We start from the raw sequence: 72,089 nt of genomic DNA on the forward strand, positions 1-72,089 counted from the left end.
TTTGGAGCTAAGTTCAGATTTTGCTTAACATTAGGGACAGCTCTTGCTCACCCAATTGCCAAGGAAGTTAACTGCTGAGTCTTTGCAGCTCCTATTTGCAGCACTCCAGTCACTGCCCTCCTTGAAATGCCAGAGGCGAGGCACAGGTACCTCCCACACTTGTGCAAGACCTTCTGCCAGTAGGTTCCTTCTTGTAAAATGAAACATGCCCCCATGGGCCTCATGGCCACAGCTCACTCTGCTCATTAGCACCATTACTGCCACATGCTCCTTCTGCCCATCCTGACCTAACAGCAAACTCATATAAAATCACAAGGAGATACTGGTTACAAATTACATAGACACTTCACAGTTTCACCTGGGGTGACAGTCTCAGTGAGTGCTGAATAATCAAACTTAATACATATTTTCCTTCTCCGAAATGCATTTAGGTCGTTCTAAGCAGCTTTGTTATGGTTTCTCATGGCTGAGTAATGGAGTAACTCGAATCATTTCCTGTGATACTGCTTTGGAGCCAATACCAAAAGACCAGCAGAAACACCTACTACCTGTCAGTGCAGACTTGATGAAAAGCTCAAGAGCCTGTTATCAGACTCACACAAGTCCACATTCCAATTACAAAAGGGAAGATTAATATCATCAACTTCAGTTAGCTGAAAGTTAGCTGACTACTTCAAAATGAGTAACCTTAAGTCCTACATGTATGAAGAGAATGAATAAGAACCTCCAGAAGATAATTCATTTCATCCTAAATCTGGTGTTTTAGACAAGATGAATCTCTCCCTGCAGACACTTGATTCATTTCACTGACTGCAAAAGTAAGTGTTTAAATTTAGGCAACTTTCAAGATTATAAGTCAAACAGGATAGAGGCTGCATAAAACATCTATTATCTGAACTCTGTTTTCAGACATCTACATAGGCATCTTCATTGGGAATGTATGTCCAGAATCACCCAGAAAAATAAATTTCATAATGACAGGCAGGTAATTTGTGCAAATCTTTCAGAATCTAACAGAGTCATTATATAGCCCACTAGGATCTTAAGACATGATACAGTACTATACTGTACGTATGAGCCTTCATAAAAAAAAAGAAAAAAACAACCAAACAAACATGATTTTTTAGAATTCTGCTACTGGACTTTTCAAATGTCCTGTCTCAGTCACTGCAAAATAAACAAAATGGAATTTCCAAGGACAGCATGTAGCAAAACAAAAAAACCCACAGAGGTGTCACAGAGAGAGGTGGGTCATCAGACTGAAATTGTTAACTCCTCCTATTAAATTAACTGGTATTAACCTTTCTGTTCAAAGGTTGACCACACCTCACAGTCTTTTTGGCACTGCAGGAATTGGAAATTTGACTTCTGATCACAGTATTTTGGGCTTTCTTAGGAAACATTTCTGTGTATAAAATGAAGACAGTGGCTGGGATTCCACTTGAGGTTAAGAAAGTTGGAGAGTAAGCACAGACATCCAATGCATATGCAGTGCTTTCAGCTATTCAAAGCATCTGCAAAGGGCTGGTAAATATGATACAATCCTTGAAGAAGACCCATATTTCTACAGGGGCAGTAAAAGAGCATAAGAAATATCCCACTAAACCTAACTGACAATACAGATCTACATACACACAACTGAATCCTTCACGGAGGTAAACTGCCCACAAATATGCTGCTTCCTCAGGATCTCATTACTACTAATTCTACAACATAACTAGTTACAACATTCTGGAGTGGTGGCTAGAGGTCAGCAGGATAGCTTTTTAATATCTCAAGTAGCACTAAATATCTGCACAACCACCCCTTATAGTTGGTCATCTGATGCTTCCTCTGGGCTCCACCAACTATATTGACTAGATACTCATTTTAGTTGACTAAGCATAAGAACCGAACACCATTAAAGATGTTCCATATGACTTTCAGAAATGCTGGGGACTCCCTCAGGCCTTTCGCTATACTTTTCAGATCCATGCAGACTTCTTGGACACTTCATAGCATTTCAAATGGCTTTTCTCCTTATTTAGGATTGAATATAGAGATACCTCAAACATCTAGTATACCTAGGTACCTACACAGGTGACAAATGTTAATCTCAGACTGAATCCCATGCAAGACTCTTTATATAATATTTAAAGTTAAATAACGCAAAGGTTGTTAGAAAAGACACACACAAAAAAAAAAAAAAAACACCAAACAACCAAACCCCATAAAGTTCTCAGGGACTTTCAGTTGAGAGCATTAATCAAGAATGCTATGCTAGTAGGAAGACTAAAATTCCTACCTGTGTCATGGGAGTCAATGTTATGCACAGAGCTTCGGTTGCACATCAGTGTGATTGTTGGCTCTTCCTTAGACAGCAGTCTAAAAATTAAAACCTCTAAAATCCATCTCTAAAAGCTGACTAGTACTGTTTTGTTACCTTGTACCACCACAGCTATTTAGAAACTCTTTTCCCAAACTGGACTAAGGATAGGTAAGATGAAATAATGAGTTCTATTTCCCCCCCTCTCTCCCTTTTTCTTTTTGGCTTTTAATTCTTCTGTTACCCTTCAGCAGCACTTTCTCTATGCTCTTTCATTAGATTGACATTAAAAGATGGTGACTTCCGTAATGAAAGAGTTGATTAATATCCAAAATACTGAGACAATGTGACATGTGGAGAAAACAGAAGAGGAAAATCTCCACAAATTAGTTTTTGAGAGATTTGAAGTTTACATCAGTCCTGAATAAAGAGCAATGCCATAATAAATACTTTGTGCAGAATACCAAAATCTAAGGCATATTTTTCCTATGTAAATATCTGATTCTTTAGATTCAGTGGTTATCATTTCAGCACTTGGGAAGATTTTTTCACTCAAACCTAATTTCTGCAGGTGCAAAGGAAGATTTTTTTTTTCCCAAATGTAATATTTGCAGATGCAAATTTAGCAGAAGTCTTGAATTTATTTTTATTTCCTTTTTGTTGTGTTGTTTCTAATAGAAGGATGAATTTTCTTCACAGTGTGCATTGGCATTTCATAAAGATCCATCTGAAAGATACTGAACTTTTTTTATCCTAGCACATCTGTGTTATTTGCAGTGTGTGCAGCAAGAAGGCATCCTCAAACAAAATGACACAGAATTGAATGAATTAATGTTGGGCTAAAATAGAAATTAGTTGTTCTGCTTGAGTATGCCTATAATTTCAGAGGCTTGCTGTTGCTCTAAGTTGAAACAAACAAAAAAGTAATACAAAATTCACTCTTTGATGGTTTTCTCCAAAAATACTTTTATTTCTTTGTTTAATTAGTTTTCTAGAAAGATGTTAAAAGTAACTTTTTCAAATAATTTTATTGTTCAACTCACAGAAGAAAAGCTAAAGTGTAGGATTGTTTATTTAACTTACAAATGTAAACAAATTTTGGTAAGAGCAGTCAGGAAATGGATTAGCAAATAGTATGCAAGAACACAGTCAGAAGGATTTGGGTCACTGCAACTTGGCAGGTTACCATGCAGGACAGATCTCCTATGGTGATTCAGACCCTGGATATTTTAGACAACAGTCTCACCTTCCTTAGAAAACTCCAGCTGAAAACCAGTTCAGTTGTTTGTCTCATAACTCACATCTTGAGGCAGTTCCGGAACCTCACTATTCTGATTTTTTGCATCAATTTTTTCTCTAATTTAATTACAGCTTATTTTCATAAATAATATTTTTACCTTCTCATTAAAGTCTCAATCATATTTCAGACTTTTAAAAGCAAAAACAGATCCTTCTTGTAAAACAGACCCTCCATTCCCTTGTCCTCGTAAAATGTACCTACAGATCTTACAGGGTTTTTTTCTTTTTAATTTGGACAGTTAGAATTGCACAGGATTCTGATAACCATTGTCTTTCACTCACTATTGTCTGTGGCATTAACACTCTCATCTTTACCAGAAATATCTTACCCAAAGCACCCTTGCATCATATTAATCCTTTTCACAAATATTATACATTTTTAAGCCACACTGATTCTGCAATAGACTAATTCAACTAAAGTTCTACGGTGACACAAACAATAATGCCCATTAATTAAGTAGTCTCAAAAAAAGATGAAATCATCTAGACAGACTGACTCTGAAATTGCTTTCCAGATTAAAGAGAGCATGAGGGAACAACCAACTTACTACTGGTACTTTGAAATGAGGAACCTGCAAAGTGATATGAGAGAAGGCAAACCAGCAATCCAAAGTTTCTATTCCCATTCACAGCTGAAAGCAGCCCAAGGAGGATGGCAGAGAGAGAAACTGCAATCAAAAGCTTCCTCCCTTGTAGTGATGGAAACCACATGATTCAAAGGGGCAATTTCAGGGGTCAAGAGGTGACAGAGAAGCAGGCAGGCTTGAAACCTGGTTCCTTCCCTCCTGTGTGAAATACAGAATGTTATATTTGTATGAAGTACTCTTCCATTTTTTGGCAATGGACTTCCAGCATCTTTAGTACCTGAACACACAGTGTGCCCTGAGCTGGCACCTCTGCTGATGTTTCAGTGCCTGTGAAGAATATGCAAAATCTCAGTTCCCTGCTTTAGGATGGGATCAATGACAGCTCAACTACAACATAAGCCTAATACACAGGAAGCATCAAAAGATATTTGAAAATATACCACTATGAAAAAAAGCATTCTGGAGGCAAAACTATCTGGTTTGCTTTTTATTTGCATATTTATCAATATTGCATTTTGAAATTATATTAAAAATAAACCTGTACTTCCCTTCTCTTTTTAAGGGCTCTTATTTTCTTCCCTTATCTTAATTGCTACTTAAGTCTTTACTTGGCATTGGATTTTCAGAGCTTTAGTTGATAGACCCCTTAGAAGTATGTCAATTGTGTTTGATTGTATAAATGCTTGTTTATTTCTGCAACAGCACATATTTTCTATTGTTTGCAATATTTCACAAGGACTTCTGGCTCACCATGAATAAAACTTTTATATACTACTTCAATGCTCTGTTCCATGATAGCTCGGTATATCAGAGTAAGATATACTTAATGTTTGCAGTGTCCCAGTATGACATGCTGTGCTATTACTGACAAATTTGTCTTCTATGTAGCATTAATCAAAATATTCAGTTAAATGACAAAATATGGGTATTTACAGTGGCTTTTGTTCTTTTCAATTTGTTCTACAAATAGAGACATAAACACTGGATTTTCAGCTGGGCATATGGCTGTAAACCTGCAGAAATTCATGTCTCTTCCCCTGAATTATATTCAAAGATCAGGTCAAACAAACGGTTACTATAAATTCTGTATATTATGTTTAACTCAGTAAAGATTAAAGGGGGTTTTGTCAAACACACTGCAGGAATTTGCTCATTTAAACACTTCAGTACATTTAGTCTTCTAATCTAAATAAACAACTTGACAAACAAGAATATAAACTGACCTTAATAATTTAAAACAGAAATTTCATTGGAATCATAAATATATTACAAAAAGAAAAGAGCTACTTAAAACAGTAAAAAAACCTGATGCTGAATATAATTTTATGAATACAAGTCTGAACCACATGCATAAAGTGTACAAATAAGGCAGTTGCTGATGCATTTAGTATTCACTTGTGAGACTTTCCATATACATGTGCAGTTTCATACCCTGTATGTCTACAACTACTTGGCTGGAGGAAGGCTTTATTCTTGACATGAATATTCACTGCAAAGAAAGAACCAAATGAACACCAAATTTCTCCTATCTACAGTTAGGTAGGTAATCACAGTAACTAATTGCAAGTACGTTGTTTCCTTAGTGAACCAATTATGCAGAAAAGTCTGCCTGAGGTTGAACTAAGCACCCTCCCATTAGCACAGCCACCATGCAACATGTCAGGAAATACGAAAAGAGTACAGCGAATACCAAACCATTATGTGTTATTTATAATTGTTCATTAAAAAGGGACAGTGAAAATGAAAAGAGCCAAAGCTACCCATGGCACACACAGCCACAGCCTTCTAATGTAAGTCCAATAACCAGTTACTGAAAAAAAAAGCTTATGCTCTATTCTGCCCACTACCTCTGATAATAAATGGGGTTATTAGGCACCTGTTCCTTCATCGGAGTAATCCCTCTGAATCACCACATCAAAATTGTTACTTAAATTTTGTGTATCAGCACAATAAAAAGCAAATGAGATGCAAGGCAAACTTTTTGAGTGCTAAAATCAAAGTAAGCACATTAATGTGCAAAAGCTGATAGCTAAACCTACTAAATTCACAAACTTACCTGTTTGGTAGCAAAATATGGCAAGCGAGTTATGAAGGTGAAATAGTTAACACAGGTTCTTTCCTGGTAACCAGATGTAACTAGGGAGGGGTTTGTCTCCCAGGTATTCCTCACCCATTCTTTCCCCTCCCACAGGATAAGAAACAGAGAACAAGCAGTTTACCTCTCTGGGGCTTTCCAGTGAAGGTGAAGGGCAGACGTCTCTCTGCTACTGCTCAGTGCCTTATCAGAGACACACAGAAGATCAGGAAAAGGGCGTGAATGAGACCTCCACGTGGGAGAAAGGGGCTAATTTTTCTTCTAAGAGTGGTGGTGGGATTGCGTTGTACTGGTTTACTCGGTGGTGGGTGAGGGTGTTCTTTTGTACCCATTGTTTTTTTTTGTTTTGTCTCCTTGTCGACCCTGTTTTCCCCTTCCCTTCCTTCCCTTTCCCTCTCCCTATCCTGAGTGCAAATTGTATTCATATAATTGTAGAGATTTAGAAAATATACATATATATATACACACATATATATGTATGTGTATATTTATATATGGTTGGTTGGTTGGTTTTTTTCCCTCCCCATTCCTTTTCACTGCTTTGAGGAGCAGGGGGAGAAGGGGGGTCAGCTCGAGCTGGGGTGGGGAGGGAGGGTGGGGGGGCCAGGACAAAACCAAGACAGAAGGTAATATCATGACATATGCAGAACAAAAGCATAATTTTTTAAAAATTTAATCTATACTCCATTTCACTCAATTTGCAAACTATTCAGACATACTGTTACACAATTACTCATTTCCACCCGTGTCATTTCTACTTTTTCATCATAACAGTGGTTACACTGCTATTTCCTGTCTTTATCTTAATGAATTCCCTATATCAAAAACATATAGTTTGCATACAGTCCAATTGCCCTGTAAATATGAGCTAGATTCCATTTGTGGAGCAACAAGGTGTAGTACTGCTCTTTCGGAATGAAAGGAAAACACGCTACACATACCACAATTCCTATAATTCACTTTTTATGCCAAGCAAAAGGTTTTCTGATAAACCACACCTCTTAAGAACTTTGTTCTTCTTTATTTCACATTACTGATTCTTTCTGTGAATTTTCCAAATATTCCTAAAAATACTTGATGTGGTCAAAAAACCCCCACCTACTATATTGCTATGATATAATTACATGAATATTAGAATACAAAATTTCATAATATACTTTATGTCATACAGACAACATTGATTCATTTTGACAGGATTAATAACCTCATTATTTGCTTTTATTGTCCCCAGTAAAGACAGGGTAATTGATATTCCCAGAGTGAATCAATGCAATACTGTGCTTGGCCTTCATAGGAAATTGTTTGCCTTGCTTTGTGTCAACAAAATATAGCCATCGATCCATATTGTAATAGTTACATAAAGTTTTATTTAAACTTCTGCTATCATTAAAGCTACAAAAAAATTCATGCTTATTTTTTTATACCTGCAACAAGGAAATGAAAACATTTCTGTGACTGTGGTGGACCTGGAATCAGCGAACTCAGTAGTACTGTAGTAAAATAAATAGTGTCAACTTTGTTTTTCATCATCATACCTATTGTATAAAATAGATGCCAATAATTAATACTAGAGTTCAGTTAACTGCAAGAGGCTAGTGCATGTAAAGTAAAATGAATCAGTCACTATATTTTTAAAAGAACATTTAACAATTTATAAGCTGCCTAAATATCATTGATTTCTGCAGAAAAAATAAATCTGAATTGTTACTTGAATGGCAGTTAGGTACAGAAAATATTAATGCACATGTTGTGCGTGTATCTCAGGACTGGTTTGGAGTGGCTCCCAGAATAATCCAGACACACGCAGCAGTCTTGAATCACGCCAAAAGCCTTTATTTTCGGTGGGGGACTGAATTTAAGGGTTCAGATAGGGATGGGGTTTGGAGGGGATTGGCTGAGGGCAGGATTAGGCTAACCACAATGGGACATCCTGGGGGAGGAGGCAGGTGAGGCTCAGGGAAAAATCCTCAGGGACAAAAACACACAGAGAAAGGGAAGGAACATGGGGGGTGTGAGTTTTGGGTGTTGACCATGACACATGTGTACATCCATCTCAAAAGAAAAGGGTCCTTACAAAATGTCTTTGTTTGTGGACTCGAAACAGAGCCTGCAATCTGGAAATATCAATATACTTATAATTCTTGTATATATATATGAAGATCTGGCAACTATGGCTTGAACTCAAGTCATGCAAGCAAAGATCAAACCATTATACTTCACTTTCGGATCTTAACTACAATGCCCAATTTGGCCAGTCCAAAGAGAGATTCAGACTTTAGCTGAAAGGGAATCTCTATACCCTGTAGACTATACACATTATTAAAGCACTTTGGATACATGCATGGTTAGGTAGGCGGAATTCAGTTCCAAGTTCCCAGTTCTTTTGCCTATTGTTCCCTATGGTAGCCTGTTTCTATAGAATCTTCATAAAAATTGCCCCTACAGTTGCATCACAGTTTTTTCCCCTATGCTTCCAATACACTACTCATTCCACAGAAATATGTCTTAATCAAGGACCTGGCTAAGAAATCTTCCTTGCTGTCCTTGGCTGTGGAGGAAACCGGGCCCCTCCCTCCTGTGAGTAATTGGTGAACTTGTTTTAGATGCATGTTTTTAGGAAGAGCTGCACAACAAACATTAGCTTGTTTCACTGCCTGTGAAGGTCCAAGGCCAGACCTTAACAGTAGCCTTGGATGCCTAAACAAAATGAATACCGCACCCAGTTTCTCATCTCAGAGAAAATTACCAGCAAAACTGAAGCCACATGCTTATCCCACTATCATCATCATTACTAGGCTTCGCAAACAAAGATTTGGGAAGTGCTCTATCCATGCTTGCTGCAAGCAGCTGGTGGCTAAAAAGGCCAAAGCAGGCCCTTCCCAAATCTTTGTTTGCAAAGTCTGGCCATACATACATATGTATTGGACCAGGCTCTTTTATGGAGTTTTCCAAAAGCTCTGTATGCCTTTGCTAACCTGTCATTTATCTCTTTGTCAATCTTACCAACTGAGGAAATCCACTATAAACATGCTATTAAAACTTCCTATGCCAGTTCTTTGCAAAGTATTTGTTTGCACTATTTTAACTGACACCAACTATGCCAGAGACTTTTTCTGTGACTTTTGGAAGGCAGAGTCACAGAGTGATGCTCAGTGTCAGTGAAAACAGTGTATGTATATGTATGGACAGACTTCAGGAATGAAGATTTGGGCAGGGCTCTCCCCACGTGGGTGTGCCCTTCCAGCCTGCGGAGTGGATTTTTTGGGTGAGGCACAGCATGTGCAGAACTGGCCCCACCGTTTAAGTCCTGAGGTCCATCTGCCACGGCCGAGCGAGCTTGGACAGTGACAGTGAAGTCCTCGGGACTGTCACAGCACCCGGTACTAACCGGGGCTGACCCTGCTGAACATCCGAGATGACGGGATGGGATGGCAGGGAGGCATTGAACTGCCAGGGGACGGTCCCACTGAGACTCGAACTCAGGACCTTGGGATTCAGAGTCCAGAGTGCTCGCCTTTACACAACGGGACAGTGGCTATGCAGGATTCGGCAGGAAATACGGAAGGACAAGGACAATGGCAAGCCTCAGTAGCCTGGACCACTTTCCCGGTGCTGGACAGCTCGCGGTGTCCCGCTGATGTCCCGCCTGGAAGGCGCAGGCATTGGTGGACGAGGCTCCCTCTGCTCTCATCCACTGCCACAGGCAAATCTTCACAGAACAGCCGGCAAAGCCTTAATGTCTGTGCAGCTCCCTCTGGCCTCACAGCCATACAGGCTTAACCTGCCCCACGCTGTCTAACAGCGCTGCCACTGAACGGCGACACTACAGACCCCATAACCTATGTGCCGTTTAAATTTCATTTCGGTTTTCGGCAACGGCGGCTCCTATTTCCACGAACACACTGAAAGCTCGGCTCGTATCTCAGGCCCAGCTTGAGCAGCCCTCGCCCGGTTGAACGAGCCGCTCTCGAGGTGTCCCCGGCGGGAGAGCGGCTCGTCCAGCCGGGTGAGGGCTGCTAAGTGGTCCTGGAGTCAGGTCAGCGTCGGAAAACCACTTTCCCCCGCCTTTTCTCGCAGTTTGCTGCTGTTCCCTTCCCCAGGCCGGCTCCGGCCCTGCAGGCGGCGCTGCGGGTGGAGGTCTCTGCCCGTCCTGTGCCCGGCGGGCCGGGGCTGACGTGTCGGGCTCGGCGCGATGGCGGCAGCCTGGGAGGAGATCCGGCGGCTGGCAGCCGATTTCCAGCGGGCACAGTTCGCAGAGGTGGCCCACAGGTGAGCAGGGCGGCGCCAGGACCGCCGCCGAGCCCCTGCCCGCCGCTGGGCTGGGCTGCCCGAGCTCCTTTCCCCGCTGGCCGCGCTCCCTTCCCCGCCGCGGGCCCGGCGGGCCCAGTCGGGCACGGCCTTTCCGTAGTTCCCTTTGTGCCAGCGCTTGCCCTCCGTAGTTCCCCTTGTGCCAGCGCTTGCGAGCCCCCAGGGCGCGCCTGGCACCCCACAGCGTGCATGAGGCCCACGAAAGCGCCTGGGAGTGTAATCGCAGCTCAGTTCGAGCTGGTCACGGCTCCAGTGTGTTTGTTTCTTGCTCCAGTGTGTTTGTGTCTTCCTTATGTGTGGTTGCCCAAAAGTTGTTTTTAAAATAAAATAAAATAAAATAAAATAAAATAAAATAAAATAAAATAAAATAAAATAAAATAAAATAAAAATGGACAGAAGGAGCAACGAGGCTGATGAAAGGACTTGAGCACAAGTCCTGTGAGGAAAGGTTGAGGAACCTGGAGTTGTTTAGCCTGGAGAAGAGGAGGCTCAGGGGAGACCTTATAACTCTACAACTACCTGAAAGGATGTTGTAGCCAGGTGGGAATTGGTCTCTTCTCTCAGGCAACCAACAGTAGGACAAGGGGGCACAGGCTTAAGCTCTGCCAGGGAAGGTTTAGGTTGGATATCAGGAAGAAGTTCTTTACAGAGAGAGTAATCAGGCATTGGAATAGGCTGCCCAGAGAGGTGGTGGATTCACCTTCCCTGGAGGTTTTTAAACTGAGATTGGACATGGCACTGAGTGCCATGATCTACTAAATGGACAGGACTTGGACCAAGGGTTGGACTTGATGATCTCGGAGGTCTTTTCCAACCAAATTGATTCTATGAAAGCGCCTGGGGGTGTAATCTCAGCTCAGTTCAAGCTGGTCACGGCTCCAGTGTGTTCGTTTCTTCCTTATGTCTGGTTGCCCAGAAGTTCTGCAAGCACAGCCATTCATAAATTGACCAGCAGGTGCATTCCCACCGCTGGAGGAGCTGACAGCTGTTCAGGAGAGGGAAAGTTGTTTGCTGTTTTAGAGGGTGAACTGCCTAAGTGAAGCCACGTGGATGATTTGGTGGGTCATAAGCACCATCCAGAAATCAGGAGGTTTTGTCTGAAAAAGTATATTCGCACAGAACAGCAAGTAATCTTCACTGGACTTCCTGTGTTTAGTATTTTAGGAACATCAATCTAAAGGTAGTTTTAGCAAGTACTCACTTAGAATAACTGCTTATTCTTTATGCCGTTGATAGATTGTCAGAACGGAACTGTATAGAAATTGTCACTAAACTGATTGCGGAAAAGCAGTTGGAAGTAGTGCACACACTTGATGGGAAGGAGTATGTCACTCCAGCACAGATTACTAAGGAGATCCGGGATGAGCTTCACGTTTGTGGTGGTAAGTGTGGCATTTGCTTTCTTCCTTTGGACTTGGAAGTTAATTCCAAAGACTACAGAAAGAATTTGAAAGTTTGCAGTAGTCTTAATCTTTCAAAAAAAGTTTACTTACATTTGCTTCATCTACACATTAATTCACCTACTCTGAATTTATTTTCACTTGAGATCTGTGTCAAGCTTCTAGGTAAGCATATGGTACTTGGTTTATTTTCACTCATACAGAATTTCCAACGTCAAGTTGTCTAAGAATCCTTTTGAAGGAAATTTGCCATCTTAATATGGTTGAGTATCTGGCCCAGATGTTAGGCCTTGACTTGGAATTTCAAAATCATTCTCCTCTCAGGCCATTAGTAATAATAATATTTGTAAATTGCCATTGACAAGTCTTTTATTTTAGCAGTGTGAAGAGCCATCTGCTTTGTAAGATCTGACTTATATATAAGAAACCAAATTCTCCTCAGACTGCTTTCTGTCAGTGGTTTTAATGATTAGGCAGTGTATTGTAATTGTAGTTATATGTAAGTGTGATTTTCACACCGTGTGTTTGGAAAACTAACTTCTTACTATGTTTAAGAAATTAGCCATGTTTTACTGTTACCACAGGTATAATTCAGTTTGTGTTATGCCATTGTGTATCATATCAGTGTGACAGCTTGGATTGGATTAAAAATTGCGGGGTTTTTTGGCATCATATAAAGCTAGGAAGTGTAGACAATCTCTGTTTTGGTACTCACTGACTAGTTTAATTGATCTACAAAAAAACCTATTGAAATATTGTGTGCAAACTGGACTGTGCTATATTCTAAATCCTGTTCAAATATATTTTTTGTACTAAAAGTGTATTTCTACTTTTCTTGAAGGTCGAGTTAACATTGTCGACTTACAACAGGTAACTTTAGTAATAAAAACTATACACTTCTTTTTTTTAATTCACCTTGTACATTGTAAATATGAATTTCATTGGTTATGCTCCAGCTAAGTTATTTTTTTAAAACAGAACAAACTGTGCAGAGCAGGTAGCTCATGTCAGAGTATTGCAGATTACTTCATCCATCCATTTATTGCTTTATCAAAACTCCTCTCTGCTTAATGATAATCTAGGAATTCTGAAATCACCACTGAAATACACAAATTTTCTTTATGAACTCTTCTTTGTAAACTGTGGAGGGCAAACAGAAAGGAAGTACATTTCCCACTTAAATTGAAAGCTGCAGGAGCATGCATAATTAACTTTGCATGCCTTTTTGGATCTTCCCTCTTCATTAATCTCTTGTCTCCACTAATCTTTGTCCTCCAGTAGACTTCATCTGTGACTAATTTTCCCTTCTGGCTTAAGCAAAATTACTTGGAATCAGAAAACCTCTCTGAAAAACAATTTGCTATTTTCTAACATTGCTTTTTTTTCTATTATATAGCTTTCTTTTAACCTTGTCACAGTTGCAAAGAGAGATTTTTTCCCCTAAAGTACTGCTACTTTATTTCAAAACACTAAGTGTGTATGTATGCAATAGTAGAAAAAAATAAAGGCACCCTTCCTCAAGACATAGGAGTGTGTAAGAAGTATCTCAGTGTTTGAGGATTATTTTCAATTTAAATTTCTGATAAGAGGTTTTGTTGTTTTGGGGTGTTTTTTTAGGTAATAAATGTGGACCTTCTACACATTGAAAACAGAGCTAATGACATCGTTAAATCTGAAAAAACTATTCAGCTTGTCCTGGGACAGCTTATAAATGAGTGAGTACCTTCAGGAGCAGTATGTATAATTCACACCTTTTTTATTTTTTAACACACGGACTAAAAGTTGTGTCCAGCCTTTGTGGCTTCTGAAATGAAATACATTTTTCTTGGCTGATACTAGGGATGCTTGGTGGTGATTAGTGATACTTTTCCAAATGGCAAGTGTGGTCTGTCTCAGCAAAGCATGCAGTGAATCCATGGAGCAGAGGCCTTACTGAATGTCTGTGTTGAGTGTACTGCACTTGAGGGTTCATTTCTTCCCCAATGTCTTTGTGTACAGGAGCCACGTGTCATTTGCCCTATGGCTTTGCTGTCTGCCTCAGCTATTGACAAACCTTCTCATTTTTTCCCACCTCTTGCTGTACCTCACAAGCCTAAAATGTTTAAGCTTGATATTGCATGGCTTTCAGCACACTAACAACACTGAAGTAATACTCTTACAGAGTTATTCTTGTTATTGATTGAGCTGCAGGATCTGTTCTTGTCCAAGAGTATGAAGTTCCTGGCTCTCTTTAATTATTTAAGGCCTGTCTTGCTCACTACAGCCCTTTCTTAAGTTTCATTGAAATGTTTTCCTGTTTCTGTTTTTTGGCATTATGTTTTCCTGTTTCTGTTTTTTGACGTTTTCATACAAGCAAATAAATGACCAATCTTAATACTGGCTACCTGGTTAGCAGACGTTTTAAGAAACCACACCTTTTCATTGTTCTCCTTTATTAATTTAAAATAACTTGGAGTTTATTTTTGCAAACATGCAGCAGAAAGAGGTATATTAAAAGAGGTCAGTTATTAATTCAGCATGTGATCTTGAGGTTGATCTTGAATTTCACACTTTAATGTGTTGTCTCTTTTTTTCTTGTTTTTACATAAGGAGTTACCTGGATCAATTAGCAGAAGAAGTAAATGATAAACTGCAGGAAACCGGACAGGTGACAATATCAGAACTCTGCAAGGCATATGACCTTCCAGGAGACTTCCTGATACAGGTGATGCAAGCCACCAACCTAGCAAATGCAGAATTGATTGTGTTCACCTTCTTTTGTTGTCTTTGCAGTGTCTGTCACTTTAATTGTGATTTAATAATCGCAAGATATTTAACTGCTTGCCATTCTAAGCAGAAAAGTACTAGATACATAAAGGTTACACTGTAACAGCTATTCACTGGTTGGGGTTGATGTTTGCTGTATCACTACTGGCAAAATTTCTTCTGAATCTGTATGACTGTTAGAAACAGATTAGGATTAGTAATGTTAGGAACCTCTTAGATTAGTGTAAAATCTGAAAATTTGTTGGAAAAAAATGTAGGGCTAATTTCATCAGTCTCATTAGCTACCTAGCAAGCAGAGATAGGATGGTAGGGTCCTTTCATTTTACTCAGAAAAGATAAATACTAATTTTTAGAAGCTGAGGCCAGATGTCCAAAGTAGAAACAAAAAAACTATTTACCTTCAGTTAGTGACTATGGAGTGTTTAAAAGGATAGAGGGAGAATTCTGTTGAGTTTCAGTCAAGGTAGGCTGTTTTTTGGAAGGTGTTTTTTTCAAAGGGTAATCCTGTGGCATGTGCCAGGTGAGCAGTCACAGCAGTCTTACCGGATCTCAGTGTATGAACAGACTTCCTCTAGTATTTATTGCATGATCAGTTTCTACAAAAAGATTTCTAACACACAAAAATTGTTACATGGTTTCTCTTTCTTTCTTGGATAGTATTTCCTGGCTTTAATTCACTTTGCAAGGATGCTCATTTATAAACCATTGGTACTTCTTTTCTGTTGGTTGTTGTTAATTTTTATATTAATTTTTTGAAGAGGTCAACAGTGAATTTGTCGGTCGCTGGCTCATACAAAATTAACACAACGGTGACGTCTTCCCTTTCATTGTGCGTCTCCAAACCATACTTCTTCTGCAGTTTTATGTCATCATTTGATAACACATTTATCCAATAGAAGAGGGCATTCTTAGAAAAGCTAAATCCTTCCATTTACAGGCATTATCCAGACGTTTGGGCAGAATTATTCGTGGACAACTTGACCAGGAAAACCGTGGAGTAATTTTTACAGAAGCCTTTGTGTCCCGCCATCGAGCACGCATCCGTGGCCTCTTCACTGCCATTACTCGGTAAATGGCAACACCTGCAACCACATATCAAACTATTTTTAACGTAGATCTTTATGGACTAAATTGACTTGTGATTGAAAAAGAAAAGAAAATAGAAACCTATGGGTGAATTCCCTCAAGTTCAGTTCCTGGGTGAGATACTCAGTTATGTTACACTCACTTTTTAGAAATGGAGACCTCCTTTTGAAATGAGAACAAGGGAAGCATAATAATATACAATATATAACATACTTTAGTTTTTTGGCTGAAGAAAATTTTAATCCATTGTTCTTTTGTTTGTTTGTAGAATATCTGTCTTCATTGTCACTCCAGTTCTCCCTAGTCAGTTACATATTGATATGATAACTACATGTGATTATAGATAACTATATAAATAAACTTCTGTGGCAATTTGTAGGAAGAGAAAAACTTGGGAGAGCAAAAGTTTCCATACAATAATTATTGTAGCTTTGTATTATAAGATACAACTTCACAGTAATTCAAAATTAAATCCTTGTAAGCTATTTTAAACATCAGTATAACACCCTGAGGCTAAGATAACATGTTTGTCTGTCTGGTGTAACTTCACTAATTTCTGGATTCTCCACATCAATTTCATGTCATTAACTTATATTGTTTTGTTTTTCTCTTTTTTTCCAAGGCCTACACCTGTAAGTAACTTGATCACTCGGTATGGATTTCAAGAACATTTACTTTACTGTGAGTTTCATTCAGAATACTTTGTGTGTTTGTTAGGTAATTCATTCTTTATTACTAGGAGTATGCTTTCAAAGAAGCATTTTAGTATATAGCCTTAATTCTGGAGTAAAGAACAATATATTTCTCTTTAGTGTAGAAAGCATTAAACATTTTGTGCTATCTATAGCTGAAGGGATGTTCTCTGTATCTAAAGCAATGAAAGCACATGTTGATGAAATGCCTCTGGGGGCAGAATGATGCAAGAAGAACAGTACTTATTTAGTCATCTGGTTTGTTATTTGCCCTTACCTACTGGCAGTATTATCAGTGAAGCCCACAAAAGGGGACAGATTTTATGTACCCAAATGGCATTAACTACTCAGGATTTTATTTACTGACTTTTCTCTGTGATAGCAGAGGCAGGGCTTTTGTTATGCTCTTAGTTAAATGACTTTATATGCTGAGAGATAAAGCATGTTGTTAAACTGTTTGCTTTTATTTTCAGCAGTTCCTTTTCTAAATAGAAATGCATAAAGATTCACTATCCAACTGCTGAAATCTTTAGGCACTATTTAATTATTTGTCTGGTTTAGTGTTACAGCTTTTCTTTCCACTCCTATCTCTCCAAGTTGCTGCTTCAAGCATTATTAATCTTGCATGCTGGCTGACCAAGTGCTGCTGGTCTTTAAAATCCTTACATGGTTTTCTATCTCTTCACACGAAAGTTAATACTTCTCTTTGGTTTAATTGTGTCTTTTTGCCTTCAGGGCATTGCTAACTTTAGCTCCACTGTAGTATCTCTCTCCTTAGCTTCTTGTTCTTTGCAACAAGCTTATTCATTAAAAAATAAAACCTTAGCTTTTAAATAAAACCATTAAACACTCTACTTTCACATAATCAATTTAAAAGTTCATCGTTTTTTAATGTACCATCCAGGTATTCAGAGATCAAAAGGAAAATCTGTTAAATTGCATTATAATAATATTACGATACCCAGCAAATTTCAGTATTTGTTACAGTGTATTTCAAACAAGTCCTTCAAGTATATCATCATGCTTTGCTCTTCTACAGTGTTAATGTGAATTAAAGTTCTGGTGTTTTGTCACCAGCCATCAACATAATATGTATTTCTAGTACTTTCCTGGGGGTTTTTTAGTGAATTTGTTTGTCTTTTTCTTTAGTTTTTCTTTGTCTCTCACTGTCTTTCATTACATGTGCAGTTTTGTAAGTTTCAAAGGTCTTTTTATCTTTTTACTGACTGCCAGAGCACATTAAATTTTATTGTGCCCATTTGCTGAGATACCATTTCAATTTCACAAATGCTGGAAGCTTGAAAAATACCTTTTAATGACATTACTTCTCACTTTTTATCTTTGTCACTGTTAGTAATGTGTTTTAAAGTGGTCTTTGTCAGTTTTCTGTCCCTTACAGAATAAAAATGTAAGTTCAGTTTAATGTTTACATAATTTGCAAACAACTAATTTTAAAAGATAAACATTATTCTTTGGGTCTGTCACATAGCTGTGCTGCTATTCATCTTAAGCTGGCATGAAGTTATGACAGAAAATAGTTTTAGAAATGAGAAACTACTTACATTAAAACACTAATTACAAAGCATAATGAAATCACAGATGTGCTTCGTTTCTGAATTTTATGTTACTGATGTAGGGCAGACATGTAGGGACACTTACTATCTTTGCCTGACTTTGACAGAGACTTAATAGAACACTACAAACTACTTGGTCACCTTTAAAAGTAAGTATGGGGTTATAGTAGCTCTTCAGAAGTCCTGTTGTTTTAAAACAAAATACTGTCCATACGTAATTGTAGCAGGGTCTGTGAAATCTTTGAGAGCACCTTCGCTGCCCTGGAGTTTTAAAACTGACACTTGGTATAATATGGAAGTTAACTGACAACTTCATTTCACTTGGGGTTTTTTTGACATCTTCTTTCTCTGAAGACTGGTTCATTGCTAGTACTCCACATAATTGGTTAAAAATCTATTAAAGTCAATTTTTTATTCATAAAAAACATAAAAAGAAGTTGAATTGCAAAACAGAGAACCAGACTATCATCTGACAGTTGTGTAAGTGGAATAGGCACGTTGACTATTTTCTAGGGTAGCTAAAGTGTTAGGAAGTATAAAAATCAAATTTTATTTCCAAAATTGGTCTTAAAAGGTCCATTTTATATTATGTAATTGAACCATGGCAGAACACAATTTCTAGCTCTCGCCTTAGATTATATAAAGCTATATTTTGTTTAAATCGGTTTTTATTTCTTTGCATTTTTTCAGCTTTACTAGTGGCAGTTGTGTTCAATAACTGCTAGCTTATAGTGGCTCACCTACACTATGAGCATATCTGCCAAAAAAACACCATGATTTAATATGCTGTACTTCTGGAACCAAATTTTCAGGTAAATTTTTCTGCATAAGTGAGCTAAACCTCTGTATGCTGTACTAAGCATGTTGTAATGTTGACTGCTGCCCATATTTAATGAGGATACTGTTTAATGTTTTGTTCCAGAGTAAACCAGTCTTTCAATGAAATGGAAATTAACACAAACTAAGGATAAAAAAGCCATCCAGCAAAGCTTTGGAAATCAGCAGAGCTTTGCAGTTGATGTCACCGATTTTTTTTTAAGTATACCTATTATATTACAAATGGGGAAAGGCAGAACACAGGAGGCAAATGAGATATTCCTCTACACCTTTAATGGATTGAAAAAAACCTTATTTTAGTATCAAGAAGTGTTTAGTACTCTGGTACTGCCAGTTACCAATATGTTCTTTGTCGGCAATATTTGTTCATTCTCAAGAGGTTATTATTGCAGTTTAGGTAGCAATTTTTCATGTCACTTTAGTGTGTTTAGATCTCTTTTTTCCATCTTGGTTTAACATGCAAGCAGTGAATTCAAAGAGAACATTGTTATAAAATGCTCATATATTTTACTGTCTGGCCAGCGAAAGATTCTCCTGTGTCTGCATTTTCTGAATTAAAAGCTCAAACTGCCCAGGTATATGTTCCATAAAAAACATTTAGATCCTGCCATGATGGCTCACTCTTTTGAAATGTGTGATTTCCAGAGCTTTTATAAATACATACTTGTGTTAAAAATAATTGATAGAACTTGGAAATATTTCACTAGAACACACATAAACAATGCATTGGCAGGAAGAAAGAAGAAACAAACCAGGGAAAATAAATGCTGTCTTCTGAATAACGGATATAGAGATGTAGAAAATGTCTCTTCATTTATTTTCTTCTTGTAGCTTTGCTAGAAGAACTTGTTAACACTGGTCGTCTAAAAGGCACTGTGGTTGGTGGGAGACAGGATAAGGCTGTGTTTGTTCCTGACATCTATGCCAGAACACAGAGCAACTGGGTGGATTCTTTTTTCAAGCAGAATGGTTACTTAGGTAATTAATCTATATTCTCACAGATAAAATATCTTTCTAAAACTACTTTAGGTAATTGCTCTTGCCTTAACATAGCTCGTGCCTAAACTGAAACCTCACAAAAATAAATGGAAATCAATACCAGTTGATAGTCCTTTGTTAAAAGACCATCTTGCTTGTAGTGATGTTTTTTTCTTTATCATGAAGAAGTGTATTTCAGCAGATCGAACTATACTGCTGAAGAGTAACTATTTCTCATTGACAGAGTTGCAAATGCTGCTTTTATTACTGGTTTGAAAACATTCCTTAAACTGCTTATTGTAGATTGTGGATGATCATGTTAAGGTGATCATGGTGGGAATTTCAGGCCAGGTTTCCAGATTACAACCAAACTTTGGTGGATAATAGTCCAAATTTTCAGTGCACAGGAAGAATGTTTTTCCAAAATAGTATTTGTAGAACTGGAGTGAGTAACAGTAGTGTCCTGATTTGAATCCAGACAACTCTATCTAACTTAAAACTGAGTGATGCTGCATGATGATGTTGTAAAACATCATGAGCTATGGGAAAACGTGGACCTGAATAAATAATGTACCCTTATGCTCCCAAATGGTCAGTCCCTAAGTAACGGTTAGCCTTGCAGATTGAAAAGGCTCACCATAATTTACAGTGGTAGTATTAAGTGTTTTTGTAATACGGTTTGACTGATACGCTCCTTGTCAAAGTCTTTGAATGTTTTCTGAACATCCTAAGTATACTCTGCCAGATTGTAGAAATGCTTTGCTTGTGAAGCATTGCATGATTCTGTGAGTATATTGGAGTAACTCGAAAACAAACCATTTAGACATTGCGTATATTGTAAATATTGTTCATGTAATATTAGAATATTTTGAAAAAGTGTAATTGCAAATATAAACTTAAAGACACTGTGTATATTGTAAATATTTTTCATATAATATTAGAATACTTTGGAAAGGTGTAATTGCAAATACAAACCTAATGGTATAAGAATCTGAAAAAAAATTTTTTTTCTAAACTCAGACCAAAGTCATGTCTGTGATTTAATCTTCTTATTTCTCTTAATGTTTAGGTGTAGCCTGTACTGAACTAAGTTTTAGGTCAGCCTTAGCTTGACTGCATTTACTTGTATAAAAACTGTATGTAATTCTTCATTTCCTGCTTTCAAAATAAAATCATCCCATAAGATTCTGTATGTATATGATGGAACTTAATTGTAACAGGCATCTAACTATTTTGTAGAATTTGATGCGTTGTACAGACTTGGCATCCCTGACCCAGCAGGCTACATTAAAAAAAGATACAAGTCCACACAAATGTTATTTCTGAGAGCAGCTTGTGTTGGTCAAGAAATTGTGGATCAAGTCGAAGCCTCTGTAGAGGACGCCATCAGCTCTGGAAACTGGATAGATGTAGCAGTAAGCAATCCTTTCACTTGTTCTTGTTGGATTTATTTCTTCTACTTTATTTTTGTGTCAAATGATACTTTATTGAAACTAGGCATATGTAGAATGAAATTCCATATTGTCAAAGAAGAAAATTAAGTAAAATGACAAATAAAAAGGCATTATTTTCCTTTGATTTAATCTGAATAAAAACAGGGAAAGGACATCCTGGTATTAAGTTAATAGATACGTAAAACTAACTTTTATTTTAAAATTGGTGCTAAAGTATTCTGCTAGAGAGCAATATATATGTTAGGTCTTTTTAAAAAAAAATGTAAGCTGAATTATGACACTTTCGGTAAGCCAAGGGATCTTGGCCATTTTGTCTTGGCTAAATCCTAATTTTAGGCCTTACAGCACTACCTTCTCATTTTTAAGGCCTCCTGTTTTGTGTTTGGTGTTGCTCTGTAGCTGCTGAGCTTCACTTTGAAGAATTTGCCATGTGTTTACCCAGGGGTAACAGATATCGCTCTAGGGCAATGCTTGTTTGGGATGTTAGAAGATTTAAAATAGTGTATACTCTTAAATTACTAGTTTAACTTCAAAAGTGCGGTGTTTTCTAAATAGTTAACAGATGTCAAATGACATGTCTCTGAATTCTGTTCATCCACATATAAGGTTAATGTGTTTTGATTTTCTTTACCCTAGACTCTTCTGCCCAGCTCATTGTCAGTAGATGATGTTGGGATTTTGCTTCAGCAAGTGATGAGATCTTTAAACAAAAACTCTTCAGGTTTAGTCTTCAGTGACACCATTGCAGTTAGTGAGAAATTTCTAAGCAGCTGTGCTGACCTCTTTTCTGATATGATGCAACAGAAAGCTGAAAAGGTACCATTTTTTATTGGTCAAGATGCAGAGTACATTGAGTGTTAGAGTATAACTTGCATGACTTCTATTTGCTGTTACCATTTCTTTACATCTCATACAAAATAAAAGGTTTGTATATGTAATCAGTGTAATTTAATGTATATTCAGGTGCACTTAGGGAACACAGTCACTGTAACAGTATGATCAGATGCCAAATTTTGAAGAGAAGAATAACAGTCTATTCATATGTTGCACTTGGAAGACATATCTTTGCTTAATATACTTGAAAATGGTCTATTGGCTTAAATGTTTTCTTATATATCTTTTGGTGCTGCTGTGTGTATCTTTGCTGTTAAGTGCATGTGCTTCATTTCAGGAAATGAAAAACAACCCTGTTAATTTAATCACTGAAGAAGATTTAAAACAGGCTTCTGGTTTAGAGAATTTATATGCTAATAGAAAAGACAAAAAGGATGAAAGAAGAAAGAAAGCAACAGGTAAAATATCATTGTTACTTGAATTATTAGCCAAAAAAAGGCTTGTTTTGCCTTGGAAGTACTTTAGAGTTTGTATATTTTGTACTCTTCAGTCCATTGCTGAAGATAAATTTAAGAAATAATCCAAACACTTATGTAGATATATCTGAGCTATATATCTATCCATGAGAAATAATTTCAGATTTAGACGTGCAGAGGAAGTACCATAAAGGTCTGTTGAGTTAGTCCAACACAAGGTAGCTGGTTTTAAAAGTGAGGAGTCTACGTTTATTTATTATTGTATACAGTATGGTCACATAAAGCAGAGTAAAACCAGTATTAGCTCAGGGACCTATACCATTTTTTATTACTCAGTGTAGAGACACTTCTAGTCTCCGCTTTCCAGAGATGCAGGAAAGCTAAAATATTTTTGGAGGGTTTTTTGGATAATGTTTCCATGCCAGAGAATTTTCTGCTGTGTGCACATGTAACAGTTGCTTGAAGGTTAGGACAGTTTCCTTTGAGGTATATTCTGGGTTAAATTAATCACAAACCTTACTCCATTTTTGTGGTGGCTGTTTGGATGTTTTTTAATCCAAGGAAGAATAAAAATGTGTGGGTTCAACCCTTTGAAATATTTTTGATTTTTAAAACATTATTCAATCTGAGAACTGTATTGTCAGTTCCCAAAAATTTTATGTAGTTCTTGTGTTGCTACAACACAACTGAGCAATCTATGTTGAATCACATACAGAGTGTTAGGTGCTGCTGAAAGTAGGAGATGCATCTAGCTTAATTGAGTATACTCATCTGCAAAATAAAACATTATATTCTTCTTAACAAGAGACAGCAAATTTTGCTAGGCCATAGCTGAGGCAGAGAAGCTTGAACCTTGATTAAACTATCATAATAGAATGACTCTGAGGACTAAGACTCTACTAAGCCTGTACTGCATGACTAGACAAGTTCATATTCACAGGTAACATGCTGCACTATCAGCAAGCACTGCCCTGAAATATTTTCTTTTTTATGGACTGTTAGGTGTATTACCTAAAGAAACCTAATGTAACAGTTTATGTAATGTAATGACTGTAATGCAGTCGCAATGCAGTCGCATTTCACTGGGTTTTTATCTCTTTTCCTGCAAAGTGGTGCTTAAAAATCTTATCTGTAGCATGTAACAGACACCGTCAGCTTTATAAGTAGTAGCATCTTGTCTTTGTGTTTCCTTTTCTTAAATAATAGTATTGTTACATAATGCAGTTACTTGAAATCTTCAACCATATATTTAAATGGAAAAAATACCTACTTTCTCAAGGCATAGTGCATGTATGGAACAGTTATTCGGGAGTTTAAATTTCTTTCAAGTGAAAAAACAACAAGCTATGAAAAAGGGAACAAACAGCAGAACAGCTTACTTTGCACAGAGGGACCACATAGCAAATTGAGATTCTGTCTGCAGTTGAATACATTGATTACAGGACCTCTGAACAAAGTAACTCATTATGTGTGTCAGAACTGGAACATCTCATTGCTTTATAGTCATCTAGGAAAAGTCAAGAAAGATTGAGTGTGCGAGTGAATTGAATGTGGGCTTCCAAGAGTATTTTGAATAAATGCTTATCATGTAGGATTCTTTCTCTGAAAATTAACAAAGTTGACATTATCTGAAATATTTTTGTCAAGCTGTAATTCAGCATCATTGGACAGTAAAGCTAAATGCTTACTAAGATGTTATTTTTAGCCAACAGATAATGTTCCATTCCATTATGGACAATTGTATCTCATCTGTTTTCTGCTGGAGGAAAGATATTGCTCTATGTTTTTTTTAATCATATGCACTTTTGGTATGATTAGTATTTGTGTTTATTAATGACATTAGCTTAAACAAAGCTTTGACTCAGTTGCTTTGTTTTCTTAAGAATTAAACTAATAGTTTTGAGATTACATAATATGCGTTTCAGGTATGTTTAGAATTAGGTTGTGCCTTTTAATTCAGCATTAACAAGTAACACAGGTAGATTATGATGCTGTGGTAAACTTAAGTGCCTGTGTACTAAGCAAGTAATTCCCCACCAGAGGGCAGTGGAAGCGTTCGAGCAGGAGGCGGTGGCAATGCCAGAGAGATCAAGATTAAGAAAACCAAGAAGAAAGGAAGAAAGGATGCTGACAGTGATGAAGAGTCACAAGGGACTGTCACAGGTTTGTAGTTTTATTTTTGGTACCATCTATTCATATCAATTCAACACATTTTTATCACTTGCTTTTCCAGATGTCTGTTCTTCCCCCCACAGTGTAGATAAGGTCAGGTAAAATGTCAAAGATGAGAATACCATTTAGTTAGAATTATATCAGTGGACATGATGTTGCTATTTAAATTAAATGGCCATACCATGTTCACTGAAAGGTAGTCTTTAAAAAAGAAGTTTATTTATTTATTTTATGTAGGAAATGCCTTAGATTTTGGGATGAATGTTATATTTGATTTTGTAACACCTGCTGACTAATGTATGATAAATGAATGGCCTAAATTAACAAATTATAGCAGTCGAACAGTTTCCTCCATAGGGATAAAATGCAAAGTCTCTAAGTGTCATAGTGTTCAGCTGAGACTTTTACATCTGTGCTAGCTGCCTTTGTAACTGCTGATTTTGTACTGGGGGAAAGTAGGTGCTTTGAAGGCCTAGTCTGTCTCGCTTGTTTTAGATGTGTATTACAGGATGAGTTTGAATTGGTGCCCATTTCTGTACCTTCACAGTTAGGAGGAGCATGGATGGCTTCCCAAGAAGTAAAAGCCAACATTGTCAGACTTAGTGCAAACAGTGTTTGCAAATGAAATGATCATGTTCTCTCTTTTACTTGATGGAGCACCAGAAATGTGTGCTTCTATTTCATACATAGTATCTAGACTTTCAGTACTGACTGAAAAATACTTTTAAACATGATACTTGAAGTTGTGAAGTACAGCATATTAATTTTGTTTGATATTGCTGTCACAGATTACTGTACTTCATATATAAATGAATTTATTTTTCAGGACTTCTCAGTTACTGAATAAAACAAAGTTAAGTCACTATTTTTTGGTGTAGCCTTTCATCCTTTCCCGTTATTGCTGCTTGTAGTGCTGTATTGTAATTGAGCCACAATCTCAAGATAAATTCAGATGAAACCATTCAAATGTAAATAAGACCCTTTCAAAAGCTGATTTAAGCTCTTTTTTCCCTTTTTTATATAACCTTGTATGCTCATTGCTAATGTGGCACAACCAGGAACATCACTGATCTCCATACATGCAGTTACTTCATGTGCAGAATAAACCTGTTTTAAGCTGCATCTGGAACATGGAATGACTGTCCTTTTCTGGTTCTCTGCCATCATCCTGTTCTCTTACTTACATGTAAAAACTAAATTCCTCAGTGTGCTGGCAAACTTCATGTTTTGTGCAAAATCAAAATACAGATGCAATGATTTGTATACATTTACAGGCAACATATAAGTGGATTTCGTTACTGAAATCTGGTCTGGTTTAATTCTGCTTTGTCATGCATTTTATACTGTAACCTCAAGTTTAGGATACTGTGTTACATGATTGTGTACCTTACTAAATGGAGTTTAAAAAACCAAAAGCCTATGAAATCCTTCAAATGAGAAACTGTATTCAGTTTTGGTTTTTTAACTCCGTTTGGTCTTGGTGACATTATGGTTTCTAAACTAATGGATGGGCCAAGCAGTCTGAATTGTCTCACCAAAAACAGATGTCCTCATACACTAGTTCAGAAGCTTTTGAGTGATCAAAAGAGAAATTTTATGAGTTTTTCATGTCTGTAAAATTTAACTGTCATGTATAGTCATCCCTTTTTTTCCATTTCTTCTGTGGATGTTTGAGCTTTTCAGTGTCTCATGCCACACAGTAATTGCAGCAATACTAAACTGAATGTTTTGTCAGTGAATGTTGTTCATGGCCATTACAGGTAGGAATAAGCAACCAGAGTTCCCTTTCATGTCACAAGAGGAAATTGAGGATGTTTTAAAGACCCGCCTGCAGGATTGCCCTGAAGAGCTTATTACAGAAATTGCTGAACATCTAAGAAGGTAATTTTTGTAATTCAGCTGGAGTTAGAAATTTGTCATTCAGTTGAGATGAATCTTCTCTTCAGTCTGTTTTCTTGCTTAGAAAAATGTTTTTTGGTGATAGAAGTGAGCCAAAATGTTCTTTTTCTGTACAGCTTCATGTTACATACTTCTTAGGTGTTAGAAAGCCATGCTGACACAGTAATGAGGAGTGCCTCTGCTTAGCAGTATGTAGTTCTGCATGGTTTCTCATGCAGACAAAGCTTATTTTCAGCTTTACGAGTGTATTTCCACCCTCTTACACTGATCCATGTTGGGATTTCACTAGTCCCGTCTTCAGTACGGCCTTTGGTATAGGTTCCTGTTTCCTGCCTTCTGTGGCTCCACTGGTGCCCATGTGAACTGGGTAGTAAACTACATCAGCAAACTGATCTGTGCAAAGATAATCCATGCAAAGTTCTTTTAAAAGATATTACATACAAGAGAGGATGTGAGTATGTATGTTTAGAGCAAAAGGGACATGATAAGACTGTAATAGCAGTTTCAATAAACTTGGAGTGCATCTTTGGAAGGACCTGAAATCTCTCCACAGACTTCTGAAAGTTTGTGAATAGTGTTGTGGAAATACTTCTATCTTTCACCTTGTTGCCATTTAGAGTTGTTACGAGTTAAAACCTTGGCAAGCATTTACATACCATGCATACTGTAGCAGTAGTACATCTGCAATTACAAAGTACATTTTAATTTCCCAGTGGTTTTTTTTTTATTTCCATTATTTGTTTTTTATTTATCTGAGCATTCTGTGACTTTCATATCCCATTTCTTTACTATGTAAGGAGATATCTTTCTCTATTTCTGATTTATTTGGGAAAACCTACAGTTTTACACTTTGCTTAATGTTTTCTCCTTTCTTCTTTCCTGTTCTAAGACCTTTAACAAAAACTTACCAGGAAGTTGTGCGTTCCGTTTTTACGTCTTCAACATCTTCCTCTGGAGCTAACAGAAGACAGACTATGAAGGACTTGCAGGAGGAGTTCTCAAACTTGTACAACAACATTCGGTTATTTGAAAAGGGAACAAAGCATTTCACAGGTAGAAAATACATACTGTAAAAATTAATATGCTCCTTCAAGGGTGTTAAATGCATTCCACAATCTACATTCAAGGTCAAAGAGGAGCAACAGTTTAAAAAGGAAATTTTAAAAAGAAAACACCTGAGATTTGTTTGCTCTGTCTAACACTGCCCTTATGCTGAAGTACATCACTTTGCCCACCTATTGAAATACATTTTCTATATTTCATATCCATATTCTGTTATTTCTTATGTCAAGATAATTGTATGTTCTTCTTCTTCCTTCTGAAGTGTTTGCATTCCTTCCAAATTTTTATTGTCTAGGGAAAAAGAAAAAATTAGTGAGCTCACTTGCTTCTGTCACCTGTGCCACTAGTGAAAGACCTGAATACTATCTAAGAAGCTACTGTTTAAACCTCCTAGTCTGATACTCAAAGTAGCTACTCCTTGAGGATAGTCTGTCAAAAAGTTGCAGATTGATCTGACTGAAAAGTTAGCATTTGGAAAACACTGTAGACATTTCAAGATCCTCTGCTGTGTTTAACTTTCTTCTAGAATTTTCTTGGTGCAAAACTTGTAAGAAAAGGAAACACTAGGAAAAACTCTAATATTCCTATGTTTTGGAATACATGGAGTTATTTCCCATTAGCCTTTGTTCTTGGAGATGTCTTCTGTAGCCTTTTATTTTTTTAATTTTACTATTTCAGCGTTAAGTATGAGCTTACCTTCAGCTATTTCATTTGACTGCTTGTCCTGCAGAATTTTCCTTTACATACTTCTTACTTGGTGGATAACAGTGGTTGTTTATTACTGGTTCAGGAGGATTGTACAGGGACTAGTTTACTGCTTACACAGATACACCTTTGAAATACTAACACTGCATTAAAATGTTCTTACAGACCTCAGTTTTTCACTTAAGATTGTTCCATTAGAAACAGCAAATGAGGGATGTTAGCTTCATGTGTCCAGATAATGTTCTCATACTACTCATGGTTGATACCACATTTTAGGAAATGCTGTGATAATGTCATAGGAATCAGATAATTATAAGTTACTTTAATTACTTATTTCTTTTCACAGATGAGACTCACACTAACCTTGCCAAACACTTGTTGAAGACTGTGTGTACAGACATTACAAACCTTATTTTCAACTTCTTGGCATCCGATTCAATGATGACAACAGAAAGTTACTCCACAATCACGAGTGAGGTACACAGATCACAGTTCCCTTTTGACAATCTCAAGTAGATCAGTGATGTTCGTTCAGTATCTGATTGCTTCTGTTTGAATATGCCTACATAAAAAGAGATAATAAATATTACAAATTATTTCCATTCTGGTCCTGTACAGGGCAGGACCAAGATTTTGGGTAAACTGCCAGAAGACACCAAAGGTCCTTTAACTAAACTGCATACTTCTCTGAATGGCAAGGTAAAATTATCTAGAAATCCAAGTTCAGATTTTCTGTTCTGCTGATACATTTCTAATAAGTAGCTGATGTTCATAGTGTACTACAAAACCACTGCTGCTGTGAAGGATGAAGGCAAAGTAGTCTTTTGAATTTGTGTAAGGCAAGTGAGAGTGTGTTTTCATACCTGTGAACCTGCAGAGGTGAAAAGGTGATCTTACATTTTGATACTGGTGGTCACCTATCTCGTTGCTTCCAGATGGAATCCAGTGTGTGTCTTTTACGGCCAAGTGAGGAAAGTAAAAGCTGAGAGAGAATCTCCAGTGTAAAGTGGTTGATGTGTCTTGTATTTTGTTGCCAAAGTTCCTAATTGTTCTCCCATGTATTTCTTAACAAGTAAAATCATGGCTATTTTTAAACAAACAAACATTCAGATTATGGTCATGTAGGTACAAAGGAGAGATATTTATTAATTTGTTTATACTAAAGGCCATACTGATGGGTTTCTGAAGAGCAAATAATTCTAGAATGTGTATTAATTTTTTATTCCATTTTTAAGACTAATGAAATACAGTTTGGGTTAGTATTTAAGTGTATGAACTGTTGTAAGATGAACACAGTTACTTTGTACTAAATACTTGTTACTTTGTCTTTTTTCATTTATTTCACGTGCATTCACAGTCATCGCTTCTTGTGATTGTGAACAGGAGTTAACCTTTTTAATAATCTGCTAACGTGGATTAAATATTTGTATAATTTTTTAATAGAGTATAGAAGATTTTCTTTCGTGCCTTGATTCTGCAGTGGATATTTGTGGTGTTATGGTGAAAAAAGGAGACAAAAAGAAGGAAAGGTACCTTAATTTTATTTATTCTATGAAATGCATCTGTATTGCTGCACAGATGCTAAGTGGTTAGTTTGGTAGCAGTCTCACGGAATGTATAAGTAAGAGGCAGTCCTTCTTTCCAAACTGTTTAATAGAAAAATACAAAGTCAAGCAGTCCTAAATCCATGGGGTGGGCGGGGGGGGGGGGGGGGGGGAGACTTTAGCTAATTTTCTTGACTCACTGCTTGCTACAATGTAGTGTATAAATTCTCTAGGAGTCTTTCAAAATCTGAGCTATAGCCATGCTGACTTTTTTTTTTATTATTGCTATTTTGGAATTTCATATAAATAAATGGTTAGTCAGAGGAGAAAAATAAAACTAATTGATGCTACATTTGGTTTAGAGTCTATGATCAACTACTATATGATAGATTCATAGAATCTTACTTTTATGTATTCTTGTTCCTTAGGCAAGTCCTGTTTCAGCACAGACAAGCTCTGATTGAACAATTAAAAGCCACAGAAGATCCAGCTCTTGTTCTGCACCTGACATCAGTACTGTTATTTCAGTTTTCAACTCACTGTATGCTTCATGCACCAGGAAGATCAGTACCACAGATCATTAACTTCCTAAGTGGCAAGATCCCAGAGGTATTCTTTTCTAGATTTTTAAGGGGAAATTACCTTTTGTCTGTGACAGAACATAAAAGTTGTGCCTTACACTACTTCTGCTGCATAAACCTGGCAGCATTGTGTTTCATGTCTGATCATTACTTGATGTACAGAATATACAGTGCCTCTGATCTGTACTGTATTTCAAACTTATCCCTTCATGGATCTGTCATCAATATTTTTTAATGAAATTAAAAACCAGTCTGTTATTAGTACTTTGCCTTTATCCATAGAGACAGCTCTGTATAGGGGGATGTTCCATTTACAGTGATAACTGAACATTTTTACATTCTCTTTCAGCTAGAGAGCATGGTTGCTTTTTACACTTCTTTAATTCAGTTTTAAAGAAAGATACACCTCTTCAAAAGCAAAAATATTGAAATTCTGTATTTCATACTGCCAAAACTGCTGATGATAACTAACTGCTTTACTTCCCTCCTTCGGTGATTAATTGTTCTGTTTTTTGCAGCATGGATGCACTTTTCATTTTTCTGCCTCTTGAATGTCTCAGAATTTAGGAGGTCAAACAGCTTGATCAAAATATGTATCACTAACCCTCTTTAGGCAAGAATTGGGGAATGCTTTCTTTTGAATTTAATCTTTATAGGCCTTTCTATCTTCTCTGTAACGTTGTCATCCCTTTGTTTTGTTCTCTTCTTTTGCCCTCAGGATCAACATTCTCTGTTAGTCAAATACCAGGGATTAGTGGTGAAACAGCTGATCAGCCAGACTAAGAAAACTGAACATGGAGACAGTGACACAACAGATAACATGGAAGAGGAGGAAGGAGCAGATACCATTCGAAAAGAGCTCCAGGAAATCACTACCTCTATCAAAGATCTTGTTCTCAGGCCTAGGAAATTTTCTGTAACAGAGGAATGAAATTACTATTAAGTTCACCCATTTCCACGATACAGTCAGATTTTATTTTCCTTATTCTGCAGAGAAGGACAACAGAAAGTGCTTGACAGACTTTAAAATTTGGCTTCTAACAGTTGCAAATCACAGCCAGGGAACACAGTTGCTGGATGATGGTGGCAAACAGAGTTCTGTTTTACACTACTACAGTGTACATTTAACACACATGAAATGTTTATGTGGTAGAGCACAGTTGTGAGCTCTTTGGGTATGAAATTGGTGGGCTTTAATTGGCATCTTCATGTGAGGCCTCAAGAAATGGTTATTCTTCAGATAACTGTATTTTATTCCATACACACACAGGCTGATAGATTTACTTCTCTAATTTGGATTTATAGTGAGAGAAAGAATGCATATAAGTGTCTGTAAGCCTATCTAAGTTTCCAATACTAGTCTTTAAACATGCACTGATACCTTATAGTATCTCAATGAAGGCCATCTTACTCTGGTATTAGTGGATGTTTTCATCTTCTGTTCTCTGGATGACAACAGTAAAAACACTGGAGTCCAAGTGTATATTTCTAAGCTTAAGGAAAGTGACCCAGCACTAATGTGAGTCTCTAAATGTGCTGAAAGTTTATGAAAATCAGCACACTGATGCTATTAATGCATTCTGCTAATGTCCAAAATAGGTGTTCATTTAAAACTTGGGATTCAGGCAGAGGAGGTGATACCCTTTTACATTGGTATTTTGGGAGCAGATAAATACTGTTACACCTGCCATATTGTATGTGCTAGATGTTAATTCAGCAGGCTAGTGGAGTGCTTAGGCCAGTTCCCATAGCAGTTAAAAGAATTTGTTTGCATTCTCTCAGCTACTGAGAGAACTTGTGGTGTTCTGTTTATCCCAAGTTTCCTAAAAAGAATTTAGTTTATGATCGTTCTATATAAACTTCATGGACTGAAATATTGGCCTGTTTCCCTTGAGTGTTTTACCAGCCTTATTTTTGCATGAGCAGTACTTTATATATTCAGGAAAGAGCAAAAATGTGTAAAATAGAGTTCTGCCATTATTAATGACAATTCTTGTATGGTGAATATATGGTAAATATACTTCTTATTTTTAAGAGAAGATAATTTTCAAACTGGAAATACTTAGTACTTCAGTAATGCCCATTGATTTCACGTGTGTAATTTCAGGAATTCACATTAAATCAAGCTTGAGTAATAAGAAGTTCTTTTCAATAAAAATGTTCACCCATTCTTGCCAAAACTGATGGTGAAAGAGAGGAGAGTCTGTGCAAGGTCTACTGTGTTCAAATATTTCTTTTTCCCAACAATTTTTGTGTTCTGTGAGCTTAATCATAAACATACCCAAGCCTGAAATTGCAATAAATGGAAGTTGAAGAGGCCAAGTATGGAAACTCAGTAACGGAATAACCAAGGTTAAGGTAATTTTGGTGAGGTAAACAACAGAATTTTATATATATTTAAAAGGTGTTAATGTTTAACAATCTTCATGTCAATGCTGATCTTTTACCAACAGCAAGGCAGAACAATTTGCCAGTTGTAAGGCAGAAGTGAGCGTAGTTGTTTCTCTTTCCTTGGCTGGAGGTTATCATAGCTGACAATAAAAGACAAGGAGGAGTAAAAGATGAAAGATATTCAGGTTAACTTCGTTTAAGAATTAGTTTGAACACAGGGAATAGGTTTGATTTCTTGTTATTTAGCCAGAATAATTACTAAATTCCTATAATGAATGTAAACAATTTTATATGATATTGGGCTATTTTGTAAATATTATACCATATGAAATTCTGTATGCAAATATGAAATTATTTTAATAACATTAAACGATGAAGTATTTAAAGAGCATTCTGTTGATTTCACCAGTGTTTGATCATCTTGCAGCTTTTAGACAGCAATTGATAATAATATGTACCATTTGATTTAACACCCCATTCTCAGTGTCCCTGTATTTTTGTTTGTTACAGCTTTATGATGGAAGAATACTGAACTTACTACTGAATCTAATTTATCATGTGTTCAACTTGCTATACTGTACCCAAGGTTATAAGAATTAGGAAAAAAACAGATTTTTTGAAGTAGATACAGAGGAAGCACTAAAATTCAGATACCTTCTGACTGTTAACAGGCTTCAAGGAGACATAGATTGGAAAACTTTCCCATGTATTTTTTCTCTATCTGTCTTGTTTTACAGCTTCTTAAATTTGGCACAAGTTTCTAAGTAATATCACTGAGTTTTGTTGTTTGCGTGAGTCCATCTTGCAGCTTGATCAGATGAAACTACAAGTTCTGTTCTCTGTGTAGAGTCATGAGCAAGGCTGCTGAAGAATTGAATGCTCCTTGAATATTTTTTCTAATAGGTAACAGTAGGCCAAGAAAATGGAAATTTCTACAAAACTGGATAGATTTGGCATTGCTCATTTAATAGGAAGTTTAGTACTCATGCAGATGATACAAGAGTTAGTGGGTCAGATTGAAAGTCAGTGTAGCACAGTATTGCATGTCCAGCAGAAACCAAAAGCAGATGCTTAGGGAGGAATTATAAGAACAAGGTATGTAGTGATTTTTCCTTTGAGTGCATTTTGAGCCTCCAAATCCATGCTACACACACTTTCTGAACAACAATTGGGCTTTACAGATATTTGTGAGAGCAGATTCCATTCTCTGCTAGCCCAAATAACAGAACATACTCAGTAAATGCCAAAGATATTTTCTCAGGAAAACAAGTTCATTATTTTTTTATTTCATTATATTCTTATTATTTTCTTTAGGAATTGTTAAGGAATGCCATCTATTTGCATATTTGTTTGTCAATAATTAATATTCTAAATTGGCAAGAGTAACGAGTAGTTTAAAGTTAACCACCATTTGCTTGATGAATTTCCCAAATCCTCAATGTGAACAGGAAAGTAGGTCAAGACGGGTCATGTGGGGAGACCGATAAAATAAGCTGCTTTCTATTTCAGGAAGCGATGCAAGAGCTGCAGGAAACATCATCTGACTGATACTCTGAAGAAACAGCAGAATTATTGTTGACCTCCTCTGTTGTACTTAATTTGTACCTGTTGGCAAAAACTCTGATTCTGTTTTACATGATTCTCTGGGTCTGTCTTCTATTAATGCAATTATTGTCTCAATCTACAGTTAGATAAGTTTGAGAGTAGTCTTTGAAGCACAAGGAAGGTGACGTGCTGGAGGAGGTGTCTCAACTTCTCATCCTTTACAGAAAAAACATTGTGTTGGAATTATTTCTAAGTGTCACTAGCTCTTTCAACAGATTTGTGTGGGGTAATACTTTTGTCTTGATCTGCTCTGGGAACTTGAAAAGATACTTGGTTAAGAATTGTACTTTGAGTTTTCTCTTTCTGGAAACAAAGGCAAGAGAAAACTATTCATGATTCTCATTCTGGACTCAAATTCACACCCAACTTGTCCTCTCATCAATCTGCAAAAATCACAGACTTGAAATAAAAGGTGCTTGGTATAAATAAAGCTTACAGAATATATAAAAATAGAAGTGTTCCATCTAGTTTAAGTAATGACAAAATAAGTGTCTTCAGAGATTTATCAGGACAATCAGCCACCACCAGAGATTATCAGTTATTGGCAAAAATAATCAGACTATCATTCTTAACTGCAAGACACTACCTAGACACAGATAACTTCCAGAACATGTCCAGATTTGGCAATTATACTGAAGTCGTCAGGTAATGTAATACATCTTTAAACATTTAAACATTTCCTTCTTTCATCTATCTGTGATGTAAAACAGCTCCCACCCACTTGACATTATAGACTAAGTGATTCAGATCTATTGGCTCTTGGTTGTGGAAAAATCTGCCTGGAGGTCTGCTGTGGTTCATACCACAGGCAGCCATCCTTTTTTTGCTCTAGTTAACTTCAGCAGGCGTTTGTACCCTTACTTTCAGATGCATTTGATTAAAGGTCTGCATGGAGTCTTCTGCAAAGTGTAAGGACCTCTGACACTCCATGCACGTGGGAGCCTGTCTGTGAAAGTTATCTGTCCGCTGTTGTGTGTGAGCAGAAAGTAAAGGAGGTGACTGCAGTTCAAAGGCCAGAACTGATAAATACTGAGAGAGCCTAGAGGAGGCTGTTGCTGCCACTCTGACGGTAATGCTGTGTGAACACCTTCCTGCCTGCTGGAAGACCAGCAAATTGATCTAGCCCAGAAACTGCTTTAGGAGTGTCAGAGAAGTTCTGCTGTGTCCCTGACTGTGTTTCCTGAAACGGGAGACTTCTCCCTGCCCCCCGTTTCCTGTACACAACAATCAGACTTTAGTATTGTGACTTTTCTGATTTACAGGCCCACATGAGGTCTTTTGGATTCATTATGCATGAGCAAAAGTATATCTGGGAAAGAATTTTTTTTTTACTTTTTTTTTTTATCTTGCACTAAATAGTTTAGGACTTGGGGTTTTGATTCCTTAAGTATTTTAACAGAAATGTATTTTTTCATTTTGACAACTCTCAAAAATAAGTTCTTCAAGAACCTCCTACATGGTATGTATTTGCAATTTGTAAACAATCTGTCAAAGAATTATTTGATTCAGTGACGAAGCAGCCAGCTATTTGCATGTCATGAGGTCTAAGGGAAACAAACTGACCCTCAGCCTTCCCCCATCCAGCCAAATTCTGATGGGACCCTCAAATAGCTCTGGCAAAGTGTTCTGTTTCTTTTGGACTTGATGAATGCTTGTTTCTGTGAAGACGTGTAATTATTTCTTCCTTTATTTTGCTTCACAAGTTACCAAGAGAAGCAGCTTAAAACAAAATGTGAGTATTGCGGGTCTTTTCCATTATTCCTTTATCTGATAATCTTTAAATGTGGTAGTATACAAGGTAACTAATATTTTGAGCAAGTAAGCAGGAACTCTTTTCCTCACACAAAAACCTGCTGATTTAATTAGATGCAGAAACCTACATGTATAACAACACTGTTTTATTTTGTGTACCAAAAAATACCACACCTTTTTTTGGATGCAGTGTTTTCCATTCTATTAATTGGCTCACTAATTTACGGAAAAATTGTTTGGGGTTTCCTTCGTAATGAGATGAGTATTAATTTTGTTTACTCCAAAGAACAATCCAACAAAAATGCATATGCTGTTTCCCATGACATTTTAAACCCCATTTTCATCTCCCTTCAAGCTTTCATAGCTATGTGCTTTTGCAATAAAAATTTCTAGATAATGTGTATCAAGCTAAGTCACTTGTTTCTGGCATAGCTAATTTTAACATCTAACATGGATTGTTCTTGCTTTTTTGCTTTTGGAAGTAAAACCAGCTTACAAGATAACTTTTATAATAAGTCAAAATATTGCTGTAAACAACAAGTATCATCTCCTAATTCTCCCTCCATAAGATACTTTGGTTTACCTTTCAGCTATTATATTTTTAGGATCATAATTTTGTTTGGAATTTGAAGGGAAAAAGTAGTATGGAAAGTGTATACCACTGTTTACTGCAATGGTTCTAGAAATCTGTGCCTATACTGCAGATTTAAAAAACTGTGGGTAGCGGTGGCAATAGTTCTTAAATTACAGTCTGTGTATTAAACTGTACTGCTATCTGATTTCATAATAGCAGTCTTTCTAAAAGCAAGGTTAAAATTAAACTTGGACAAAACTAGAAAATGTAATTTCCACTTTGATAATATAAATACTTTAACATATATTTCTTTAACTGTCCCTGTTGTTAATAACAGGATGGTTTTATATCTGGAGCGGGTTGCTAAATCTCTTACATTTAGAAAGCAAGTTTCAGATGCCTTTGTTTTGTTTGTGTTAATATTTTTCTTCGTGTGACAAGCTGGCATTTCTAGAGTAACAGTGCAGGCTGTAGTGGATTTAATATATTAAAATTATAATAGATTGCTGATGGTCTTCCCATGTAATTTCATAACAGTATCAGGAAAGTCACTTTGATTCAAAGGTGTTTAATTGGTAGAAACTTAAGATGACATACTAACAAACTTGTAGGATTAGAGAAAAATTAAATCAAGAGCTGTGTGAAAGAGATTCTGATCAGCTGAGATCTATTTGGTCTCCAGATTATTTGCAGGCAGTCATAACTTACAAAGCATATATTTTTGGTTGACTGGGTTGGACATGTTCTGTGGGTTCTATACCAATAATCCCAGCTTTCTTCCTGTATTTTTCCCTACTTGAGTTTTATTTCTCTAAAGAGTAGTTTAAAACTTTTAGTATTACCAAACCATGGACAGACAGAAAGAAATGTAAAAATCTCAACCAGAATGCTTCCAAATATCAAGCCCAAAATCAGAGAGGACATTCTGCACCTGTTTGAATGAACAACCCTCCTGTTGACCTGAGATCTAGATGCTGTGAAGGCTTTTAGATTTCCGCACACTTCCCTACCAGTTTAGCGGAAAATGATGTCTTATTGTCTAATTCTAGGATGCTCATAAAATTCATGATTTCCAGTGCAACCATTCTATTCAAATCTCTAAAGCCCTAATTTTGGAAGTTGTGTGGCAAAATGTTGCTGATACTCCTCTTGGGCTCCTGCAGATGGATTCATTTTTTGGGAACAGGGCACACAGCTCTTATGACAACTCCTTGTTTCATACATTTGTGTTTTCCTGTAAAACGTCAGAGGGATGAAATAAGGAGAGTTTTGTGGAAATATGCAAACATTACTCCAAAAACACAAGGTAATAAACCTCCATGACATAAAATTCTGGAACAGAGATATAGTGAAGGACAAGACTACTGCAAAGCCTAACTAAGCTGCCTCAGTTGCCTTCATAGAGATGGCTAAATTTAATTTCTGATAGAAATTACCCTAGAGAGGAATCCTTTAACTACAAAAATTGCCTTGCTCATTAGCCTCACTAGACTTAGGTTAGTTTTTGCGAATATCCCCATTCACTGATGCTGTACAGTATACATCAATTGTCACCCCTTCTTGTTTGCCTTTCTTAGACTGAGAAGTTGGGTTTTTTTTTTTTATTCTACTTTCTTCCTAGTATGTTACTTTTATTCTCAGCCATTGTTGCCTTTGAGTTTGAATTTGTTCTGGGTCTATAGATAAAGACTAGTAAATTCTTGCACATCTCAAGAAATTGCTGGTAATGGGTCTGAACATGCCGCCCTAGCAGGTTGCTGGCCTCACACTTTGAGGCTTTATCACTCAGAAAAATATCATCTTCCTGTAACATGTCTTTGTACATAGGTAGCAGAATTGATAGCAAGAATGAGCAAGTGCCAGACCATAGTGTAATTGTTGACAGAACATTTTGTGTAAGAATATTAGTCATAACCTCAGAGTCATTAAGGACAGTTGCAAAGTTTGCAAATAGAACATTTTATTGCCTCAGCTAATTTTGGAAGTGCTTTCTACCTCCAGCATTCGAGGTTGACCACCTTTGTACAGTGCTTTTAACTATCCTGGGTCAGTGCCATGGATACAGCCTGATGAGCAGACCCATCTAGTGGCAGAGGCATAGTGAGTGGTTTCTTTTGTTCTCATTGGTACAGGTTTGCTCTATGACCTTGAGGAAGTCAATTGCTTTGCTTTGACAAGCATTAATCTTTTCTGTAGGCAAGTATCTCACAAGTCTGTTTTAGCATTACTTTATAATTGTTGTTAGAAAAACATCCTGAAACCTTTGAAAGGAATGCTGGAAAATACTTCAGAAAGTTAGATTATAATTCTATTTATCAGAAGCCCAGAACAGTATTAAGCTGTAAACATACTTACCAGGACCTCATTCTTTTTCAAGTAAGCTCTTCAGATTTCAAAATCAGCCACATCGTGATTCATTTTTTTATTAAAACTTGCAAAACTGCAGCATAATTATAATTCTGTGAGTCTGGTTTGCATGAAAAAAAAAAGACAAGTTCAGAATAAAAACTATTTCATGCTGATCTTCTAATTGTCCTTCTTTGTTTTGTTCGGTGCTTGAAAACTGAGGAACACTGAGAAACATTTCAAATTAAAAGCTTGAAAGTTTGAGTTTGTTGGATTTTTTTAAAATATAGTAGCAAAGTTCTTAGTTTGTTTAATCACTTGCTTAGGCTTATTACAGAAAATTTACCAACTTTTACAGAAATTAGTAAAAAGAACTTGGATGGTATTTGTTCCTTAATACAATTTTTGATACTGTGTTCCACTCTTCTCCTCCTCAGACCAACCTATTTCCCCACAGCTGGTTAGAGTTATGGTCTCTGAGCATCATCCTATACTCAAACCATTGAGTTCCACTGCAGGTTTGCAAAGATGGTTTCTACATTCTTCACATCACCACTTGAATAGACTTTACAGATTTCAATGGTCTGATTGTTCCACAATAACCTTGAGTTAAATAGTGTGTTTTCAAAATGTCCCTAAGTGTTAGAAAGGAATTTTTTCATTCTTACCAAATCTCCCCCAGCATTCTAAGATTTTAGTAGTGCTTTTTATTTCTCTGAATCAAATATTGAGTGTCTTAGATGTTCAGATCAACTTTAGTCTTAATTTTCCTTCAATCAGAAAAGGGCAATCCTACACTGGAACCAACTTACAGATAGTATGTATTTATAATCATAGAAATAAATCCACTCTGAAAGTCATAGTACCAAAAACAACAGGAAAAAAGAAGAACTTTTCCACATGTCAGAACATTATAAAAATCCCAACAGGCAGTTACTGAAGGGTCAGTAACCTCACATCACAATAAAGAAAGACAGAATACCATGGTCATTGCAGGGTCTAATTTTAAATCATATCCACTTTTAGGAAGACAATTTTAAATTGAAATAAAGTGTTTAATGGCAAGTGTAGAGACTTTAAGGACTAAGGGAAATGTTAGGATACCCAGTCACATAATTGTTAAGCAGATTTTATCTCCTAAGTTGGCAAAACAGGTAAGGTACGAGGCCCAAAGTTTTCAAGTATGTGGCAAAGGCCACTGGCAGGACATGAACAGAACCCAGTGCTGAGTCTCTCTAAGGGCTGGTCGATGTTGCTGTCACAGAATGTGAGAATTGAAGTTAAAACTGAGGCAATGCCATGTTATACTCTATCTTGTTTGACAGCCTATTATCTACTCTACTACTCAAGACTCAAGAGGTCTTTAATTAACATTTTTTGCTTGGTTAATGGATGATGCACAAAGTAACATATTTAAAGAAAAGGGGGAAAAAAGAGAAAACCACCAATATTTTTTTATCCTCATCCTAGTGGCACTGTTGTTTTTCCTTCCTAGTAGAGGACAAACACAAAGCCAAAAACCTCCACTCCCTGTCCTTTCTCCCATCAACCCCACTCCTGAAAAGGTTTGCTACCTTCAAAAGTCATGTTGCAAGCTCTCTTCTAGAACTGAGGTTTTATATTGTGAGTCCATATATCCTTTTACGGTGTTGGAATGAAATGTGCTAGATAACTGTCAACAGACAATATAGGATATGATGTAAAAGAATGTGCTTATTTGAATTTTTATCCTTCTTTTTCCCAGCCTGAAGGTCAGCACCCTGTCCTTGATGCACCTACATAGTTAAACTAAAAAGGTTTTCCTGTTAACAGTGTGTTTAAAGCACCCAGGGCAGAAAATAAAAGCAAAAAGTCAGTCTGCTATAATTCCACATGGTTGGTGATATACACAGTCAAATTGCACTACTTTGTAACTGCAGCCTCAGTGCAGATGTTGAGACTTTTTAAGTGAATTGTGTGTTGCATTCCCCAGTACATATGAGCACATCAACCCTAACATGCAGAATTAAAACCTAATGCAAAAAATATTAAATCACCTGACACCCATGAATTGAGATAAATTATTCAGCTACATTAATTTACATACATATGCAAGTGTTCCTGGGGACTTGTTCTAAGAGAAGACACAGCAGGTGGTCATGTAACACTTAGGAGGAAGTAGAATGAAGTTAAATAAATCTGCTTCAGAATACCCACAGTGTGTTCTCATGCTGATTTTTTTGTTGTGAACTTTCCTAGAAACCTTTCTTGCTTTCTGTCTCAGTTATATCATATAACCTGTTCAATACTGTAAAAGCGGTAGAATACAAGGAGTGATAAATCTTTCAGATTTTCTTCCCCAGTTTAGACATTTCATGGTCTGTCTACCTAGCAGATGCAATACATGCATATGTATTTTAATATGGCTTTGTTGTTATTATTGTATCCCTGTATTCCAAAGACAGTGCAATTGCAGAGGATTAGTGCTAAGTATCATACTGATACCTACTGTGTTAATTGTCATCAAAACCCCAGAGTACTTGCTGTGAAATTTGGATGTAACTAGCCCTACTCAATGTTTCTTCCCATTCCTTCTCTCCTTGTTGCCCAGAGAACTTGTGGATGTTTCATCCCTGACAGTGTTTAAGGCCAGGTTGGACAGGACTTTGATTAACCCCTAGTCTAGTGGAAAGTGTCCCTGTCTGTGGCAGGAGGTTTGGAAGTAAATTACCTTTAGAGTCCCTTACAATCCAAACCATTCCACGATTCCTTGGTCCTGCCTCTTGATACTGCCTATCTCAAAGCCTGTTTTCCCTTGGGAAGGTCTGGAGACTGCCACAGCAGCAGTCACCTTAAACATCACACGTAATGTGAAGACAGTGTATAGATGCTGCTTTTGCAGTGGCCAGCATTCCTTAGACTGTATGTACAGCAGCGGCTTCACAAACTATGATTTCTGTTGATGTAATAAGCAGCCCAGGGCATGTCTGCAGAACCATATCATCTTTGTTTTCAGTGGAAAAACTTGATAAGATGGTGGCAGCCAAGCCCTGATGGAGCACTGCAAGCAGCAAAACTGTCCATTCATTGGGCTTACAAATCAAACTACAATGATTGAAGTAGGGATCTTCCAGACCAATACTACTGACAGCAGCCTTCACATTTCCCAGGCTGTAATGCCACCTAACTTAACACAATCTGTTAACAGGGCTGAGATAAAAAATGTGGGATTTGGTTCATTTTGATAAGGTGTCATATTTTTATTAAAAGAGTGTGCTGTGGCTTGGCTTATTTTTTAACTCAGAAAACTAGGTCAGTTTGGCATAGCACAATTGGGAGAGAATGGAAAACCTGTGCCACTGCAGCAGATGCCTTATTATCACTTGGGGGGTTTATGTTTGGTTTGGGAGGAAGCAGGTAGTATTTTTTTAATAGGGTAATGAAAATCCTTTCCAATTTTAGCTTGCTGCTAACATTGTTGCTGATGACGATCTTTTTCTTTTTGCTCATTTTATTTCTTAAAACGATTCTAAGTAGGTCACGAGCTTTTAAATAACCCAGCTAGAAAAAGTTTTACTGCATGATCAGTTGCATTTTTTTTACTATTTTAATCCTTGAAATACACGCATTCTCACACAACACAGTACTCTTCATTTACCTTGCTGTTCTCGAAATAAAATGTAAGGGTGAGGAAAATCCAGTCTCTGCATCTGATCCATCTGCAGCCTCAGCGTTGCCTATTGAAGTTCTGTTACTTCTTGTTATTGGCAAGACTGTTTCGTTTCATGACCTGTGAGCACTTCACTCACCCTTGTATCATAGGCATAATTTCTTACTTCTACTGTTTATCTTGGGAGAGTTTTCAGTCCCAAAGGCAGGCTTGTGTCATTTTCAGGGAGATGTGTTCCTGCCTAGTGTTGTTAGTGTATGTCCCTTCCAACCCTTAAAATTCTATGATTTGCACAATAGGGATGAACTCATTGGTGGAAGTCTCAGATCAGGACATCAGTGCATGCCTTTATTTGAAACTTTCATTTTCTGTTTATTTAAACACTTTTTGAAGTATTATTCAAAATTCCCTAATCACGGATTGCACATGAGTGTGGAGGCAGGAAAGAGGACTGGAAAAAACAGGTGGAAAGCACAAGGGGGAAGACTTTGCATTCATTGCTGTGGCTGTGATCAGTTCACATCTTAACTTATTCAGTCCCAAACACTTAATGTTTCTCTTTCTCTTTTGAAGACTGTAGTACTTGCTGGGTTCTACTTTAATAGAAGGGAAATGCATTAATATTTCCATGTAAGTACAATATGCTACTCTTTGCATTCCCACTATTTTAATTAAGAAACAGTAACCCAGTATAAACATTCTTCTGCACCTGTTTTGTTGCTGTGGGAATGACCACTCTCCTGCTCAAACAGTCATAAGGGAATACGAAGGGTTTGTAGACTCTTTCACCCTCCCTCTTTATCATTCAGCAGTGATACACTTTCCTGTGGTTCATCACACAGTCACTTTGCATATCCCCTTACTGAACCTCCTGAGACTCCCTCTCCCCACTTCTCCAGCCTGGCAAGGTCACTTTGGCTGACAGCACACCATGTGGTATATCAGCCCTTCCTACCAGTTTGGTGTCATCTGCCAATTTGCTGCAGGTGCACTCTGTCCCATCTCCAGGTCATAATGAAGATGTAAAACAGTATTGGTCCCACTGTCAGCCCCTGTCAACATTACTTTGAATTGTCTCTTTTAACATTGTACTTGGGATTCACTAATGACTTATCCACATCTTGGGCTCATGGCTGCTTTGCTTTTGGGACTCAGGCAGCTGAAGCTAATCAATTTTAAACTGTCTAAATACCTTCTAAATATCTAACTCACCGGTTAATTTAGGTAGACTTTATCACATGGCCCTTTGGTACCCTATGCAATCCTCAAGCCTGTTTTATTGTTTAATATGGGAAGTATGACTGAGAATACTGACAGGATTTTACATTGCAAGGTACACCAATGAACAGCTGAAGTATTTCCTCACTTCTTTTTAATGCATAAATCTGACAGTAGTCAGAAAGAAATGAGCTCTATAATGAGCACAGGAGAAAACTCTGGATCTACCAGACTATGTGAAAATCTGTAAAAGATATAAGTAAGAATTATTTCATAAAAAAAAAAAAGAATTTGGATGACTACACCAGCATTCGGGTTTTTATGGTGTAAACAAAGCAGACAGCAATACCAATTAAGGAGAAAATTACAGAATTCCTGAGATGCTTGATCCCCTAGCTAAGCCACAGCTCTTGTCCTTTTTGCTTGTAGTCATGGGGTGTGTAAACACAGTACAATTCAGTATGAATTACTAGATCAACCTCTAAATGACCTGCTTTGACTAGACAGCCCACCAAAAAAATGTCACTTGTGGACCATGAAGCAGTATAGTCAGATTGTTACAGTAGCATCCTGGTTGGCATCCATCCTGGCTGTATAAAGGAGCATGTCATCAGTGAGAACTCTACACTCACTCAGATGTTTCCAGGACATGATGTTGTATTACTGTACTGTGCCACAGAGATAAAACAGCTTGTTAAAAGTTAGCATCTGTGTCTCTGCTTTCCTGTAGGTACTTGTTCTGATTTGATCTGTAATACATGCCCCTAAAATTCCTATTGCTTCTTTAGCCATTTTTAGAAAAGTAAAAATTATAGGACCCTTAATGTATGCTCTCACAAAAAAAAAAAAAAAAAAAAAGGAGTGAAAATCAAGCCAGCAGATTCATGAAAATAATAAAAATCATGTTAGAAGGTAAAAACATGTACTTACTTGAAAAGGAGCAAGTACCTAGGGTAGCTTTCAGGGGTATCCTTATAATAGATCAAATTGTTTTTCTTATCCTTCGGGCTTGTTCCAAGAATTTTTCTTTCTTTATGTCTCTTTAATAATGAGCCTTATTCCAACTATTGTATGTTCTTAATGAAAAAGATGGTGAAGTTCAATGGGAGGTGTATTTAGATTGGGAAATAGTGCATTGCAATTGTTATAAAGTGAAAGTTATAATATTTTTACCTCTATGTATATATCTGTAAAAAGATGTATATATTAATTCCCATCTAATTAATATTAATCTTTCTGGGTTTTTTATACTTATATAATGTAAAGGGAATCAATATGTATTTATAGAAGATATCAGGATAAATTTGCTGGGCTTTTCAACTCCAAGGATAAAACAAGCATTCTTTTCCTGATGGCTTCACATTTATCAAGATTCACAACTTCATAACCATTTTCTTATGTCTTTCTTCAGTGGAAGTCTTCTAGTGCTCAGTATTTTATAGGAAATCATTCAACTCTACAGAAAGCCGCTGTCCTAATATGTTGTAGCTAATTTTACCTTAACCTGCTGTAACAGCAGCTCTTTTGTTTTATTCTCATCTCTTTTATCATTCATACCATGAGACTGCTGCATTCTCAAATTTGACCCCAGGGATTCCAGTTACAATATCCTCACATCCTTGGCAACATCTCGCTGCACCTCCTTGGAATATTCTAATGCTACAAATTATATCACATATCCATGCCTACTAGGTACATAAAACCCAACAGTTTTGTTTAAATTTAAATAACAAAATCATCTTTTCCCAAGGAATGAAGACATGGCAGTCTTTCCTTGTGCCTAGGACACGAGTTAGCAGTTGGAATGCTAGAGTCAGCATTTCATTCCATGAGAGTGAACAGCATCAGATCCCCAGAGATTTCATAAGTGACCTTCAAAACAAAAAGTCTAGCTTCCAGCAAACTTAAAGTAAACATATTTCTCTAGAGATTAAGATCAAAGCACAAGAAAAACATTCTACTTAACTACGTGGTGCTCGTACTGTTACTTGTTTATTGGAGCAAGGCTAAGTGGTGCTGGGAGAGATGAGATTCACTTTTGTTGCTTTATCTAATGCTCAAGGCACTTCTCAAAGGCTACTCAGACCTTAACCAAAAAATTTTCAAAAACTTTATTCTTTTTCATACCATCACTGCTTCATTCCCAAACATGATCTTATATTATCATGGGTCAAACTCTGAAGTCTTTCTGAAGTGAAGCCTTGAGAAACTTGAGCATTTTACTAGAGGAGCAGCCCAAGGACATACTAAGGCTTTCCCTCTGGTCTTGGGAGTACTTCTTCAAAGTTCTCAAGCAACCGCTGTCATCAGCATAACAGGAGTAATAGCACTTTGCTCCCATATCCGTCTGGGGGTTTAAGAGGATAGTTACATTAGAAATTCAAAAGTTCTGAGGTATTAACATAGTGGGTCCTGTTTGTGCAGGCAGCCTGAGCTTATTGGAACAGATTGACTTTCTGGGGAAAAAAAAGGAAAAGAAATAATCAAGAGAACTACTTCGTAAAGAAAATTATTTGGTATGCACAAATTTTGACATCTGTAAAACCTGTTTGACATCCATTAGAATGAAAAAACAGAGATGTTTCTGCAGATATAAGAAGCTATTTGTTAGTGAGATTTTTGCAGCAGAAAGCACTATAAATAACATAAATTCTTCATGCATACCCTGTTAGGACTTTGCTTTTGCCATTTTCAGACTAAGATGAAACTGTGTTAGGAAGCTGGAGTACTGATCGAGCAAGGAGGAGATCAGAAAGGTGGTTCGCTCAGGGTTATGCTCCAAGGCAGCTTGTAACTCTTAATTTCCACAGAAAAATGAATGAAAATTCCTCTGAAACTCAGTTTCAAACCTGTCATATGACCTTGAATATGGATCACAGTTAACCACAAACATTCCTTGATTATCTCCTTCAACACCAATTTATTCTCCCTCCCCAACTTAGAACAAAATGTGCAAAACTTAACCTTGGTTTCGGTGATGACTATAATTGTGCACTAAATGCATTGAGCTCTGTCTGGTTTTTATATGTCATGTTGCATAAATGTACAACTTGATGGATGCAATTTTCTATAAAAAATGGATTCATTTGTTTTTACTCTCAAATCTCTGATCTTCAGGAAATGGAAGTCCAGATTCAAATCCTGTTATATTATTATTATTACAAGGATGTCACATAAAACACATCTGAAATATTTTTAAGTGAGTGTTTTTCCTACTGATATGAGTTACACATTATTTTATTTCTTTACTACACCCTGTCTTGGTTGGCAGTAAGAAATACATTAAATACATTAAATCAGTTCAACGCTAAACATTTTCAATTTACAGGAGCAACAAGTTTTCCATAGTTTGTGCCAAACAATCAAATCATTATTTTTGGTTTTATATAAGTATGATAGTCTCTCTCCCTGCTCCCTTTCCACCATTTTATCACTACACCTCCCAGAATAGATTAAAGAATGACTGACCTTATGCATTGGTGCCAGTGGAGACCTGAAATAATAGTTCTTTTCTCATGGTTCAAATAACCATTTCAGTTTAGATCTTACAAAGCAGAAATCCAGAAAATGGCTTTTTAAAACTTAACCATAGGTATAAGACAGGCAATGAGCATATTAAAAAAAAAAAAAAAGTATGAGGATATAACTCTAACTGGACTGGATGTAAGCTTTGTCATGGTTAAGCACTCACTCAAATCTTGTCCTCCATATGCTTCTTTTCCTTACTCTTAGTCTTTTCATCTATTTAAGATAAATAATTTGCACTTTTATTCAAAGTGCAAAAGTTTCAGCTGCTCAAAGTCAATGGTATATAAATATTTCAGGACACCTTCCCCAGTTGTTTTCAACTCCTCTAAAATTCATGATTGCTGGTGCTGCCAGCAGCTACACCCAGTGAGTTTAAGAGTTTTAAGAGTGCAATCCAAGGAGTCCAGCAGATGTTTTTGGGGTTGCTTCACTGTGAACTTTCTGGTTTCTTCTTCCTTCATTTCCAGGAATCAAGACCCAATTTTAGCAAAGTGCTGATAATCCAACCAGCAACAAGAAGACTGAAATAGTCTTCATCTTCACAATCCTTAAAACATTTAACATCGCAGATGTATAAGCAGCTGAGGTTTGGGTGCTTATCCAAGCCTCTTTAGCCTGAAAAACTGAAGGATGGGAAATTTGTACAACTGACTCTCAATAGATTTGTGGTATTTCCTGCACTTTTCTGGCATAGCAATATAAACTATCTCACATTATTTTGGTACTGCCAACATGGAAACCAGCAATAAAAAAATATGTAAGAAAAAACATCTTTTCCAATAACAACAAGGGAAATTTTCTTTGAGTTATGATTTTGTTTGGCTTACGATTTAGTTTATTTCTCTTTATATTTTACTCTTTTGCTATCTAGGGGTATTTGTGGGACCTTACATTGCCACCAAATATTAGCAGACCAGTTGGGATAATGTGAAAAACAGTCATATATTCTGGAGTCTTCCTTCTGTTTGATCAGGTAGATGTGGGAATACTTTGAAGAGGAAGGAATGAGCAGAAGACAGAAATAACAAAAGAAAGCCAGGAAAACACTATAGTGCTTGCCCCTTCTCTTTGGCCTTTTAACTCCATAGCTGGTTTCATTTTTGAATTATTGCTGCTATCTCCATTGCCTGATTTCTGGATAAACCATGTCTTTAAATCCAGTTCATAATGCTCATAATATGCCAGTAGTTTTACACAGAGAATGTGAATATGGCTTCATTTTCTGGTCTCTGACCTGAAATACTGTTAGCACTATTAGAATAAGATGAAGCAGTCCTCTTGCTGCCCATCATGCAGGTGATACAATACACAGTATATGTTGTGAAAGGCTACCATTTTATTACAGAACAATCCAACATTAAGAAATCAAGAGCACTGCAAATTACCAAAAAATGTCTGTCTAACTTTCATAGGTAATGCAGCATTGCTTATTATTTGACGAAAGAAATGGTCATCCACTGAATTGCATAATTTTTCCTTCTTTCCAGATCACGTGGAAAACCCCAACAGAATGAGCAGCAGTCACACAGACTGTCATTTCTGCCTGCAGTCTCTTCGTGGAAGGAAGTATGCATTAAGAGATGAAAATGCTTATTGTGTTCCATGTTATGACAGCCTGTATGCCAACTCCTGTGAAGACTGCAAGCAACCTATTCAATGCAGTTCCAAGGTAAACTTTTAGCTTTCACTTCTTGTTCTTTGTTAAATTATACACAAATTCAATTTCCTTAATGCCAGATTCTATATCCAACCCTCTGCATATCTCTGTATTGCAGAAGAGACCTAAGCATGGCAGTTGTACATCCACACACAGCAAAAAGAAACGGTGCTATTTTCCCTGAATAGGAAAACTCTGGAACCAAAGATTAGGAAATATACCTCAAGCATATGGCAAGGCTACGGCATAGGTGTGGACCACAGTTAGACTTCACCTCCAGTCACTCACTGGCTGCAGAGACTGCTCGGTGCTGGAAGGATGATAGGGTGCTAATGTAATTCAGTGTATCAAGTTGAATGAAACTGGAGTTTCTGAGAGATGTCCACTGAAATACTATTTTTTGTATTGAATAAATTACTTTTCCTGTAGGTGTTGACACAGAGATGTCAAGCTGAAAAGAAAACATGTTTATAATTTGCATATTACCTCTGTCTTTTGGAATTTAAGCATTTTTTAATTTTTACTTAATTCCATGCTATCTTTGCTCAGCATGTTAGTGGCAGTGTTTCTGACCTTGGCTTTCTTGTCACCTCTCCTTTTTCTTACAATATTAATTAATAGTACGAGTTCCTCTGTAGTCTTTGACAGGGCTTCCAGCACCACATACTTCAATTTAAAGTGTATATATTTGATTTTAAATTTCAAGTCCAGATGAAGCCTATGAAAAAAGTCTTTGCTTTGCCGGGTTCACCATGTGGGGCCCACCTTCTCCCTATATTCTTTCGAAATAAAAGCCAAAAGTTTTTAGAATAGGCCTCTTTGAAGGCTTCCCAGCCAAAGCGCTTCAAAACACGTTGTCTGAGTACAGGAATCACCCAAGGAAAATGCTGATTTGGACGAAGACACTCCTCAAACTCTCACCAGTATTTTTTCAACAGCAAACTTGAACATGCAGCATCAGTCAGGTTGACCTGGATAACATGTGCATTGAGGTCACTAATTGCACTTTTAAAATCAAAAACTAGTGACAGAATTACCATTGTTAAAGAATGTACACAAAAAGTCATGTATTTGGACTGAATGGAAGTCAAGAATGGGAGAAAACAGCAGGAGTGATAAGAAAGGAATGCAACAGGCCCGAGTCATCTGGAAAAGTAGCCCACAAAATCTACAGCCGATTGTCTCACCTCTGCCAAGGTTCTAGAGCTTGGCTTTCTTCGTCTCCTTCTTACCCACTCCTTACCACAGGCTGGTCTGGGCTGACAGCCGACTTCCAGTAAAGTTCAGAGTGCTAACTAAAACAAATTATAGTGGTAAGTGCTCAGCCTCTTCTGAAATGAAGCATGGTATTTCTTTCAATTTTAGCACTTTAAAATTTGACAAAGGAGAACAATGAGATTGGATTTGTGCCCCTTTTGTACTTCTTATTTATAAAGGAGACCTGGAAGGGTCTGGTTTATGTTCTAAGGTGGGGGCGTTTTTTGGAGGTGCATTTTAACTTGGTTTGGTAACCTTGGAAAAATTATATCTGCTGTTTTGTCTTTTTTTGAGTCCTTAGTCAAGGTCTCATATATATACTGTTAGCTCTTTCATCCCCTAAAACAATGATTTTTTTAATCTTCCTAATAATCATTTGTTCTCAATGAGATTTTAATTGCTTGTTTTCTGCAATAACATGATCTTTCTTTAGTGTTTTGTAGTGTCAGCTAGAAGAATAAAGCAGTAACATTGAAAATGTATGAGGTTCATTTCAAATTCTATGCAGAATGAACTTCTTGTCAGGTGGTCTGTGCACATCAAAAATGTTTATCACTTGTTTCCCCTTGAAGACCAACTGCAAAATATAAAATGAGTCTTCCAAGAAAAACATACCTCTGATGTTACATAAGGAAGGACCATTGTATCTGCCAATGCAGCTTTTAATGGCCTCTGCAAGAGATCTACAAAACAGTGTGACATGGAGTACGTACATCATTCCTGGGCACACTTCTGGCTGGGCACATGTGTCATTTTGTCAAGTCACCATTGCAGTGCTCTCCACTTTTCATTTTAATTCTGTGAGGAGCTGAAGGATAAAAACACTGTGAAGAAATGTTTTCATTAACGTGAACTTACTTTCTCCAAGGATCTGGCCTACAAAGGCCGCCACTGGCATGAGGAGTGCTTCAAGTGTGCCAAGTGCAGTTCCTCACTGGTGGAGAAACCATTTGCTGCCAAGGACGAGGTCTTGCTGTGTACTGAATGCTACTCTGATGAATATTCATCTAAGTGTTTCCACTGTCAGAAGACCATTATGCCTGGTAAGACAACAGGGATGCTTTTAGGCTCTTTCTCGGAAAAACAGCTACAAGGACCTTGAATTTTGGAACAGCTTTGAGGTGACTACTCCACTTTTGTGTATAGTACTCTCCCAATAGTGAGGAGAGAGCAGGCAGATACCTCTGATTTAGCACTGGCAGGTATTATGAATCCTTATTAAAAATATTAATAGTTCAAGACTGGGTAAAATGAGTTCTGCATGTTTGTCTGTCACATTGGCCAGACCTTGAGTTTATGTTCTTTATACCATTTCTTTACTCAGAAATAATTTTTATTTAAATTGTCAAAGCATGACAATCTCCCTTCAAATCATTATCAGCATTTTTCCTAAAAAAATACAAATACACTTGTGTTTACAGTAGGTTTACTGCCTGCCATTAGCAAACTTGAAAATTCTACACTTTCCACTAAACTGCTTCTCAGTAGTTCAGGACATCCTCCAGGCCTTTTATTGCTACCATGCCACTAAAGATGATGCAGCAGACTGGGCAGAAGCTGCCTCTTCAGAGGCATCTAAGAGAAGCTGCAGCACTGTAAGTGGCAAAATGTAGCTGCTTGCTTAGGAAAGAAGAACACCAACTTTTGGAACAGAGAACTACCCTTAATGCTTGAAACATTTTACAGATTCTGTGTATAACTCTAAATACCAGCTGCAAATTTTCTGTCATGGCCTCATGACTATTAGTTTGGGAATCTTTGGTAAAAGAGATCAGTAAATACATAGGAATTACATAGGAATTTTCTCTTTCAGTAGATCTTAATACCAGACAATAAAGTCCAGGCTGTGCAGAATGATTGTCATAGTGTGAATGCTAGTTATTGATGTCATATTCAATCTGTAACATTGATTTTTAGTTTTACAGTTTATTTCTTTTTCAGGACAGGCAAAAGCTGTAAAAGAGGAAATAAATGTTGTAGCAATATAGTTGTGTTCAGTTTAAGGACTATATACTGCTTAAATTTTATATAGTTTACCAAAATGTTGTCAAACATGCACACTTTACTAGATTTGATGAGAATAGAATTTACTCAGGTTTGCATTATTGTCTTCTAGTGTATATTTCTGTTGCAGGATTTGCCCCAGAGTCTAGGAGTCTAAATGCTTGCAGCAAGTGCCCAAAGTGCAAACAGAGAACTGAAGTGGCAGGGGAACGCCAGACTGTCTCTGTGTCATTAACTTCCTTCTCACCAGCTCCCCCCTAGCTCTGTGTTAAAAAGACCCAGTAGACAAAGACAGTGAAGTTAGCCTTCTGACCACTGCGATGAAGATGCAAATGTTTTCTGTTTAAATACCATCAATAGTTTTTCTCCACTAGTCCAGGAAACAGGTATTATGGTATTAATCAGTTATACCAGCAATTCTCTTCTTCATGTGGAATGGACGGTAAATAACCTTGCACCTCTCTCTGCAGTCTGATGGGAAGGAAGTTATGATGCAGATTCACTGGTGAAATTATTCTCAGAAGTATATGCATATCTTAGACTTGTACTTCTACCTCAAGAAATACAGGACATCTCTACACAGAGATAAAAGCTCTGAAACTCATCTGACTGACATTTAACTGAACAACTTTCTGTCCTTACACTGCATTGAAAGTATCTAGTTAAACTTGATAAAAAGAACTGATGATCTAGGACAGAAATGATGAGGTATAAGAGGAGGCAGTGTAATACACTGTACCACAGAAAAAATATTTACTTTTAAAAACTTGCCCTTTGAAGCTGATTAAGATAAATAATGCTTTTATAAATGAAGGAATCTTAGTTTAAGGAAGACAAAAGACAATAATTGGTGTAGTAAACATCCAACAAATTAATCTCTAATTCATAAAATTCTGTGTACATGAACATTATCGCTGAGTTGGCTGGCTTGAGAGAAACTGAGTAACTGAAGCATAATCACAAAGGAATCCCCAAGGATTCATGTAAGGACAGACTCAAAATCACAGCTTAGGCAATTTAGCACATCTTTTGCCAGGTGATTATCCGGATCTGAATGTGTTCTTGAAATTTCAAGTACATTCTTAGAAGCTCTATTAAATTGAAGATTAATGCCTTCTTGCATAATCTGATACTGAGATAGAAGGTTGAAAACAAGAGTATTTCCAACATTGAAAACTTACATTACAAGGCTATATCTGGGGGATTGTTCATTTTGGTTTTTTCAGGTTCCCGTAAAATGGAGTTTCAGGGGAGTTCCTGGCATGAATCCTGTTTTGTTTGCCAGTATTGTCGGCAACCATTGGGAACAAAACCCTTAATCACCAAAGATAATGAGAATTACTGCGTGCCCTGTTTTGAGAAGCAATTTGCTCACCATTGCTACTCTTGCAAAAAGGTAATTAAACATGTAATGCAAAAACTGCCCTAATGAGGCAATATTGCTCGGGGGGGAAAGGGCTGGGTCATTCAAAATGCCTGGTGAACTAAGAGTAAGAGCAGAGTCTTCTTTTGACATTGGATGCTGAAAGCCAACTGCAACACTGTCAGCTGTCCACTCTGGTTAATTTTAATCTAAGATATTATCTTTGAAATGCACTTATTGACCAAAACAACCGTTTTGGGCTTTTTTTGTTGCTGATTGTGACTTTTAGCAAAGGTTAAACAGAAAGTTATGTATAACCCTTGTTTCCTGGCAAACTCTGATTATGCTTTGGTAATCATGCCTCTCTTTCCATCAGTTTTATGCATATATTCACATGCATAATAAGTCACCTAAGCTGAACAAAGTATTTACAGTCTTGCGTATTTTTTTCCTTGAATTGTAACAGACAATAATCAGATCAAGTAACATTCAATTGTGATAACAGTAGTCAAGAGTCCTGCTGCTTACATACATGATACTTTCCCTCTGGCTGCCAGAAAGCTTGATTTCAAATGAGTTTTTCTTTTTTCCCTGAAGTATGAATAAATCAATTCTTCTCTCTCTCAATTTCCGATGTTTTAGAATTGTCCCTGGTTGATGAAAACAATTCGAAGCATCATATTATTCATCATATTATTCTAATGTGACACTCCTCTCTAGGGAAGCATTTTAAGCTGCTTTTTATGGCAGAATTTAACTTATTCTTTAGTATCTGTATTTCTCTGGAAGCAAGGAAAAAAAATTCTTTTTTTCACTTCATCATATAACTTCTAATTTCTATAGTTATTTAATGTTTACCTGACCTGGAAACCTCTACCTTTAGCAAAAGCTTTTAATTTAGGGAAAATATGCTGCCTGTTTTTTTCTTCAGTACTTAAAATTTAGAAAGTACTTCTACATGTTTCCATGTCTCTACACTTAGCCTTTAATTTGCATTAAATGGTCATATGACAATTATAGTAATTATGCTTGATGTTTATCAGAGGCATTGAGAATAGCAGCACCTACCAGAAATAATCAAGATTTGCTTCTCAAAAATTATGGGAATGCCAAGGATCTCCCTACGTAGTTAAAACAATTTTACTTCTTCAGCTTGCATCAGTTCCTATAAATGAGAATTGAGACAAAAGTGATTAAATTTCCAAACTGAAGCCATGAATTTTATGCCAGTGATTTTTAGATTTTAATGTACAGCAAACGTGACTTCAAAATAGCCCAAAACTGGAATGTTAAAGGGTTCAGGAACTATTTAAATCTTTTTATTGCTTGACATGACTCAGTGTCCTTCCCAAGGGAAATTATATGATACCACTTTTACTTAAATTTCTCCACATTTTTCTCCTTCTGTTCCAACTATATTCATTCATTCATTCATGCACCATTGTGCATGTGACTTGACAGTAGAAACACTATTTTACAGCTCATCTATATCTCTATAGAAATTCCTCTGTACGGTCTCACACAACTTCTGTGAAACCAGCTCTTTACCACACATATGGGAGCCATAGAAAACTGGAAATTTCCCTCTTCAGAAATAACCAGGGCAGAGCTGTGAGTGAGTTGCTGGGTTAAAAGTTCATGACACCACTAAACACCATTTTTTCTTCTTCTGACAGTGTAAATCTCCTTTCTGTTTTACTTCTGCTTTTTTACTGTCTTTCTTCCCATCTAAAATACTATTTCAGTTGCAAGACAGCAAAATACCAGTACCAGTTGGAAATTAATCATTATCTCAGCATCAGTTCTCTCACCAACTGTCCATCACTGAGAATGTATCTTTTGAGAGCATGCCTGATTTTAAACCTTTATCTACAGTACAATAGAAAAATATCATTAGAAGATAGCCTGGTTATTAAAAAATATTATGTTATATTTTGATAGAAAATTGAGAATAACAATCCAGTAGCATATTGAGCTCAACTGCAGTTAGTCAAATTGAAAATTCAGATGGAAAATAGTTGATGTGACCACACACTCTCTCCTCTTGTGCAAATGGGAAGAGCATAAGCAAATGGAAGTACTTAGGAAGGGTTAGACAATCCTTAACAATTCACACCTTTGTTTCATTGCTCTATCCTTCTTTGTCAATACATTAGGTAATAACTTCTGGAGGAGTGGCCTACCATGACCAGCCTTGGCATAAGGAATGCTTTGTTTGTGCTGGGTGTAAAATCCAACTGTATGGACAAAGTTTTATCTCCAAAGATGAGTACCCATACTGTGTAGACTGTTTCAGCAAATTTTATGCAAAGAAGTGTGCTACTTGCAAGAAACCTGTTACAGGTGAGTCTCATCTTCTGGAGGGGACTAGACAGTGATGAATCATTAGTCTCCTCTAAAAGCAGATCTTTACTTTAGAAAACACCATTAAAAATCATCCCATCACAACAAAAGATTGAAGGATTTGACTACTAGAGAGATAGTCTCTGTATCACATGGAACATGTCTTTCCAGGACATAGTGATCACACATGTTCCCTAACTGCTGAGGAGTCATTTTATGTGCTGAAAGGAGTTCCTCTCCCATTTGATTTAGTGCTTTCTATACTAAAACTCCACCTTAAGAATATAAAAAAGGCATTTTTTTGCTCTTCCCAGGACAGTACACACAAGTCCCTCATGTCTGTAATTTCTACAGTTTTATTTTTAAATGCAAATGTGATCAAACTGAACACAGATTAACTGCCTGCTGGTAAGGCACACCTGTTAAATTAGAAAGCTTGCCAAATGCAACAATGCCCTATCACATGCATCCTTGTGTACTTAGATCATCTATAATTAGATATACGTGTCACTAGTCTATGACAGCTGAAGTTTTCTGGGAGCATTTGCTAGTGTTCTGCATTGTAATTCTATTATGTGTGGACTAAACAGTTGAAATGTAATGCCTGATCCTTAGAGGTGTATGCTGCATGTATCAGAGGACAAAGAAAATGATGATTTCCCAATCAAATGTTCCTGATTTTAAAGAAAAAAAAAACCACAACAAAACAAAAAACCACAAAACAACAACAAAAACCAAACCAAAACACAAAACTAAACCAAAAATAAAAAAGAAAGAAACAAACAAAAAAAGTCCATCAAGTTCAAATCCCCACAAAACCTACAGATTTTATTTCAGATACTTGTGCTGGGAACTCCATGATCTGATAATTTCCAAAAGACTCTATCTTGAAGAAATTTAGGTGGAAATTATTACATCTCATTCAATGTTGTATAGAGACTATATGTATCAACATATTGCAAATAATTTTTGTAAGAGTTTGCTGCTAACATCAGCAAATCTGAATGGACATTCTGATAAACCCATTGTGTTCTGAGCTCATAATGGGATATGCGAGCAAGCAAGTGACCTTTGGCTTTACTTAAAATATTTGTCAATGTATTTACTTTTGAAATTGTGGGGGGAAATTCAATGCAGCCAAGAAAGAATATTTTAGACTATGAATTTTTGTTCATTTGTTTGTTTGCTACATGAATGACAACCTAATCACACACCAGAAAGCAATCTGTTTCATCTCTGAACTACGTCCAGAAATACTGGATTCACATCTTCTTTTTCGTAATCTCTTTCAGCTCTTGGAAGCACCAAATATATCTCATTTGAAGAGCGTCAGTGGCATGGGGAATGCTTTAACTGTGCAAAATGCTCTGTCTCACTGGTGGGCCAGGAGTTCCTCACTCAGCAGGATGACATCCTTTGCCATGAATGTGGCTGTGCTTTGTAGTTCTGTGGAAAGCCGTACAGCTACATTATCCTCACTCTGTAACAACACAGTTCATTACTCTACTATAAGAACACCATATAAAAGATATAACAGTTATTTAGTCATTCAAGTAACTTTCCCTTAGCAGTTTAATTCTATCATAGTTGTCAGCTGCTTATACAAAAATTTAAACAGCCCCATACTGGTTAAGAAAATGATGCAGGAAATACTCATATATACTTTAAATCTAACTACAGTATGTTTGTCTTGTAACACACTGCACTCTGCTGTTCGAAGCGTAAAAATTTACCTTTCATTTCCCATTAAACCAAGGTGGATTGTGACAAGTCTGGATGGTATATCAATAATGATGAGGCATTAGCATTGTTTCACAGATGCAGACCTTGTCATGGGAAGCTGGGCACATATGTTTTCCTATTGGATCATAACATTGATGAGAACAATTAATAAATATTATTTTTCTACTCATTTTGGGCCCAAGGGATGCTGACAAAGCAGGCAGAAAGTGTGAGGAGGAGGTGCTTTCACACTGAGGACCACCGAGTCAGACAGGCCAATTCCAGGGCCAGATAAAGGTTTCTGCCCTCCCCTTACTGGGATTGCTCCTCAAAAACATAGTCTTTAGTCATCCAAAACACTACAGCACAGGTCCTTTCCCAAAACCGGGTAACTGTACTTAATTTTTCAGGCATAGCTGTTCTAGAACATAAAAAATCCCATAATTTGAGCTACTGCAAGAAGTGAGGATTGCCCGAGACTGAATAGTGCTAATGCACATTTTCCCACAGCTAATATACCCTAAGACTCTTCATTATCTTCACTAGACCTTTAAATACATGCATGAAATATTTATTTTTATTAGCAGACACATGCCAACTCACACTTGTCCCTTCCAAACCCCTCTGACAGCAATCAGAGCAATGGCCTTATCATTTCAACCCTGCTAGATCTTTGAAACACAGTCCATCATTTTTCTTGTAAATGCCTGCTTGTGGACAGCAGGCTATAAGCTCTCCAGTACAAACACCCAATTGATTTTCCCATGTGCCACATGTATTTGCCAATAGTATGCCAAGAATGAATGTTATCATTGCAAGCTAGGCAGTTCTTTCTGGCAGTGTGAAGTCTTAGTTTCTACGTAGGTGGCTTTGAGAAGGTTCTATCTGCTTGCTAAGCTTCAGCACTCAAGTGTCTATTATTAAAGGCCATCTAGAGCTGAGTTACAAACATATATCTTCTTCCTTCTTCCATAATGTATGTTGCAGTGGCCTGGTTCATGTACTGGGCCATGGTGAATGGAGCAATGATGATGAGAATGGCAGATTCTGCACTGTTCACCATGGAGTCCTCATCTACCTGTCTTTAAATCACTCTTCTTTAGATTCTTCCCTTAGTGCATAGGGTTATTTGGCTGACATGAGTAGCCTTTATCCATAGTGAAGACAGACATTACTTTAAGTAGAAAAGTGAAAAAAATATTAAAAAAAAGAATATGTGTGCACAGCTAAACCAAAGCTGAAATGCAGCAGCATAAATTCAACATGGATAATGACTGACCAATGTGTACACAGCAATTTGTTTTTCAGTCAATAAAATATTATCTTTTGCCATATGTGGTGTTCATTTTTGTTTTCAGTTTCTTCTTTCATGGCTCTTATTGCATTCTAGATTTTGATGAGTTTATGCCTTTTCATTTTATCCCAGCTGCTTCCTTTTAATATTTACAAATCTTGCATGGCTAATTCAGGTTCTTGGTAAGGCTTAGATTCCCATAAATAGAAATATGGATTTGGTCTTTTGCATATAGATACATATATATATATATATATATATATATACACACATATATGTACATATGTGTATATACATACACACACACATAGTGGCTCACAGTTATGTATGATGTTCCAAAAATTTGCACTGATTTATCAGAAATTTGCATATTAGTAAATATTAATGGTCTTAAATTTTTTAATTAAAATGATGAATCACCATATTCAGGCTTATCTGTGGGGTGTACCTTTTGTTTGTTTGGTTTTTTGTTTGTGTGAAATAACATTCACTATATTGCAAGAATGAGCCCTTCGTTCAGTCTTCTCTGAACAATCTTCCAGTTTAATTACAAACTGACAGAAGAATCACCAGGCAGACTCCTAAGACATGACACAGTCACAGGTCAGACACACTGATCATGATAAACCCAGTCTGCCAGCCTTAACATTTACAAAAATTAAATTCTTCTCTGACTCATCAACTAATTATATTTTTAGAAATACCAACTAAATTATTTATTTCTTCTGCAGTAAATACACTGCAGTCAAATCTGAAATGGAGAATTTTAATTTTAGAATAATAGTAAGAAATAAATGTGTTTGCTATAAATAGTTTGAATAAAAGTTATATTAGATAGCAAATTGCTATTTCTTGGTCTCTATCACCAGCTACCAATGCCTAAACATAAATACAGTGATACTCTCGTGGTGGGCTGACCCTGTCTGGACACCAGCTGCCCACCAAAGCCACTGTATCACTCCTCTTCTCAGCTGGACAGGGGAGAAGAAATATTACAAAAGGCTTGTGGGTTTAGATAAGGAGAAAGAAACATCACTCAACTACTGTGACAGGTCAGTCTTCACTTGGAGAAAAATAATTTATTGCCAATCAAATCAGAGTGAATACTGAGAAAAAAAATTAAAAACAAAACAAAACAAAACAACCCTTTCCCCCCGATCTCCTTTCTTCCCAGGATTGACTTTACTCCTGAATTCTCTGTTTCCTCCACAGTGATGCAGGGGGATAGGAAAGGGGGTCTGCAGTTAGTTCATAACGTGCTGTCTCTGCTGCTCCTTCCTCCTCAGGGGAAGGACTCCTCACACTCTTCCCCTGCTCCAGTGTGGGGGTCCCTTCTATGTGGTGCAGTCCTTCAGGAACAGACTGCTCCAGGGGGGGTCCCACATGGGGTCATAAGTCCTGCCAGCAAATCTGCTCCAGCGTGGGCTTCTCTCTCTATGGGGCCACAGGTCCCATCAGGAGCCTTCCCCAGTGCAGTCTTCCCATGGGGTCACAGTCTCCTTTGGGCACACAGTTGCTCTGGCATGGGGTTCTCCAGGGGCAGCAGGCAGATAGCTCCAGCATGGATCTCTATGTGTTGCAAGGGAATCTCTGCTCTGGAGTCTGGAGAATCTTCTCTGGCTCTATCTTCACTGACTTTGTTGTTTCCAGGGCTGTTTCTCTCACATATTCTCACTTTTGGCTGCTGTTTCTGCAGCAGTTCTCCTTCCCTTCTCCATCCTTTCAAAATCTGGTATCCCAGAGGCACTGCCACCACTGCTAATGGGCCCAGCTGTGGCCAGCGGTGGGTCCATCTCGGAGCTGGCTGGCACTGGCCCTGTCGGACATAAGGGAAACTTCTGGCAACCTCTCACAGAAGGCTCCCCTGTGGCCCCTTGCTACCAATAGCTGGCCACACAAACCCAATACAACTCTGGACACCTATTCTTATGTAGATGAAACTACTTTGAATAGGTGCATGGAAGGGGTGCAAGAAGGAGTGGTATGTCTCTTTGGAGGACTGCAGATGATGGAGAGGATTAGATGGCTACTATGAGCAAAGCGACTACATTTGGTTCAAGAACAAAGGCAAGTAAACTCAGGAATGGAAATTGGAAATCACAAGGTGAGGCTCTAGAAGAGTCTCTTTCCAGAATCCAAAGGGTAACAGTTATGTAGTCATTTTTAAAGCGATGCTTCATCTCTGTGTTAAATTTCATATCGAACATGATTGCCTGGTATAGAAAAGCACTGGGCAAAATAACAAGAAGATCAGCTTCAGTCTTTGTTGTTAACATGGGATTCACCATAGAGTGACCAGGATCAATTCTTTTTAGGAAACTTCAGAGGATGGAATTTTTTAATGTCATATTTTTCTTTAACATTGTACTATTTTATGTGAAAATATATCTAGTTATTCTCTGTATGTAGCAGACGAGATCTAAGATAATCACATCACCTTTGTTATAATCAAGCTAAATTTCCCTAAGGTGCAGTGATGTCTCTAATGCCCCGGTGACATCTTCACTGTATTCATAGTTATACCAGGGGACTGGGAGGGAGGCTGCCCTTTGGGATTAATTATGAGGGAAGAAGGTACCCTATTACCTCCCTCAGTACTTCAGGCTACAGTTTAAGTTCCTCAACCACTGCCAAATTGTCAAAGAACTCCCAGAGATAACAGGCTTAAAATATGAAGAGAAACCCTGTGATATTGTTATCTAGTTATTTCTATTTTTATTTCTGAATGTTATATATTTCACTCTGAGGTAAGTTCATATTGTGAGAGCAAGATATCAGCGCTTTCTTGGACTATTACTTTTAAAATCCAGGCAAATTGTCAGTAGATAGTGTAGCAGGCAACACAGAGCAGCAGTAATGTTGGAACCCAGAGCCATTTCTGCATTTCACAGGCAAAGGCACACGTTCCAGACTCATGGCTTATGTCTAGGATTATACCTAGACATTCTCTGTTCTCTCTCTTTGTGTCCCAATCCTCCAGAAAAAAAATCTGTGAGCCTAGACTGGGGAAGAGCTTGGGCATAGCCTGGCTGCATCAGTGAAGTGGGTGTCACATCACAGTGGAGTTTTTCTGCAGTATCTCAGCACATGCAAGTTCAGCTGGTTCTTGTACTCTACCAGTGGATATGTAGCAAGTTCTCCTCATGCTAACAGTGGCTCAGTGCAACCAGAGGAGCATTAAGGTTGAGTGGTAAGGGCTTGCAAGGCCTTCTGAACCTGTGGTTTCAAATTCATGGGTCAGGCCCACCATTGGATGGAGGGAGGAGTGGTGTGTATGTATATGTTTATATCTCACTAAATTGACCAGCAATGTCAGCCCCTGGTCAAAGTTTCTATGAATCTCACTTGATTTAAAGGAATGAGTGTAGAACAGTATATTGTATTTTAGGAGGACAAGTAAAAGTACAGTGACTTTTAAATAACGACAGATCAATAGGTGAAGGAAAGTAATGTTAAATTACTGTTTAAGTGGAAGCTGAGATCATTTCTGTAAACAAAAAAAGTTGGATAGGATTCAAAACTATGGCCAGAATAAACTTGTTTACCGATCAAGCAGGAATGCTGCAATAAATCCTCTACATTCTTGTTAATAATATCTCAAAGAAAACATGTGTGTGTGCATGCATGCTTGCTTACCATGGAATTGCCAAAACTTGAATGGGCTGAGTTATGGGAAATCTGGAAATTTAAACCAGAGTACAAAACACCTAGCACTGTTACAGACTACTATAACCACAAAGTTTCAGTTTATCATATTCAAAAGTACCATTATCTTATTCAGAGGCTTCAGGTACAAGTAGTTTGATACAAGAAGTAAGCGCTTTGGAGGACAGAAATGGCTGTACTCAGGGATGTAACACAGAGCTGATACTTGGCAGTACATAGTTGCAGTGGAAGATCCAGAGATATCAGCTTTGGCCTGACCATTAAGCTTTCTGTTGTTTTTATTAGCAAGAACATTTGTCCCACAGTGTCCATTTAAACATTTTTGTAGGTGTTCATCCTGCATTTTCCACCCTTGAAGATGAGACCCTTGAATATGAGGTCAGACAGAAGCATCTCTACAACACAGTCACACAGACTTGCACGATGTCCATAAGAACCTGTATTTGCACAGTGAAAACCAGTTCAATGGCAGAACAACAACCATTGTGCAGCATAACATCCAAAGTAATAAACCTTATCTCTGTCTTGGATATAATTCAATATGTGGTTTTATTAACTTCTGCCTCTGCTGTACATTTTTTTATTGTCCTCTCCAGTAAGATATTCAAGACTGTAGCCACTCACCTGATTCACTGCAGATTTTCCATAGCACCTGCTGAATTGTAAGTTATTGAATACAAGAAGCTGCTCTACCACATCTGTGAAAAACAGGAGATATGAGTTCCTTTCATGCACAGTCTGTGTGATGCTTTGATAAAAAAATCACTTTAAAACAGCAAAGAAACACTCGGCTCCCACCTGTAGGATGGGCACAGATGCAAAGGTGGCCACCAAAATGCTCAGATAAGATCACTAATAGAGCAAGCAAAGGAGCATGCCCTCAGATGTGTAAGGAACTGAATCAGGCAGAATACTACCTAGCAAAACAAAGAAACAACTGAGCAAGTTTGGGGGGTTCAGATGTTTCACTTCAGTATCTCAGCACTCTCTCAATCACTTGTTAGCTCACACCCAACACCTCACATCCCAAATGTCCTCAACTGCATTCTCATAATTTCCACTTGTGATCAGGAGAACAGACCACTGCAAAGGGGTCTTAGTCTGGCACAATGACCCAACCTCAGGAATCTTCTGGATGACTTACTAAATAGAGGATTGACTCAGCTGGTAAGAAAAAGAGGCAAAAAAAATCCAAATAGCCTTAGATAGTTGCTCACCTCTGAATTCCAGGGCTCAGCTTAGAGTAGTTTTATAGCAAAGACATACTTGAGGTAGCCATTGTTCCTAGAGGAAAATATTCATTTAATCATCTCAGTCTTCACCTTACATTTTGAACTAGCTTTTGATAGACTAATTATCAAATAAATAAATAAAACCTCATCCATCCAAGTGCATCTTGTCTGGATTAAAAAAATATACAGTGTCAAATGATGTAAACAGTCTATCCAGTCCTGCTGAATTATGGTTTTGTTGTTGTTTCCCAAAGGAAAAAAAAATTGACTCCTTATTTCTTAAGAACAAACTCTTTACTCATAAAAAAAGCAAATCAAGCCCTTAGTCAAACATTTTCCTTGGAAGGACAGCAATCTGAGTAGAAATTTATGGCTATGAATGTAGATGGCCATAAAAGGCTACTAATATGAAGAATAGGATTTGCCATGAAGTAATAAAAAAATATGTATAACAAATCTGTAGCAAAAATGGTAGCCTACAACATAGTCTGTGAGCCTGTGACAGAGGACCAAGTTCAGGACACTGGTCTCCTTTTGGGTGCCAGACTGTCCTCATATGGTCTTGGAGAAGCAACAAGTTGGAGAAGCAGCAAACTGGGTGACCCTAACATCACATTCCAATGTTTTTAAACATTTGGAATTCTTTAACCTTTAACTCTCAAACTTCCTGGCTTTCTCACAATAGCTATTAAACTGATAGCTGTTAGACTGATTCTTTTTTAATTGCTACAAAATTCTTATTTTCATCTTAACTCTTAACTCTCTAGAAAGTAAACCCAAGCCTGAATGTGGGGGTGTTATTGATTACCAAGAGCTTTGATTTAGGGTATGTTTTCACTTGCACATAAGACACAGGTAAAGTTAAATGCTTTGTGATGAGCTCTGTGCCAGACTTTCTCAGGCCAGTTCCTGCTTTCTTCTTCACCTTTTTTCTTCTCATTCTCAGAAGATTTCAGTCAAAATTGTCTTATATTTCACAAAGCAAAACATAGCAAAAAGTGTGATGTTTGTCCTGTACTAAAAAACTCTGAACCTTTTCAAGCATTTGAGGTTTGGGTACATATTTCAGTTCCTCAGTTGTAAAAGGGATATATGCCCCCATCTTGAAGAAGTCAAATCAGGTAATTGTGAGAACTGATCCATCTAAAGCACTGTCACAGCAGGCTGCTGGAGACCAATTTGATGAGGTCAGCCTCTGAGTTGTGCTCTCAGTTCTGTCTTCAGAACAGTCTTCAACATGGAGCTGCATAACAAGCAGAGCTGAGAGTCCCAAATGCCGGCAGTGCTCACTGTGAGAGTATGATCCACCCTACATGAATGATGGGGAATGGGTTCCCTATCAAAATAATCACTTTGGGCCATTTTGCTTAAAGCTTGTGTGATGTAGGAGAAGTAAGGGTGCCACAGAGACAGTTCTAATTCCAATGCTCCTTCACCTGGATCAGAAACAAGATCTGAAAATTCTAATGCAAATTATCCAGGATTAGTCACTTTTACTCTTGTTTAATACTTTTGTCAACCTGCCAAATCCCACAAGACTTTTCAAAAGAGGGTTTTGAGAGGATTTTTACCATCTGCTTGTGCCAAGAACAGAGCATAGGGCTAGTCACAGCACCAAGCAGGCCTTCACCTTAGCCCCCAATATACAGCATGGCATGTTGGCCTCCTGGACTGCAGCCACTCCAATGCAAACCCGACACCAGCCACAAAATAAACCAACCCCTTCACAAATTCTTACAGTTACACAAACTCAATAAAGTTACCCTCACTTCTGTGGCAGGGATGTGGCTGTGGTCTCAGGCTCATGAGTTCACTGCCTCTTTGTTCCTCCTGTTGATGTGATGTCAGGCACAGAGATGGGAGGCACACTGGAGCCAACTGTCCCTTTTTCCACTTATCTTCTCATTTGCACAGAGCTGCGTCTGGAAGATGGAGATATTCCATCAGAAAGCAATACACGTCTGTTGACTACAGAGGAAAGACAGTCAAGGTGTGATACTGTTCTTTACGGGCATCTATTTGGTTGTCATTACTAAAATTAAAGTCAGCCTGTGTGACAAAAAGCAATGGTGAAGGGTGGAAATTCAGTTGCAACTACAGTCTGTTAGTTAAACAAGAGTAACTTAGACCTGTCAGAATTCTTAAAGAAGAATGCAGGCTTAACAGGATTCCTGCCTTGTTTCCCTCTTGCCCAGAGACAAGTCTGCTGCATTCATGGTACAGAAACAACTGCTGTTGTTTCATCATGAGAGGGAAGCAAGGTCACATCCCTATTCTACCTTTCACACTTAACTGGATAACAGCAGGCTCAGCAAGCTGAGATTTGCACTCTCTACCAGAGGACTCACACCAAGGGAAGGTAGCTGGTAGGCACCTTACTGTCTTCCACCTCTTTTTTGCTGCCTGAAACAAGAATATATCATCTAGCAGAACAACACATTCTTTCTTTTCAAGCATATTATCCATCTTACAGTTAGTATAATAAAAAGGACTGCTAAATACTCTGCCACCTGCAATGCTTGTCATAAAAAAATCATACCCTGGACACCAGTGTTTGTTCGCAGACAATTTATCTAGGTTTACAAAGTCTGTGTTTCATCATCTAGATTGCAAGGATCTCACTGCCCCAAGGAATCATAAGAGGCTTCCTTTTAGAGTGGCTGCATGATGAAAAATCAGCATTTACAGCAACCACTGCACTAAGTAGTGGAGTGTCTTAATTATGCAAAATTAAATAATGATGGAAAGGTTATAGGCTAAATTACTCACCTTCAATTAATTCACAGCAGGAAAGCAGCATATATCTCCCTCTGGGATTCAAAGCTATGAAAACTCTACCAAGATACTCAAGGACTCTATCAAGTTTTTTCAAGAGTCTTGACAGAAGGATATTTGTGCATTACCATTCTTCTGAGTGTTCAGCAGTGAGCATGGTCACTAGGAATATGAAAACCTCTCTTCTTTGTCCAATTTGAATTAAGGATTTAAACTTCCTCAAGAAAGTGTTCTGTCCTGAGTGCTGGTTATTTGTGCATTCTCCAAATCCCACATATCTTGCTGAAGAAAATTTCATGTAATATAGATTAATTAAGCACTCATTGGTTCAAACATGTGTGAAGATCACTATTACACATAATCATGTTGCTCTGCTGGGAAACCTGGAGTATCCAATTCCAGTTTCAGCAGATGATCAGTCTCCATCTGATTGTATCAGCCAGCCCTGAGAATCAGATGTGGTTTTGCTGGGATGCAGTTTTGCAGAGGAAAGACTAGTTCTGCAAACATTCATACAATTGGGCGAGGGCATTTTTAGCTTCTGTCCTCTTGAGGCTGGACTATGGACATTATGGTAGAGATTTAGCTGAGAGGTCCTTTCCAAAAACAACATAGAACCAGTTTCAGCATGATGGGACACAGATATGATTATCAATCAGTAGTATTTGCTGTAATATTCTGAGAAATTAACTTTATTTTCTCAGAACAGCAAACACAGGAAGCAAGAAATTTAGTTCATTCATAGATACTATCAGTAAAACTATTATTTCAAATACTGACCCTGGTGGGAACTGTCTCTCTTTCCTGAGCAGCAGTGGAGAAGTGGGTTTTAGAGATGCAGATGGAACCCCAGAGGCTGGGACAATGACAAGACAGAGGAGGAAGTTTTTCATGATCTACTTGTGATCAAATGACCTGAGAGCTTCATGTGGACCAAGACACTCTGGAGGCAGAGAATCATACATTTTATAAGGCAACTGGGAAACCATTTAAACATGTGTACTTCTGCTTCTTGTTCTATGTGACCAGGTGGTATTTTTAAAATTATATAGAATGGAAACTGTCAAAAATAATTGGTCTGTTCCAGGAGAAATTTCTGGGCTAAAGGGATTTATTTATATTTTGTTCAATGATTGGATAAAATAGATTGCCCTTAATAAAATCCTTGATGGGTACTAAAGGGGATAGAACTAGTAACAGCTGGATGAAAACTACTCATAAAGGGTATCCTTTAAGCAACAAAAGAAGGTGTATTAATTAAAAAAATGCAGTAATAGCTAAGACAATGCTACAGAAAATGAATAAATAGGTCTGTTGTAACTAGCTCCAAGTATATTTATTAGAATAATCCTTTATTAAACCAAAAGCATATGTGTAATTCCTCTGAATATCAAACATTAAACATGCAGAACATGTTCTAAGAGTGACAAGCATAGTAATCAAAAATTGAAAGGAAGTAAATGAAATATAGGAAAATAACAGTAATGCATCAATCAGTATTGGCAGCAGAACTTTCTTATTTTAAAATAGTGTCTCAGTTTAGTCATGGAAAGATGATGTCAAATCACAAGGCTTGCCACATGAATCAGTAACCCTAGGTGGTGGGAGGAGGGAAGAATAAAAAAGGGAAATATCTATCTAAAACCCAAACTCTATTGTATTGTCACAACAGTCCCTGCCTGGGTTAAAAGTTAATGCAATAAAGTGTTGTGACAACTTTAAATATGTTTGTCCCTATAAATAATTCATACATTTTTCTAATCATATTAAGTATTTGCATCATTTAGGCCACATATAGTAGAGTATGTATAGAAGTCTATCATTATAATCCACACTAGCTAAGATTACTTTCACTTGATGAAAACATTTTGTGTTACCACACAGATTTCCTTATCTTATTAACCAGAGATATAGATAAATATATGTGCATTATTTTAAGTTGATCTATGAAAAGCAAATATTTCAATTTTATTTTTAGTCCTGTCCACCACAAATAGCACAAAATTTCAAAGAGGTTTTCACTATCCTACCTTATGACTACACTAGCAGTTACAAATTCAGTTCTCAGTGGCATGGACAAAGTCAGGAAACTGGTTTTGCACTCACACAGTTTAGAACTGGTTCCTTCATTCAGATATGGAAGACTTCAGTCAGAGAGCAGTAAGCCTGCTGTATGGAAGTATGGCTTGTCAGGATACAAGCAGCTTGCACAGCTTTTCTGCTGTTATACAGCACACAGAGAAGCATGAAAGTCAGCAGGACAGCTAAGCAAGGCTACTTTTAATCTAGCTTTGCAATCCATCCTCTGTTGTGTTCAAATGTGTCCATGATAAATTATTTACTACTGCAGTGACAGATGTAGTCTGTCACACAGCTTGTGCCAGCCACATGAGATGGCTCAGAGACAAACACACTGTCCTAGTTCAGCTGGAGGGACCAGCTAACCCTGTGTGGTGGTGATCAAACCTGTGTATTCCACCCCCTCTATTCATTCCCCAAGGACAATGGGCCATTAGCAGCAGCTGCCCAGGGAGCCATTATCACTTCACACCCAGCCTGAGGGGGGTGGAGCTGCTAATGGGCCATCAACAGCTCAACAACCCCTGGCTCCCAGAGTTAATCACCCATTGTGTGAGTCCCCGCCCAGGGGGAGGGACTGAGTGCTCCCTGAGGGTACATAAGTGGTGGGTAAGAAGACCTCAGGACCTTCTCGTCGGATCCAGAGCAGCAGCAGGACCTCGACAGCAGGAGATCACCGCTCTCGCCCAGACCACAGCCCTCGCCTGCACCAACAGGTTTTCCTTTTCCTTTTGCTCTGGACTTGGGGGAGCCACAGGGGTCTCAGCAGAAGGGCAAACAAACCCCCTTGGGTTTGTGCCCCAGGACACTGGGTTATACTGCTGGGGTATTGTGAGTTGAAAGCAATTTCCCTTGTGTGTCAGTGTTGTTATTGTAATATTATTATTAAATTTTAGCTCTGACTTATAATCTCTCTCGTGGTGAGTTCATTTCCCCTGCTGGTTCACCTTCAAACCAGCACATCTTTTGGCGCCCAACGTGGGGCACGAGAGAGAAGTCAGAACTACAATTTCATTTTGTGTATTTGGGTACAGAAACTCCCTGACTACCATGTTGCTTGATGTATTCATGTGGATGGTGTATCTGGGCCTGTTCATATTTCGACACATGGGGAACCATGTGCCTGTTTTGATGCTCTCTTTAATACCAGGGAGAAGGATCAAAATTGCTTTATTAATATACTATGTTTAGGTTGTCATAACATCAGAAGCAATGAATTTCATTGTGAATGTATATTCAGTCTGGTCTGCCTGTCCTGGTTTGGGTTGTTACCTCTGGGGTCTCATTAAAAATAGCACCCAGACTGTGGGGAAAACAGGCGGAGATGGTTACTTCCACCTTTTCACCTCTGCTACAACAATCATTGAAAATATTGAGCTTCCTTTTGATGTTAGGGACAGCATAATCCTGCTGTTAGTGTTGCTTTGTCTCCTCTGTACGGTATACACCATGTTTAGGGTCAGAACTGGGCTCTCTAAGGAGACTTGCTGGAGGCCTGCCCTGGGAGCGGATGATGTTGAGTGGCACGGGAAGTGGGAAGATATGGGCCAGTATTTGGAGACCTTCTCTCCTCAAATGATCTGGAAATTCACCCCGGAACAACTGCAGGACCCTGCCAAAATGCTAAGCTATGTGAAAGGAAGATGCTCTGGTAGTCCCAGAGATGTGCAGCTCACAGCAACCTGCTGGGCCCTGGCCACTGCCTACCGCACACTGCTTGGTGTGGTACAGCATCATCAGGAGGAGGAGAAAAGGAGCAAACCCACCAGCACCATGTCCACCCAGACCATGACTGAGCCAGAGAGGAAGAGAGATACATCAACTAGCGCCATGTCCACCCAGACCATGACTGAGCCAGAGAGGAAGAGAGATACATCAACTAGCGCCATGTCCACCCAGACCATGACTGAGCCAGAGAGGAAGAGAGATACATCAACTAGCGCCATGTCCACCCAGACCATGACTGAGCCAGAGAGGAAGAGAGATACATCAACTAGCGCCATGTCCACCCAGACCATGACTGAGCCAGAGAGGAAGAGAGATACATCAACCAGCGCCATGTCCACGCAAACCATGGAGGAGCCAGAAGGACAACAGAAACCGATAGCAGTTGCCCCTGTCCAGAAAAGAAAATCAAAGACCAAATCAGTTCGTATAGTGCATGACGAGGAAGAGTCAGGACCTTCATCTCAAGCAGAAGAAATGGAGCCAGAAATAATCACCCGGTCCCTATCCCTGGGAGAGCTGCGTGAGCTCCGGAGAGAGCTCACACGACAGGCAAATGAGTCCATCTTGACCTGGCTACTTCGAATCTGGGATGCCGCAGCCAATGATACAATTCTAGATGGGAGTGAGGCAAGGCAGCTGGGATCCCTGTCTCGAGATGTTGTCATTGATCAGGGCATTGGAAAGAGACAGGAAACTCTCAGCCTCTGGCGGCGACTGTTGTCAAGCGTGAGGGAGAGATATCTTTGTAAGGAGGACCTCCACGTACAGCAAGGACAGTGGAACACGATGGAACAAGGTATCCGGTGCTTAAGGGAATTAGCCGTACTGGAGATAATCTTTTCAGAGGATGAGAGATTCCCTAAAAGTCCAGATGGTGTCCAGTGCACATCCCAGATGTGGTTAAAATTTGCACGACTTGGGCCAGAAATGTATTCTCGCTACCTTGCAACATTGCAGTGGAGAGAGGGAGAAGACAAGGTGGGTGCACTGGTCAGCAAACTCAGGATTTATGAAGACACTGTCACTGCTCCATTACGAGCCCATGTCTCAGCTGTGGAAACAAAACTGGCTGAACTGGAAGAGAAGATTAAGGAAGGACTCTTCCATATCTCTCCAGAACAAACAAGAGTCTCCGCCATCAGAAGCAGGCGTCTCCCAGCTAAGGAGAAAGGGTACACTCCACGCGGCAATCTGTGGTTTTACCTCCATGAGCATGGAGAAGATATGAGGAAGTGGGATGGGAAACCCACCT

At 37.8% G+C, this 72,089-nt stretch overlaps 2 protein-coding genes across 4 annotated transcripts; both read left to right on the forward strand.

The window, feature by feature from the left end:
• Positions 1–10,449: 10,449 nt before the first annotated feature.
• UFL1 (UFM1 specific ligase 1) lies at positions 10,450–33,436 on the forward strand. Its single transcript, XM_071548790.1, has 19 exons — positions 10,450–10,555; positions 11,831–11,976; positions 12,836–12,864; positions 13,612–13,709; positions 14,584–14,698; positions 15,698–15,828; positions 16,469–16,527; positions 19,781–19,927; positions 21,167–21,342; positions 22,018–22,197; positions 22,553–22,673; positions 24,732–24,854; positions 26,624–26,744; positions 27,652–27,815; positions 28,876–29,006; positions 29,148–29,228; positions 29,973–30,058; positions 30,502–30,682; positions 31,373–33,436. Exons 1-19 carry the CDS (start codon positions 10,479–10,481, stop codon positions 31,583–31,585), a joined length of 2,379 nt encoding a protein of 792 aa, XP_071404891.1. The 5' UTR covers positions 10,450–10,478; the 3' UTR covers positions 31,586–33,436.
• A 2,620-nt stretch (positions 33,437–36,056) lies between these two features.
• On the forward strand, positions 36,057–59,397 carry FHL5 (four and a half LIM domains 5). 3 transcript variants are annotated; one of them, XM_071547854.1, is made up of 7 exons: positions 36,057–36,109; positions 36,354–36,382; positions 49,205–49,386; positions 51,500–51,674; positions 53,862–54,031; positions 56,155–56,341; positions 57,634–59,397. In XM_071547854.1, exons 3-7 carry the CDS (start codon positions 49,228–49,230, stop codon positions 57,783–57,785), a joined length of 843 nt encoding a protein of 280 aa, XP_071403955.1. In that variant the 5' UTR covers positions 36,057–36,109; positions 36,354–36,382; positions 49,205–49,227; the 3' UTR covers positions 57,786–59,397. The 3 variants fall into 3 exon arrangements, with proteins under 3 accessions (XP_071403955.1, XP_071403956.1, XP_071403954.1); XM_071547855.1 differs by lacking the exon at positions 36,354–36,382 and having other exon boundaries at positions 36,070–36,109; XM_071547853.1 differs by lacking the exon at positions 36,057–36,109 and having other exon boundaries at positions 36,291–36,382.
• Positions 59,398–72,089: the final 12,692 nt, after the last annotated feature.

The sequence above is a fragment of the Pithys albifrons genome, chromosome 2 (assembly GCF_047495875.1).
Source record: "Pithys albifrons albifrons isolate INPA30051 chromosome 2, PitAlb_v1, whole genome shotgun sequence".
Lineage (NCBI taxonomy): Eukaryota > Metazoa > Chordata > Aves > Passeriformes > Thamnophilidae > Pithys > Pithys albifrons.

What these genes read in the sequence shown, in the direction of transcription:
- UFL1 (XM_071548790.1), top strand. Translation starts at nt 10,479, where the DNA reads ATGGCGGCAGCCTGGGAGGAGATCCGGCGGCTGGCAGCCGATTTCCAG. An exon ending in TGAGCTTCACGTTTGTGGTG is followed by an intron (nt 11,977 to 12,835) that starts GTAAGTGTGGCA and finishes CTTTTCTTGAAG; the next exon opens with GTCGAGTTAACATTGTCGAC. An exon ending in CTCTTCACTGCCATTACTCG is followed by an intron (nt 15,829 to 16,468) that starts GTAAATGGCAAC and finishes TTTTTTTCCAAG; the next exon opens with GCCTACACCTGTAAGTAACT.
- FHL5 (XM_071547854.1), top strand. Translation starts at nt 49,228, where the DNA reads ATGAGCAGCAGTCACACAGACTGTCATTTCTGCCTGCAGTCTCTTCGT. An exon ending in CTATTCAATGCAGTTCCAAG is followed by an intron (nt 49,387 to 51,499) that starts GTAAACTTTTAG and finishes ACTTTCTCCAAG; the next exon opens with GATCTGGCCTACAAAGGCCG. An exon ending in ATTGCTACTCTTGCAAAAAG is followed by an intron (nt 54,032 to 56,154) that starts GTAATTAAACAT and finishes TCAATACATTAG; the next exon opens with GTAATAACTTCTGGAGGAGT.